At 42.5% G+C, this 71,118-nt stretch overlaps 2 protein-coding genes across 6 annotated transcripts; one reads left to right on the forward strand and one right to left on the reverse strand.

Annotated features, from left to right (window-relative positions):
* Positions 1-254: 254 nt before the first annotated feature.
* Positions 255-16,697, reverse strand: RIDA (reactive intermediate imine deaminase A). 3 transcript variants are annotated; one of them, XM_073999169.1, is made up of 6 exons: positions 16,558-16,697; positions 7,023-7,090; positions 4,078-4,132; positions 3,744-3,812; positions 2,287-2,342; positions 255-812 (listed from the first exon to the last, which is right to left on the reverse strand). In XM_073999169.1, exons 2-6 carry the CDS (start codon positions 7,077-7,079, stop codon positions 750-752), a joined length of 300 nt encoding a protein of 99 aa, XP_073855270.1. In that variant the 5' UTR covers positions 7,080-7,090; positions 16,558-16,697; the 3' UTR covers positions 255-749. The 3 variants fall into 3 exon arrangements, with proteins under 3 accessions (XP_073855270.1, XP_005563828.1, XP_065375540.1); XM_005563771.5 differs by having other exon boundaries at positions 7,023-7,128; XM_065519468.2 differs by lacking the exon at positions 7,023-7,090 and adding an exon at positions 12,203-12,266.
* Positions 16,698-16,822: 125 nt separating this feature from the next.
* POP1 (POP1 homolog, ribonuclease P/MRP subunit) lies at positions 16,823-59,849 on the forward strand. 3 transcript variants are annotated; one of them, XM_015455060.3, is made up of 16 exons: positions 16,823-16,950; positions 23,449-23,592; positions 27,717-27,884; positions 28,478-28,653; positions 30,278-30,526; positions 34,091-34,178; positions 34,630-34,817; positions 36,638-36,894; positions 37,017-37,110; positions 40,234-40,345; positions 40,945-41,064; positions 46,675-46,790; positions 48,906-49,097; positions 50,527-50,681; positions 56,079-56,441; positions 57,645-59,849. In XM_015455060.3, the coding sequence occupies exons 2-16, from the start codon at positions 23,451-23,453 to the stop codon at positions 58,297-58,299; spliced, it is 3,075 nt and encodes a 1,024-aa protein (XP_015310546.3). In that variant the 5' UTR covers positions 16,823-16,950; positions 23,449-23,450; the 3' UTR covers positions 58,300-59,849. The 3 variants fall into 3 exon arrangements, 2 of the variants coding, with proteins under 2 accessions (XP_015310546.3, XP_005563830.3); XM_005563773.4 differs by having other exon boundaries at positions 16,823-16,916; XR_012416556.1 differs by lacking the exons at positions 48,906-49,097; positions 50,527-50,681; positions 56,079-56,441; positions 57,645-59,849 and adding an exon at positions 41,370-41,481 and having other exon boundaries at positions 16,823-16,916; positions 46,675-46,762.
* The last annotated feature ends 11,269 nt before the right edge of the window (positions 59,850-71,118 follow it).

The raw sequence follows: 71,118 nt of genomic DNA on the forward strand, positions 1-71,118 counted from the left end.
TGAAAATTTACATGCAAATTCTCCAACACTGTAAATGGCCAAAACTGCTGAAGACTAGAAAGTTTAAATGATGTTTCATGTAATAATAGTTGGCTAAAACTGCTGAAAAAAATAAACTGTGTAAAAGTGTATGAAGTCAGAAATAGGCTTTGAAAAATAAAATAGTTGGAGATTTTAACTTTACCCACCCCAACTAGGCAATATGTTTTAATGTATAAACTGTTAAGAAATAAGTGAACAAAATCACACCAAAGGAAATCTGCATGTCTATTTTATTTCCATTAGAAAAATATTATCTATATTAAATTTTGGTCCACTTTCTTCTCCTTGACCTCAAATTTAAACACTTAAATTTTACTCAAGAAAGAGCAGAATCACATACCTGACATGAAAACTAAATCGTTCACATCATTAGTTTGAATTAGATATGTTCTTGATTATTTCTCAGGAATAATTACTCTTCTTTCCTACCTGTTATTTCTCTTTTATTTATTGAGTAACTATGTAATGGGTATCTCTTTCCTATATTCAGTAATACAGATGTAATTTAAAACAGTAACTGGATTCCTTCTCTAATCTTCAATTCATGTTCAACTCTCCCTATTATATAGTATTTCCATAATAACTTCAGATATTTTCATCAAGCTCACACTGTCATCAATTGTGAAAATTAAAAGGTTAATTAAGATGTTACATCAATTGTAAAAATCAAAATGTTAACAAGTCCAGACTACAAAGCACTGGCCCACTTATAGTGATGCTGTTGTCAGCGGTCCTTGGACAGCTACTGCTTCGATTTCAATTCGACTACCCTGTGAGGAAAACAAAACAATTTGTTTTAATCATTTTGTACAAATTGCAAACTCTATAATACCTACTAAAAACATGAAACTAATAGCAATATAACATTTTTAACGTTAAGCTTTTCAAGGAAGGAAAGGAGAAGGAAATATTCACCAAGAATCTATAATAGACCAGGTTACCATGCTAAGTATATTCATATACTATATTAGCTTATATGATTCTCACAGCAGCCCTGTTAGAGAGATATTTTCTTGTCAATTCACAGAATGATATGCTGAAGTGTAGAAGGAGTAATTAACTCATCTCAGTCACAAGCTAGATAGCAGAGGTTGAACCCTTGTCTTTTGATTCCAAGTTCAGAGCTCTTTCTACTACAACCAGTACCTTAATAGGTCTGATAATGATCATTCCAAGTAACAACTAATTAAAGCAATACAAATTACACTCTTAAAACATAATTTTTCTTTAGTAGAAACTGCAAGTAGAAGTCAGTAAGAGTTGCTTTTTTATAGGCAGGAATATCGTGCTGCTAAGCTTCGAGTTAGAGTAGCAAAATCAAAATGGTGAGAAATATGTGTGCCCCTGGTTTAGAGATTATTTTTCTAGTGGAAGGTTTAGATTCCTTTTCTTTCCTTTTTTTTTTTTTGAGACGGAGTCTAGCTCTGTCGCCCAGGCTGGAGTGCAGTAGCGCAATCTCGGCTCACTGCAAGCTCCGCCTCCTGGGTTCACACCATTCTCCTCCCTCAGCCTCCTGAGTAGCTGAGACTACAGGCGCCCGTCACCACGCCGGTCTAATTTTTTTGTATTTTTAGTAGAGACGGGGTTTCACTGTGTTAGCCAGGATGGTCTCCATCTCCTGACCTTGTGATCCGCCTGCCTTGGCCTCCCAAAGTGCTGGTATTACAGGCGTGAGCCATCGTGCCCGGCCTTTTCTCACAATTTAAGTATTTTGATTTTGATTCTATGTTCACGTGTTGTCTTAAAAGGTTTTTTTTTTTTTTTCATGCATGTAATATAGGGTATTTCCTTTCAGACTTTAAGTCCCTGGGGAAGCAGGAACTATCTCTTTTCTTTTCTTTTCTTTTTTTTTAGAGACAAGGTCTCACTGTTACCCAGGCTGCAGCACAGTGGTTCGATTACAGCTCACTGCAGCTGTAATCTTCTGGGTTCAAGTGTTCCTCCCACCTTAGCCTCCCAAGTAGCTGGGACTACAGGTGTGCACCACCACCATGCATGGCTAATTTTAATTTTTTTTTTTTTGTAGAGATGGCTGTCTTGCTATGTTGCCCAGGCTGGTCTAGAACTCCGGGCCTCAAGCGATCCTCCTGTGTTGGCCTCTCAAAGCATTGGGATTACAGGGGTATGCCACCCTACCCAGGCTACTTCTTTTAAGTTTCCTTTCACAGTGCTTAGTTTATTTATAGAAGGAAAACAATGTAGAAATTGAAAACTGTGTACATTAGTCATTTAAAGTGTACTTACTTTGGGCAAAGCAGCAACTTGGTAAGCAGCTCTAGCAGGAAAATTACTCTTGAAATCTGAATTTAAAAGAATTTCATTTTTTTAATAGAGAAGAGTTGAAAAAATAAAGATCAAGTGAAAAATTTTATTTTAGTTTTCAGATATTGTACTGTTATTCAATATTCTACAATTAAGAATCTGGCAAGTGCTTCATATACTAGTCAGTTCTTAGATATAAGCAACATTTTATTTTTATTTTTTTGAAACAGAGTCTCGCTCTGTCACCCAGGTTGGAGTGAAGTGGTGCGATCTGAGCTCACTGCAACCTCTGTCTCCCATGTTCAAGAGATTCTCCTGCCTCAGCCTCCTGAGTAGCTGGGATTATAGGTGTGCACCACCACGCTTGGCTCATTTTTGTATTTTTAGTAGAGATGGGGCTTTGCCATGTTGGCCAGACTGGTCTCAAACTCCTGATGTCAAATGATCCACCCACCTCAGCCTCCCAAAGTACTTGGATTACAGATGTAAGCCACTGCACCTGGCTTTAAGCAACATTTTAAAAAAGAGGCTCACTATCAGATTTGTTTGATAAAATATTTAGCCATATGATTCCTACCATAGTTAATACTTTTTAAAATCTCTTAGCTTTCTGGCAAAAAAAAAAAAAAAAAAAAAAAAAAAAATGAAATACGTACTCTAACATTTTGATCTTGTTTGATGTGGAGTTTTGTTTTTAAAGTGATATTTATAAACTATTTATCTAAATAGGGAACAAGTGCCCACCTCTAGCAATTTTGGCAAGTACTTCCTCTGCCAACTTTGGTCTTTTCTAGTCATTTCTTCAGGAGAGAATAAGTAATGATGCTTTTTCCATGTTATACCTTTGCCTCATCCCACTAGGTGGTAGGGACACCAATTTTCTCCACTATGACATCAATGTTAATAATAGCTAACATTTACTCAGTGCTTATAACACACCAGCAGCTAAGTGCTTTACATGTTGTACTGACTCATTTAATCATTCCAACAATCCTATAAGGTAGGAGTATATTATCTCCATTTTGCATATGAGAAAACCAAGGCTTAGAAATATTAAGTAACTAACTAATGAGTCTGAGAGAGCCAGGATAAAGATGGTGGCTGGACCATACAGCAATAGTAAATAAAACCTATGTGTAAAAAACTTTTTAGGAGAGTTTAAAAAGCCTGAAAAGGGTTTAATGAAATTAAACTTTTGAAAAATGGGTATGTAGGGTTTCACTACATTGTTTTAGGGAATGCAATAGAAATATCTTAGGACTTTTTCATGGGGGGTATACAACCTATTTCCAATCAGATTATTAATTCTTTTAGGACAAGATCTATGACCATTTCTTTAGCATCTCCTACCACTCTTAATTCATAATACACATTCATTAATGTGACCAGATTTATTTCTTTTTAAAAATGGAAAATAGGAATAAAGCCAAATTACTTACACTGTTTGTAGATTTCATTGACAGTATTGAAGTCATTTATGTCAGCCAGAAGAACAGTTGTTTTCACCACTAGAAGATACAAACATTGTCATTAGGTTTAGTTATTTGGTCTGACCCAAAATATTACTTAGAAAAGGACTATATGATTCTGAGACTGTCTTGATTAAAATGGGACTGAAATGGGACCAAAGAAGTGAAGGAGAACAGTTGCTGTTTAAAACAACTTTTAAGTAGCAACAAAGACATGGCACGGCATATTACTGGATGCCATATATTTTTGAAAAAGACCAAAGAAATATCAAAAAGAAATGTGAAATAATATCAAATTGCTCACCATTAGTGAAGTCACAGCCTGCAGCTTTCAGAATTTCACCCATGTTTTTAAGAGCCTGTGAACCAAGCCAAGAAAGGCCTAAGTCACTGATATTAGATTTAAAGCTTTAATTACATTCAATTAATCATCTTTTACTAATACCTCCTTAAATAGCTTATGTTGCAGAAAAATCTTCTCTACTCTTGTTAGGAAGCTTACAAGTGTGTTTCTTGGCTTCCCTTTAATAGAATGAGTCTTTCGGAAATACAGTGAGAAGGTTGTCTCCTTTTGTGCATAAAAAGACTGGGTTGAAGTCCCTTCTTCAGTGCTAAAATGTGTTAATTGTTCGGCCAATGTCCACAGAAATAATTTCTGGGGTTCTTCATTTGATACCACTTCAAGGATAAGGATGAGCTAATAAGCATTAAAACATGTTTTCTTTTAAAGCAATATTTGACTTTAAAGGGTTCTTTTTCCTTTTTCTCAAAAAATGATATTAGTAAATGATATAACTGTTTGAGACACTGGCTTCTGGAAAAGCATCTTTTTTTGGATTCATTCTTCCTTCCCACTTTGCTGGTCACAATGTAATATTTCATTATATTCTTGTGTCTTTTAAAATAATCTTCTAAATAGGTAATACATGGATATGGCAACAACAACAACAAACTCAAAAGCTATTAAAAAAGCATATATAGTGTAAAGATCTCTCTCACCCTTCTCTCTCTCTCCCATGTTTCCCACCTCAGAGGTAACCACTGTTCCTAATTTATTGTATATCCTTCTAGGTACAGTCAATGCTTATGTTACATATTTTTAAACATAAAAGCACACACGGTAGCATACTGTGCATGCTGTTCTGCATCTTGGTTTTATTACCATGAAACAATTTACGTTGGAGATCTTTCCACATTACTTTAGTTGTATTGATCTAGCATAATTTATTCAACCGGTTCTTTATGAGTGGACATTTAGGTTTTTAAAAATCTTTCAGCTAGGCCAGGTCCGGTGGCTCACGCCTGTAATCTCAGCACTTTGGGAGGCTGAGGTGGGTGAAGCATGAGGTCAGGAGATCGAGACCATCCTGGCTAACACGGTAAAAACCCATCTCTACTAAAAATACAAAAAAATAAGCCAGATGTGGTGGCGGGCACTTGTAGTCCCAGTTACTTGGGAGGCTGAGACAAGAGAATTGCTTGAACCTGGAAGACAGAGGATGCAGTGAGCTGAGATCACGACACTGCACTCCAGCCTGGGCAACAGAGCGAGGCTGTCTCACAAAAACAAAACAAAACAAACTTTCAGCATTATATGACTCAGTAAATGCATAAAATTATAGTTTATTGTTTTATTTTATTTTACTTTTTGAGACAGTGTCTTGCTCTGTGTCCCAGGCTGGAGTACAGTGGTGCAATCTTGGCTTACTGCAACCTCCACCTCCCAGGTTTAAGTGATTCTCCTGTATCAGCTTCCTGAGTAACGGGAACTATAGGCATGTGCCACCTCACTGGGTTAATTTTTTTTTCTTTTTTTTTTGAGACGGGGTCTTGCCCTGTCGCCCAGGCTGGAGTGGAGTGGCGTGATCGAAGAGTTGGATATTTGATGGACCATGAATCATCTAACAACCAAAAGAGAGATTCCACCTCCTTAACACTAAAGTCACCTTAAACCTGAATCATTGACATCAGATGACATGCTGCCACTTCTACATGGATTGGGAAATTTTCTTTTCAGGGCCACTGACCTGACCCTCTTAAAAAAAAAAAAAAAAAAAATACCACCACAGAAGTAAAAAGTCAACATTTAAAAAAATAAGCATGTGGAATATAATTCTAATTATATGTTGCTCACTGCAACTTCCGCCTTCCAGGCTCAAATGATTCTCATGCCTTAGCCTCCTGAGTAGCTGGGACTACAGGCACATGCCACCACACTTGGCTAATTTTTGTATTTTCAGTAGAGACAGGGTTTCACCATGTTGGCCAGGCTGGTCTTGAACTCCTGACCTCAGATGATCTGCCCACCTCAGCCTCCCAAAGTGCTGGGATTACAGGCGTGAGCCATTGTACCTGGCCTCCCCTGGCTAGTTTTTGTATTTTTAGTACAGATGGGGTTTCACCATGTTGTCCAGGCTAGTCTTGAACTCCTGACCTCAAGTGATCTGCCAGCCTCGGCCTCCCAAAGTGCTGGGATTACAGGCGTGTGCCACCATGCCTGGCCTACATTATGGTTTAATTATATTTATTGGATTAGAATCATATTCCCCACCATGCTTATTTTTTTTTTTTTTTTTTTTTTTTTTTTGAGACGGAGTCTCACGCTGTTGCCCAGGCTGGAGTGCAGTGGCGCGATCTCGGCTCACTGTAAGCTCCGCCTCCTGGGTTCACGCCATTCTCCTGCCTCAGCCTCCTGAGTAGCTGGGACTACAGGCGCCCGCCACCGCGCCCGGCTAATTTTTTGTATTTTTAGTAGAGACGGGGTTTCACTGTGGTCTCGATCTCCTGACCTTGTGATCCGCCCGCCTCGGCCTCCCAAAGTGCTGGGATTACAGGCTTGAGCCACCGCGCCCGGCCACCATGCTTATTTTTAAAAATGTTGACTTTTTACTTCTGTGGTGGTAAATTTTTTTTTTTTTTTTTTTTGAAGAGGGGCAGGTCAGTGGCCCTGAAAAGAAAATTTCCCAGTCCATTTGGAAGTGGCAGCATGTCATCTGACGTCAATGATTCAGGTTTAAGGTCACTTTAGTGTTAAGGAGGTAGAATCTCTCTTTTGGTTGTTAGATGATTCATGATCCATCAAATTTCCAACTCTTAGATAGAAAACTACGTTAAATCAAGCAGTAAGTAGTTTAAAAAAACATTTATCTGTTAATCTCTATAAAACAAATCAGGGAAGTGGATTCTTAATACTCTCCAACCTTAAAAAGGTAGAAGAAAAGGAAACTTCAAATGTGGAAAATGACTTACTTGTTTAGCTTCTTCTGCTACCCCTCCTGACACAAGCTGTCCACTTGAAGGGTCCATGCCTATCTGTCCTGAAATGTAAATGGTCCTGTCGACTAACACAGCTTGACTGCAATAAACAGAAAGCTAGTGTATTTATATAAGTATAAAACATAAAATTCAATGCTAGAAGACTTTTTTGATAGGACAGAGAAGTACAAATGGTTAAAAAAAAAAAAAGATACATTGGACTTCACAAAAATTAAAAACTTTTATTTACCAAAAGTATCTTTTTTTTTTTTTGAGACGGAGTCTTGCTCTGTCGTCCAGGCTTGAGTGCAGTGGCACGATCTCGGCTCACCATAAGCTCTGCCTCCTGGGTTCATGCCATTCTCCTGCCTCAACCTCCCAAGTAGCTGGGACTACAGGCGCCCGCCACCACGCCTGGCTAATTTTTTTTGTAGTTTTAGTAGAAACAGGGTTTCACTGTGTCAGCCAGGATGGTCTTGATCTCCTGACCTTGTGATCCGCCCGCCTCGGCCTCCCAAAGTGCTGGGATTACAGGTGTGAGCCACCGCGCCCGGCCTATCAAAGATACCGTTAAGAAAATGAAAAGGGGCTGGGTGCTGTAATCCTAGTGCCTTGGGAGGGTGAAGCAGGAGGATTGCTTGGGACCAGGAGTTTGCGACCAGCCTGGGCAACCACTCAGTCTCTACAAAAAACAATGAAAAACAGCCAAGTATGGTGACGCACACCCGTGGTCCCAGCTACTCAGGAGGTTAGGGTGATTGAATTGCGTAAGCCCAGGAGTTGAAGGCTGCAGTGAGCCATGTGTATATCACTGCGCTCCAGCCTCAGTTGGCACTGGGTAACAGACAGAGACCCAAAATAAAAAAAGGGGTTGCGGGAAGAAAAAGCAAGTGATAGATTGGGAGAAAAATATTTGCAAAACATATACCTAATAAAGTACCTATATCCAGAATATAAGAAGAACTCTTATAAGTCAATAATGTGAAGACAACCCAATGAAATATGAGCAAATGATACTTTACAAAAGAAAACATACAAAGAGTTAGAGTACATTAAATTTGCTCAACATTATTAGTCATTGGAGAAATGCAAAGCAAAACCACACACTAAGACATCGCTGATAAAACAAGCATTGGCAATGATGGGGAGCAACCCTCATACACTGTTGGTAGGAATGCAAAATGGTACAGCCACTTTAGAAAATAGTTTGGCAGTTTCTTTAAAAATTTAAACATATATTTGACATACAACTCAGCAAACTCTTCTTTCAGAGATAGGGTTTTGCTCTGTCACCCAGGCTGGAGTGCAGTGGTAGGATGGTGGCTCACTGAAGCCTTGACTTCCCAGGCCCAAGCGATCCTCCCATCTCAGCCTCCCAAGTAGCTGGGACTAAAGGTGTGCACCACCATGCCCGGCTAATTTTTTATTTTATTTTTTATTTATTTTGCTTTTTTGTAGAGATGAGGTCTTGCTGTGTTGCCTAGGCTTGTCTCAAACTCCTGGACTCAAGTGATCCTCCTGCCTTGGCCTCCTAAAATGCTGGGATTACAGGCTTGAGCCTCAACTCAGCAATTTCTTTCCTAGGCAACTATCAAAGAGAAATGAAAACATATGTCCAAAGACTTTATGTGAATGTTCAGAATAGCATTATTTATAGCAAAAATGGAAGATGCACACACACGCACCCACTGATAGATCCAACAAAGGACTATATATTGTCTTATTTCACTTAAATGAAACCTTAGAAAGGACAATAGCAACAGCAGATGATTAACTGTTGTCTGGGGCCAGGGGTGATCATAAATGGGTACAAGGGAATTTTTTGGGAGTGATGGAAATGTTCTAAAATTTGACTATTATAGTGGATGCCTGATTCTATACATTAACCAAAACTCATGGAACACTACGTGAGTAACTTAATTAAAATGGGTAACTTGTTGTTTTGAGGTGGAGTCTCACTCTGTCACCCAGGCTGGAGTGCAGTGGCACAATCTTGGCTCACTGCAACCTCTGCCTCCGCGTTCAAACAATTCTCCTGCCTCAGCCTCCCAAGTAGCTGGGATTACAGGCGTGAGCCACCACGCCCAGCTAATTTTTGCATTTGTAGTAGAGATGGGGTTTTGCCATGTTGGCCAGGCTGGTCTTGAACTCCTGACCTCAGGTGATCCACCCACCTCGGCCTCCCAAAGTGCTGGGATTACAGTTGTGGGCCACCACACACAGCCATTAAAATGGGTAACTTTTATAAGTAACTTATACCTCAATATAGCTGTAAAGCAAAAAAATGCAATTTCAAGAGCACTTTTAAAAACATAAGTAGTCATGGGGGCAGTTTCCCCCATGCTGTTCTCGTGATAGTGAGTTCTCACGTGATCTAACAGTTTTATAAGTGTCTGACAGTTCCTCCTACACACGCACACTCTCTCTTGCCTGCCATCATATATGATGTGCCTCTTCCCCTTCCGCCATTATTGTAAGTTTCTTGAGGTCTCCCCAGCCATGCGGAACGGTGAGTCAATTAAGCCTCTTTTCTTTATAAATACTTGGGTTGTATCTTTATAGCAGTGTGAAAACGAACTAATACAACTTCATTTCTGCAAAGTGCTTACTTCTGTAACTAACTTTTTCTGTTATGAAGATGTTAAATTTCAGAAGTAGGATAAAATCATAGGAAAAAGAATACAATACATTGATACCTGAAAAAAGCCAAACAAGTCCACTTTTTACAGGAATCATATTAGTTTTGGGATGAAGAAAGCCTGTCTGTTTTTTTAAGATGTTGAAGAAAGAAACCTTAATGTAATTTTAATTTAAAAGTGAAATGTGGTAGGGCATGGTGCCTCATACCTATAATCTCAGCACTTTGGGAGGCTGAGGCGGGCAGATCACTTGAGGTCAGGAGTTCAAGGCCAGCCTTGCCAACATGGGGAAATCCTGTCTCTATTAAAAAACACAAAACTTAGCCAGTGGTGGTGCACACCTGTAATTCCAGCTACTTGGGAGGCTGAGGCATGAGAATCACTTGAACCTGGGAGGTGGAGGTTGTAGTCAGCCAAGATTGCATTACTACACTCCAGCCTGGGCGACAGAGGAAGACTCTGTATCAAAAAAAAAAAAAAAAAAGAAAAAAAAAGTGAAATTTGTTTTAAAATTTCCATGCTTATTTATAAATTTAAGATAGTCTCATTTTAATCCTCTTCTTTTAGTTCCCTATTCTTCCATTTTCCAACATGCTCCAAACTTTCCTCTTTTATTTCATGAAGTTTTCCCTGGTCTTCTTGACCACATCTTTTGTTTTCCTTTATAATTTATTTTTGAATAGGAGTTCATATGGTTCAAAAATCCAGAAAATATACAAAGAATTGCAGTGAAAAGTCTTTCATTCTTGTTCCCTATTTGCTCAGTTCCCAGCCCAGAACCATTGTTCTTCTTTAGGTATTCATCCAGTCTCTTTAATGAACAGAAAACCAAAACAAATATATATTTTCTCTTTTCTTTTACATAAAATATGGTATATTAAACGTTCTTGTACACTTTGTTTTTTTCACTCAACGGAATATCATGAAGATCTTTCCATAAGTATATGTAGAGTGCTTCCTCATTTTTTGAAACAGCTATGTATGTTTTACAATATGGATATACTTTAGTTAATTAGTCACCATTACTTCCAATATTTTGTTATAAATAAAACTACACTAAACACACACACACACACACACACACACACACACACACACACACACACACACACTTTCCCTAAGTAACTAAGCTTTTCTTTCTCCTGGATCCCAGGAGTGCTCTGGTTGTATCTTCCTTATACTATGTACAGGATCCTGCCTTGTGTTGTAACTCATCCTGTTATTATCCTATCTCCCAAGGTATCTTAGACTCTAAACTCCTTGAGTTTGGGGTAATGTCTTACCATGTCTCTGTAGCTCTGTAGGGTGTAGGTGATTCTTTGCATACAGTAGGCACACTATAACTACTTGCTGATGTTTTGCTCTTTAACCACTTAGTAGCATAAACAATTCTGGTTGTCAGTGAATGTCTTTTCAGCAGGACCTGTCGACTTACAGCAAATGCTTTGGAGAGAGCTAAGGAGGTATGTTTAAACTTGGTAACATGATTCAGAAAGTCTAGAAAGTTTTCTCAGCTATCTGGCTTTCACACTGGTCCACAAATAGATAACTACTGAGTTTGTTAATTTGTAATCTTTTCTCGGGTTAAATAATACCATCAGTAACACTGTTTTTTATTAACTGTCCTGTGTAGAATTAGGCCGTCTGCCCTAGGTCCTGTGCAAAGTGCCTTCAGCTTTCCCCATATCTGAAACACACTTTAAGACCAAATGCATTATTATTTATCAGAAACTTCACGGTAGTAAAAAGAAACTCTTTTATTTTCAAAATATAAAAAGTAAGCACTGGAGCTGAGTCCATCTGAGCTATGTGAGTTATCTCTTATAGATCTAAAGAGGTTTGTTCATAAGAATAATTGTCTAGTTGACACTTTCTGAGCATAAGAATCCTACTATCCAAAGACATGTGGTTGGACTTCAGAAAATTTAAAAGTGCATTGTTCTACTTCCAGGTTAAAGGGTAATCACACTTTCAAAAGCGTTCTAATAATTCTCACATCATAGTCTATGCCACACGGGCTACTGCTTCAAAAATTTATTATTATGAGGACGGTGTGCAATATGCACCATGCAAAGCAATGCAATGTTGAAATCTTTCAAGGTTCTGTCTGGAAGTATTCCTGAAATGTGCAGAGTTGATTGGCTAATTAGTGACAACACCCCATCCATTCCAATGCCAGAGACTGAAAGTTCAACACATTTGAATTCTTCCTGGAGAGGACCCAGGATTCTCAAAAGGTGTACTCACTACGCACCTCATGCACAAAAACTCGTTTTCAAAAGGTTCCTAAAACATGTCCAATTAACTTTATCAGAATATAAGTAGTTAGTTGGAGTTTGTTTTTTTCTTAAACATTAACTATTGAAAATAAGCACGATTTCTAGTCACCTAGTGCACAAGAGGCACAATGTCCTGGAAGTCTCCACACCACGAAGCTGGTTGGTGGCTTTTTTTTCTTGTCATATTGGCACATTCATATGATGATTCCCTTCCTTTTTGCTTTCAGCTTTATAAAGACAGTTGACTCCCACTCACCTTCAAATCAACCAGGAACATTACTGTTATGCTTTCCTTCTTGAACAAAGTCCACAGAGTATCTCTAAATAGGTCAAGGAAGGGGTATACTCTTTAGCAGGCTCCAGGACAAAGTGTCTCTAATAATCACTTTGATTTGGTTGTGTCCCTCTTGTTTGAAGGTAAAAGTGTTTTTTTAAAATGCTATTACTGTGTGATTGAGAGAAAGACATTAGGGCAGAAGGAGAAAAAAGATTACAAATTTTCACTTACAATATCCCCTAACTATTCTCACTCTCTTAACCTCCAAATTTCTATCGGAATTACTATCAGAATTATCTTCTTAAAAGATCTGATCATGTTCCACCCTGTTTAAAAACATTTAGCCTGGGCAATGTGGTGAAACCCCAGCTCTACAAAAAATACAAAAATTATCCGGGCATGGTGGCTTGGGCCTGTAGTCCCAGCTACTTCGGAAGCTGAGGTGGGAGAATGGCTTGAGCTCAGGAGGTTGAGGCGACAATAAGCCATGATCCTGGCTCCAGCCTGGGTAACAGAGCGAGACACTGTCTCAACACACACACATACAAACACACAACCACAACAAAAAAACACATTTGATTGTTCCTCATTATATACAAAATAAAATTTATATTCTTCCATTTAGTATTGGAAACCACCACAACCTGTATCTTGCTAAAATCTCCTTTTTTTTTTTTTTTTTTAGACAGAGTCTCACTCTGTAGCCCAGGCTGGAGTGCAGTGACGCGACCTCGGCTAACCACAACCTCTGCCTTCCAGGTTCAAGCAATTCTCTGCCTCAGCCTCCCGAGTAGCTGGGATTACAGGCATACACCACCATGCCCAGCTAATTTTTTTTTTTTTTTTGTATTTTTAGTAGAGATGGGGTTTCACCATCTTGGCCAGGCTGGTCTTGAACTCCTGACCATGTGATACACCCACCTCTGCCTCCCAAAGTGCTGGGATTACAGTCGTGAGCCACTGCGCCCGGCCAAAATCTAATTTTTATTGGTCACTTTTATTTAATTCCCACAATAATCTTATCAAGTGGTATTATTTATGCCCATTTAGAAGACAAAGAAGCAAACTAAGAGAGGTTAAGTCACTCTGCAAGGTTATATAATTAAAAAGAGGCAAAACAAAAATTCAAATCCAAATTCCAACTCTTAATCAGTATTCTCAAAGGAGTCAGTCATACACAGTGAAACACAGTAAGAAAATGACTGCTTTTCCAATTTTTTTTTCAATCTACACCAGGGACAACAAAGTAAATGATTAAGACTAGGCTCTAGTACCCATTTCCTAAATTCAAATTTTGTTACATCACTTTTTAGTGGTGTAACTTTTGGCAAATTATTTAATTTTGCACACATCAGTTTCTTCATCCGAAAAATGGGGACTATAATACAACCATGCATATAAATCACTTAGAACCATGCCTGGTGCTGACCAGGCGTGGTGGCTGACACCTGTAATCCCAGAACTTTGGGAAGCCGATGTAGGTGGATCACTTTAGGTCAGGAGTTCAATACCAGCCTGACCAACACAGTGAAACCCTATCTCTACTAAAAATACAAAAATTATCCGAGTGTGGTGGCACATGCCTATAATCCCAGCTACTTGAGAGGCTGAGACATGAGAATCACTGGAATCTGTGGGGTGGAGGTTGCAGTGAGCCGAGATTGTGCCACTGCACTCTAGCCTGAGCAACAGAGCGAGACTCTGTCTCAAAAAAAAAAAAAAAAAAAAAAGTGCCCGATGCTGCTGAGTAAGCATCAGTAAATGTTAGCAATGATGATTCTACCCCATTTGATTACATCAAGGAGAAAAAAATCATCTTTAGAAAACAAATTAAAACATCAATTGAAAGTTTTTAATTAAACTTTTTTTTTTTAAATAGAGATGGGGTCTCACTATGTTGCCCAGGCTGGTCTTGAACTCCTGACCTCAAGCAGTCCTCTCACCTTGGCCTCCCACAGTGCTGGGATTACAGGCGTGAGACACAGTACCAGCCTAAAGAAACCTCACTCTTAACAAAGAGAGAGCAGGCCTCAGATTTTGAACCAACTGTAATGTCTAGTCCAGCTAAAATTTAATAACACCTTTTTTAAAATTGAGTTTATTTTTTACTACTACTTTCTATTGAAATGTTTTCTATTTCGTGTACTGTTGTAAAGTTTCCCTTTTCAATTAACTTGTTAAATAAAATGAAGTGAGCTATCTCAAAGAAATAGGTTAAGTAAATTATAAGTGATATACAGATTTCGCAAACAAGCAAAAAAGATAGAAGTAGCACTTGAATTATGAAAACTTTCTCCCCAAAATCTTTATACCATGCATTCTTCTACCTCCATGCCCTCACTCAAGCCATTCCCTTTACCTGACTTCTACCTCCACACCCTTCACTCAATGACTTCCTGTTGAAATCCTTAATAAATTAATTTAAAAATCAAACTTCACAACATTATTATAAATGACAAAACCAACCTTCAAAACCAAAGGACTACCTCTCACAAGTAACCTTCCTAAATCTTCTCTTTCCTCTTCCACCCCAAGTTAAAATCAATATGTCTTTTTTCTGCTTTACTCCCTACCCCACTTGCCCTCTCACTCCCACTGCATTTTATTTCCAAGTTTTCTATAATAATTCCTGTTCTGCCACATCTCAGTGCCTTTTCTCACAGCAGTAGGTTTAAAGGAGGGAGCTAGGGCTTGACTTCAAATCAAAATGTCACTTGTAGACTCTCTGACCTTGACTTTGAGCTTCAGTTTTCTTTTTGTAAAATGGGGATGGGACTTAAGAGAAGGTGGTTGTCATGGTGCCTGGCATAGAGCATGTGCTAAATTAAAATGTTCATTTTTCTTTTCCCCATATATATTAATGTTTTTCACACTGGGTTGTCTTTATACATTTTTGTACTCCTAAGTGCTTGGCATATAGTAGGCATTCAATGCACATCTATAAGAGTTTCAGCTGTAGAAGTTTTCCCACTTTGGTTCTTTAACAGTGAGCAGATACTATAAACTGTATTTTAAATAGAAAAAAATTGAAAAAGGGTTGCGAAGTATACTTTAGTGAAGAATTAAAAATAAACAAAAAATTATCTTTGAAAAAGAAAGTAGCCAACAATGCATATGATAAGATCCAATAGTTTTAAAGCTGAGACATTTTAAGAATATGAAGCTTAAAAATAAAATTAACTTTTCCATTTAAAAGCACTTCTGACAAGTGGAAACAAAAGCACAAGTGGAAACAAACACAGGTTAGACTTTCTGGCCAGTATACATATATTTAGCTAGAGTATGTTGGCACAGTCTTAGAAAATAATGTTTGCTACGATTTGTATTTAGTAGTGGGAAATAAGAATGGGCAATGAATTGATAAACATTACAATGCATTTCCATATGTTGTAGAAACCAGTGGCTTGCGTAGATGTGCAGGGATTTGCTAAGCATTTCTGTTAAAGGAACTCAGCTCTCCACAGAAGAGACAACCACATCTGTTGACAGGGCTCTTCTCAATTGAGAGAGGGCTCTGTTTCCTCTTCCACCCCAAGTTAAAATCAATTTGTCTTTTTTCTCCTTTACTGCCTACCCTACTTGCCCTCTCACTCCCATTGCATTTTATTTCCAAGTTTTCTGTAATAATTCCTGTTCTGCCACATTTCAGTGCCTTTTCTCACAGCAGGAGGTTTAAAGGAGGGAGCTGTTGATGGGGTTCTTTTCAATTGAGAGAGGGGTAGACCAAGTATGAAGCTAATGAAAGAAGCTGGTCATAAAGGACCACATGTTTTATGATTAAATTTATAGGAAATGTCCACAATCAGCAAATCCATGAAGATGCAAGTAGATCGTCCGGGGCCGGGGGACAGGAGAATGGGAAGTGAATGCTAATGGGGATGGGATTTATTTTTGGGGTGATGAAAATGGTTCTGAAGAAAGTGGTGATGGCTGCATAACTGTGAGTATGGTCAAAATCACTGAATTGTACATGCTAAAGGGGGTGAATCTTATGGTACGTGAATTGTATCTCAATAAAGCTGTTACCAAGAAAACAAAAACTACCCCCTTCCCCCAAAAAACACAGCGTCTGAAGACTTCTAACCGGGGAGAGCTGTCTGGCAGGCTGGGCTCCGCAGCGAGGCAGCCCCAGAACGAGCAAAGTCCCGTGGAGTGCAGGCTCCCGGTCCCATCGTGGCTCCCAACTCTCTGTGGGTCTTTGGGTGCGTTGCCCCTTTCCAGGCTCAATTTCCTCGCGTGTTCGCTGGGCCTCTGACCCGGAGGGACCCCAACCGGGCCCGAATCCCCGAACCCATACGCCCCGGGTCCGTCACTGCTCCCACCAGCCTCGTTACCTGTAGGGTCCTATGGCCCCTGGAGCTTTCGCGGTGCTGATCACCCTTCTGATCAAGGACGACATGGCTAAGTCTTCCCTCTTGCAGCCCCTTCAGGAGAAGAAGCCCCAGCACCAGCCCTGCTCGCTTCTGGTGCGACTGACCAACCCTAGCAGCGCCTCTGCCGGACAGCGCCTGCTGGGGGCGGGCTCGCGCGTCATTCTGGGAATTGTAGTTTCGGCGACGCTCCAGGCCACGTGGAGGAAGCGCCTGGTCTGGCGCATGCGCTCTCCAGCGCGCTCGCCAGGCGCTTTGGCTCGGTGGAGACTGTCGCGGAGGCTTGTCATTCTGACCCGGGAAGTCCTCAGAGCGTCTGGCAGGTTGGTCGTGAGGGGCTTGTGCCTTCCAGAGGCTGTGAGTGTCGGGGGGACTGTTTGTGGTGGTCCCCCGCCCGGCGCCCGTCTCCCCTTTTCATCTTTTCTCCCTCAGACTCTTCTGACCTCTTCTTTCCTTGCTGCCTATGCCCGGGGCCCCTCTTCCTAGTGTCGCATCTCCTTCGGCCCCTGCGCTCGAGCCCCCTACGTCAGTCATTTCCCTTCATTGCCCCGCCGGGCGGAGGCCGTCCTGGGATGGATTTGCATCCCCTGTTCTGCAACCCCAAAGGACTAAGATGGGTCATTCAGGCGACCACGCTGGGATCTGGGCGTTGGTCCTCCCGTGTTCGCTTTCCTGCTCCTCCCGTGTTCCCTTCTCTAGGGTGCTCCTCGGGCTTTACAAGGTCACTATCTGAACAGAGCCCTAGTGATTGGGGTATCATTTCAGAAAGAAAGATAGTGATCTGGAATGGCCCAGATCCCTTATGAGTATTCTGCTGTGTCAGAAGGGATGGTACTTGGCTAAATATTTCTTATCCTGTTAATATTTGCATTGTAAGTACGCTTCGTTTCTTCATTTATGCGGGCACTCACAAATATATAATGAGTCCCTACTTGGTGTAAGGCACTCTGCTAGATGCTAGGAATGCAACAGTTAAAAAAAAAAAAAAGTAAAATCTCTGCTTTCCCTGCTTCTTAAAGATAATATAAGAAAATCTCCTTTATTCCCTTTCATTTTGTCCTACATACTGCTTAGGTTTTGGCCTTCCTACTTCTGGCTCAGGAACCCTCTGATCTTTTTCACTGGTTTGGGGCCTGGAATAAAAGACCTTCCAATCTGGCTTCCCCTTGCCTATTCAAGTTTCATTGTCATCTACTCCCTCTTCCCACTAGCGTCCTCCTGTATTCACACAGTAGATTCCTGAATACTCTTTCTTCCTCATCTATGCAAATTCCAGCTAACTGAAAGCCTATTTTCTCTTTGATTTTTCCTATCAATTCACATATTTTTTCTTTTTCTTCTTTCCTTCCTTTCCTTTTCTTTTTCTTTCTTTTCTTTCTTTCAAGACAGGATCTCACTCTGTCACCCCGGCTGGAGTGCAGTGGCATGATCTTGGCTCACTGAAACCTTAAGCTCCTGGGCTGAAGTGATCCTTCAGCCTAAGCATCTCAAGTAGTTGGGATTACAGGTGCACGCCGGCTAATTTTTGTATTTTCTGTGGAGACAGGGCTTCTTCATGTTGGCCAGGCTGGTCTCCAACTCCTGGGCTCAAGCAATTCTCCTGCCTCAGTCTCCCAAAGTGCAGTGTAACCATCACGCCCAGCCACATTTTTTTTTCTTTCCCTTCTCCTGTTTCCTATTGTGCTGTACCGCATAATTTAGTATTTTATTATATGAGGTCCTATTTTCTAATTGTTACGTGTTTCAAGAATAGTGGATTGGAGAGGGAAGGGGCAGAAAGAAAAAAGAAGAATAGTGGATAGAGTCAGACTGCCTGGTTTGAATCTCAGCACAGTCACAAGCTTAGTAGCCTTGGGCTGGTATATAGCATCTCTGTGCTTCAATTTCTTCATTTATAAGATGGGAATAATACTAGTGACCACAGAGTTGTGAGAATTAAATGAATAAGTCGTGTAGAATAATGCCTGCCACATCAAGTTCTCAATGCTGCCTAAGATGACAAAATTCTTATTCTACTTTGGTATTATACACAGCCTGAAACTATTAGGCACATAGTAGGTGCCCAAAAGTTTGCTAAATTTGATTAAACTAGATAATTAAGAGATGCTTTTTATTTACAAAATAATTCACCATTTAAGTTTTTAAATAAGAAGCTACCTTGGAGCATTACAAATGATTCAACTTGTGTAAAATATTTCTTGTGAAATGAGGTACCTTTATTCTTAAGGCAGATTTTATATCAAGTCTGAATCACCAACTTTTTAGATCTAGAAGAAAATAGACATCATCTAGTTAGTTCCCAGGTTCTCAAACTGGGAACTAACACCAAAGGTTGTGTCTGGCCAATCGGGGATACTAAGCTGTGTCAGAAAATATAACGTATCCATTTTATTTGAAGATTTGGGGAAAATATTTTTATAAAGGCAGCACATATTTAGTGCTTATTAAAGTTTTGACAAAACTGACTTGAAGGTGAAGGTAAGAGTTAAGATTCCTTCTGGAAACTTTTTTTTTTTTTTTTTTTTTTTTTGAGACAGGGTCTTGCTCTATCACCCAGGCTGGAGTGCAGTAGTGTGATCAAGGCTCACTCACTGCAGCCTTGACCTCCCTGTCTCAGGCCATCTTCCCACTTCAGCCTCCTGAGTAGGTGGGACCACAAGCACATAACCATGCCTAGCTTATTTTTTGATTTTTTTGTAGAGATGAATTCTCACTATGTTGCTCAGGTTGGTTTCTAACTACTGAGCTCAAGCAATCCTCCCACCTTGGCCTCCCAAAGCGCTGGGATTACAGGTGTGAGCCACCACACCAGGCCTCTGGAAACTTTTAAACTAAGTCCTCAGACTTCATAAAGATGCATCCTATATTCATTCCCTTTTGCTGTTAGACCACTGCTAGTTTGATTTACTCATTTTTTAATCTGGACCCAAAGCTCCGGGATGTTCCCAAGGTTATCCTAGGTTGGAGGCAGCACCAACCTTTTCTTGGCCCATTCGGATCCTGAGGGGAGCTAGAGTTCCGATGGTGTTCTTGTCTAGTCTTGCTGGTGAGTTCTGATTCAAGCAGGTAACAGTAGGTTAACTAAGTTGTTTTGTGGAATATTTGGAATGGCTTTTAATGCAGACTGATCTGAATCATGTGCTTCACTAGCCAACCAGCTCTGCAGGACTCCATTTACTTCCTTCATACTGTTTAATTTGAAAAATGTTTTTGCGTGTAGATATAGTTGTCTTTCATTTAGTTGAAATTAGTGGAGTAGACAGTGAAATGGCATCAATCCCTGCTATCTCATTTATTATTTAAGAATAATAGCTACCATAAACTAAGCATTTAGTTAGCATAAAGCCCCATGCTAAGTGAGTTGTGTATATGCATTTTGCAAAGCCAAAACCACATACAGTATGTATATGTTTGTTTATTTTTTAATTTTGAGACAGAGTCTCACTCTATCGCTCAGGCTGGAGTGCCGTGGCGTGATCTCAGCTCACCGCAACCTCCAACTCCTGAGTTCAAAGAATTCTCGTGCCTCAGCCTCAGCTGGGATTACAAGCGCATGCCATCACATCTGGCTCATTTTTGTATTTTTTTTTTTTTTGAAATGGAGTCTTGCTCTGTCACCCAGGCTGGAGTGCAGTGGCACGATCTCTCGGATCACTGCAAGCTCCGCCTCCCGGGTTCACGCCATTTTCCTGCCTCAGCCTCCCGAGTAGCTGGGACTACAGGCGCCGGCCACCACACCCGGCTAATTTTTTGTGTTCTTAGTAGAGATGGGGTCTCACCGTGTTAGCTGGGATGGTCTCCATCTTCTGACCTCATGATCCGCCTGCCTCGGCCTCCCAAAGTGTTGGGATTACAGGCGTGAGCCACCGCGCCCGGCCTCATTTTTGTATTTTTTAGTAGAGATGCGGTTTCGCTATGTACGCCAGGCTGGTCTTGAACTCCTGGCCTCAAGTGATCCACTCGCCTTGGCCTCCCATAGTGCTGGGATTACAGGCATAAGCCATCCCACCTGGCCTGTATATAATGTTTAATTCTCACAGCAACTTTAGAGGAAGAGGCTGAGGCTGAAAGTGAGAAAGTAATTTTCCTAAGATTATGTAACTAAAAAGTATAAAGAAGGAATTTGAACGCACATCTTTCAAACTCTGTAGTGTTGTACGTGAGTGAGTTAGAGAAACGCTACACTCTGAGATGAATTTAAAAGTCCTTTATTAGCCAGCGACCCAGAAATGGCTAACGCTCAAATTCTCTCTGCCCCAGGAAGGGGCTTGATTTTCTTTTATCCTTCGGGTTAGGAAGGGGAGGAGGAGCTCAGTTGCAACAATTCTACAGAAGTAAAAACATGTAAAAAAGTTAAAAAGATAAATGGTTATAGAGAAAAAACAGTTTCCAGGTGCAGGGGCTCTAAGTCTTTCCTAAGATGGTTTATATGGGGGCTCCGCCAGACACAAACTCACGGCTTTATGGTGTTATCTTTTGAGCAAAATCCTGGGAACTTCGTACATTGCTTGCTTCAGTACCTTATCAGTTAATTGGACTCTTTGATATGTTGAGAGTCTGCTTACACAAGTTAACTCCTTGAGGAAGCGGGGTGGGTAAGGAGTCCTTGAAGCCTTGTAAATGAAGGAGCGGAAAGGAGTAGGTCTGGCTTTCTCAGCTAAGCGAGAGCCTATTCATGTGGCAACAAGGCTAGGTGATTAAGGGAGAGTCTAAAAACAAGGTTAGGTATTACAATAGTGAAAGCCCTTAAACGCTTTACCATATAGGCAAGTCTTAATTTTGTGCGACGTCTTGCATTGGAAAAGGAAGTAAGTGAATGGGGGTAGTTAATTTAGTAGCTCTCAGTGGAAGTGGGCAAATTCTGATGTGACTGGCATTTTGGAAGTTTGTGCAGGTATTTTGGTTGGCATAATTGGGATAACATTGCCGGCATTTTTTGGGCAGGGACCAGGGATGTTAGACAACCTGCTATGTGCAGAAAAGCCCCGTAGTAGCCCAGTACCTAATTTATATAAAATTATTGGTTACACAGGTTTCCCGCCCCCCCCCTCCCCGAGATGGAGACTTGCTCTGTTGGCCAGCTTGGAGTGCAGTGGTACGATCTCGGCCACTGCAACCTCCACCTACCGGGTTCAAGCGATTCTCCTGTCTCAGCCTCCCAAGTAGCTGGGATTACAGGTGCAGGCCACTGCACCCAACTAATTTTTTTTTTTTTTTTTTGAGACGGAGTCTCGCTCTGTTGCCCAGGCTGGAGTGCAGTGGCTCGATCTTGGCTCACTGCAAGCTCCTCCTCCCAGGTTCACGCCATTCTCCTGCCTCAGCCTCCTGAGTAGCTGGGACTACAGGTTCCCGCCATCACGCCCGGCTAATTTCTTTGTATTTTTTTAGTAGAGATGGGGTTTCACCATGTTAGCCAGGATGATATCGATCTCCTGACCTTGTGATCCACCCGCCTCGGCCTCCCAAAGTGCTGGGATTACAGGCGTGATCCACCGCGCCTGGCCCACCCAACTAATTTTAGTATTTCTAATAGAGATGGGGTTTTGCCATGGTGGCCAGGTTTGTCTCGAACTCCTGACCTCAAGTGATCCACCTGCCTCAGCCTCCCTAACTGCTGGGATTACAGGCATGAGCCACCGCACCTGGCCTGGTTACACAGTTTTAATATGCACTGAATATTCCAGTAATGCAGTAAGTCAAAGCAAGTTTGTACTTTTGTTGGCGGGGTGGGGGGGGATACATCACTAAGGAGTGTTCACCAATTTGGAAATTTATGTCATTAGTGGCATTGTTACCTTCTCTTGGAGGCACTAGTACAATGCACCTGTGCTGCTTTGCCTTTGTAGCTGTTGAATTCATGGTAATTCTAGGTATAGGTAGAAGTAAAGACTGGTATTAAAATATTGAACTGCTTTGAGAACTGTTTGGTGAATACCAGCTGCTCTGAGCTGCCCTACCTCCTAGTGTGTCCATGTATAGGGCCCTTCAGATTTCCTACCGTTAGCAATGAAAGAGTTAATCACTGGTGCCTCGGGGTTGGAGGGCTTCCAGGACCATTCTCCAACTTTATGGATTGTGCCAATGCCTGTGCTAGTGCCTATGTGGATGTTGTTATCCCCTGGGTTCAAAATCTATTTCAAAATATCATCTAGTGTAGTTGTGGTGAAATGGTTACATACTGAAATATATATTATTTTATTAAAATTACTTCTTAGGTCTCCTTTTTGTTACATTTAGGGCATCTATTGTAGGCTATGTCTTGATATGTGTCTAATAGGTTATAACATTCATTTCATTTAAAAGTAGAAAACAGCTGCTTCAAACTGAATCAGTAAAAATAGGGGATGTTGAGTTTGAGAGTTGGGAACTGCTGAGTGGTAAATCAGTCGGAGTCCCACTGCTTTTGTCCTTTATCTTGCTTCAAATTGAAATCATTATCTATTGCTTTTGTAAATTAAATATATAGCTGGCCACATCTGAGTAGCAGAAATGAAAGCATCAGTAATCTGTGTTGTTTTTAATAGAGTTTCTCCTTTTGGAATAGGGTGTTTTATATTTCATTGATTCGGGTGGCTCTTATTTCATCCAAGAATCAAGATAAAGTATTTGAACTAATTAATTTTTTTATCATCCATAGCAATCTTATCGCATTTTTCATTTTTCTAACAGACTTTATTTGGTATCAACAGTTGTATATGATTTAATTATTTGACAGTGCAAACTGGAATGTACTAATAGGGTCTCTTCCGTCAGTAGACTTATTTTGAATCACATGAATATTTACTCATTAAATTTATTTTTATTTTTAAGTGAAAGTTTCCTTTCCCTGTGTTAAATGTATTACTTTCTTTCCAGAAATGTCTAATGCAAAAGAAAGAAAACACGCCAAGAAAATGAGAAACCAGCCCACCAATGTGACTCTGTCCTCTGGCTTTGTGGCTGACAGAGGCGTAAAGCACCACAGTGGAGGTGAAAAACCTTTCCAAGCTCAAAAACAAGGTAAGATACACAAAATAGACCAGCCATGGTGGCTCACGCCTGTAATCCCAGCACTTTGGGAGGCTGAAGCGGGTGGTTCATGAGGTCAAGATATCGAGACCATCCTGGCCAACATGGTGAAACCCTGGCTCTACTAAAAATACAAAAATTAACTGGGTGTGGTGGCACGTGCCTGTAGTCCCAGCTACTCAGGAGGCTGAGGCAGGAGAATTGCTTGAACCCAGGAGGTGGAGGTTACAGTGAGCCGAGATTGTGATACTGCACTCTAGCCTAAAAACAGAGGGAGACTCTGTCTCAAAAAAAAAAAAAAAAAAAGATACACATGATGCTCTCTCCAATCCCATTTTGATCAAATTGCTTTTGTTAGCTCTTTTGATAGTCATTATCTAAATAGTAAATGAGCTGAATTAAAAACAGATACAGTAGACCCTTATTATTATTTTTCAATTTCCTATTTGCAAGTTTGCCTTCTTGCCAAAGCTTATTTGTAACTCCAATATCAATACCCATGGAGCTTTGCTATCATTTTTGGACATACATAGAGCAGGAAAAATTTGAGTTGCCCTGTGTTTGTGTTCCCAGCCGAGGTTCCCAGCTTTCATGCAGAAATGGCCGGAGGATGGTGGTAGTACAGGGGCAGGGCAGTACAGTGCAAGAAGCTCCAGCTCTCCTGGGGTTTGAATCTCAGCCCTGGGGCAGCCTCATGCAGGTCACTTAGCATTTCTAGACTTCATTTTCTCTTTTGTAAAATAAATGAAATAGACTCTGCCAGGAGGAGTTGTTTTTAGGATTTAAGATTATAATATGGCCATGGGCAGTGGCTCACACCTGTAATCCCAGCACTCTCGAAGGCTGAGGTAGGCAGATCACCTGAAGTCAGGAGTTCGAGACTAGATTGGCCAACATGGCGAAACCCCGTCTCTACTAAAAATACAAAAATTAGCCATGCATGGTGGTGCATGCCTGTAGTCCCAGCCACTCGGGAGGCTGAGGCAGGAGAATCGCTTGAACCTGGGAGGTGGAGGTTGCAGTGAGCCAAGATCGTGCCATTGCACTCCAGCCTGGGTGACAGAGTGAGACTGTCTCAAAAAAAAAGAAAAAAAAAAGATTATAATTTACGTGAGATGAAGATATATATGTATCCCCACTAGGAGGAATGGTTTGGTATTCACTGATTCATTGACATAATTTAGTGACTGTATGAAACATAACTACTATAAATAATGAAAATTAGCTATGCATATTTTAGAGCTGGTATATTTTATTTCTACTTTAACATCAGTGATTATTATACTTCTGTATTTCCTAAGAGAAGTGCAGTATAGTCATCATATCTGTATTTCACTGCTGTGCTGATTTTAGAACCTTATGAAGGGATAGGAAGATCACAGTTGTTCATTAGGGCAGTGGTAGAAAATGCTAATTTGGGAAGACAGCAAACACAAGTGGCCAAGAACTTGTTTGGAATGCTTTTAAAAACTGTGCACTGGGTCTGATTAAGTAAACTTTAGAGTCAAGTTCGTAAGGTCTAGATTCAGATCCTACAGTTGATGCCCACCATGCCATGTGATAAACACATATTATCCTCACAGTGTTTTAAGATTATAGTGGCTTAATAATTAACACCACAATTGAAATAAGCAGAAACACTATGAAATTCTCTACTGATCTCTCCTTTAATTTACAGACAGTTTTTTTTTTTTTTTTTTTTTTTGAGACAGAGTCTTGCTATGTCGCCCAGGCTGGAGTACAATGGTGCGATCTTGGCTCACTGCAACATCCACCTCCTGGGTTCAAGCGATTTTCCTGCCTCAGCCACCTGAGTGGCCGAGACTACAGGCGTGTGCCGCCACTCTTGGCTAATTTTTGTACTTTTAGTAGAGACAGGGTTTCACCATGTTGGCCAGTCTGGTCTCAAATTCCTAACCTTAAGTGATCCACCTGCTTCAGCCTCCCAAAGTGCTGGGATTACAGGCGTGAGCCACTGCACCTGGCCACAGGCAGATATTTAATGTTGTCTTATAGTCATAATTCCCAGACACTTGTATGCTAGTGTTGCCTTTTTTTTTGGAGACAGAGTCTTGCTCTGTTGCCTGTGCTGGAGTGCAGTGGTGCGATCTTGGCCCACGGCAACCTCTGCCTCCTGGATTCAAGCAATTATCCTGCCTCAGCCTCCCAAGTAGCTGGGACTACAGTCACATGCTGCCACACCCGGGTAATTTTTTGTATTTTAGTAGAGATGGGGTTTAACGTGTTGCCCAGGCTGGTCTTGAACTCCTGAGCTCAGGCAATCCGCCCACCTTGGCCTCCCAAAGTGCTGGGATTACAGGCGTGAACTACTGCGCCTGGCTGGAAATTTTGCTTTTAAAATTTTTAAGACAGGGTCCCACTCTGTTGCCCATGCTGGAGTGCAATGGCACAGTCGTGGCTCACTACAACCTTGACCGCCTGGGCTCACGTGATCCTCCCACCTCAGCTTCCCGAGTAGCTGGGGCTACAAGCGTGTGCCACTGTGCCCAGCTAATTTTTTTTTTTTTTTTTGTAGAGACAGGGTTTCGCCACGTTGACCAGTTAGTCTCAAACTCCTGGACTCAAGTGATCCGCCCACCTTGGCCTCTCAAAGTGCTGGGATTAGAGGTGTGAGCCACCACATCCATCCTGGAACTTTGCTTTTAGTTATTTATTTAGTATAGTAGCTCTCAATTTGAGTGTGGTGGAGAATTAGGATAAAATACTGTATACAATCATGTGGATTATAGTATTAAGGGAGTGTCGTTTGGGCTGCTGTAACAAAATACAGGTTGAGCATTCTTGATCCAAAGATCTGAAATCTGAAGTCCTCCAAAATCCAAAACTTTTTGAGCACTGACATGACACAACAGGTGGCAAATTCCACATCCTACCTCACGTAATGGGTCACAGTCGAAATGCAGGCATATAACACATAGTTTATTCAGCATTCCCATGGGAAAACAGATGTTCCCAGCCCCCTTCAGCTGGGATATAAATATTTCCAAGCACTCCTAGATTTCACCACCTAAGCACACCTGCAAAGACAAATAAAATGGCATGTAATTTTTACTGTTAAATACTTACATGTGAATCAGCGTGAGAAAGTGATTTCTTATCAGTAGCATATAGATTCCGAGTCAGGAAGGGTGCTGATGCCAGCCAACCACAGATTGTCCACAGGGTGCCTGAGATAGTGGCACCTTTGCTTTCTGATGCTTCAAGTATACAATGTGCAAAAAGTTTCCTGCACAAATTATTAAAAATATTGTATAAAATTACCTTCGGGCTATGAGTGATAAGGTAAAAGAAACATAATTGAATTTTGTCTTTAGACTTGTGTTCTAAGATACCTTAGACTTGTGTTCAAGATACCTCATTTTATATGTGTATGAATATTCCAAAATCCAAAAAAATTTGGAATTTGAAACACTTCTGGTCCCAGTTATTTCAGATGAGGGATACTCAACCTGTATCTTACTGGGTAGCTTATAAATAACAAATGTATTTCTCACAGTTCTGAGGGCTGAAAAGTCCAAGATGAAGGAGCCAGCAGGTTTGGTGACTGGTGTGGGCCTGCCTTCTGCTTCATATACATCACCTTTTTACTGGGTTCTCACATGGTGGAAGGAGCGAGGGTCTCTGTGAGCACTCCTTTATAAGGATACTAATCTCATTCATGAAGGCTCTACCCTCATGACCTAATCGCCTCCTAAAGGCCCCACCTCCTAATACCATCACCTTGGGGGTTAGAATTTCAACATTGGAATTTTGGGGGACATAAGCATTCAGACCATACCAGGGAGCTTAGATTTGACATTCATGTTGCACTGTTTATAGGAGAAAATTTCCCCTGTATCTGTTATATCCAGGGTCCTTTATATGTCATCCTGACATGATTACCTTGTGTGCTACCTACTAGCTTTGTGACCTCAGGCAAGTGAATTCACCTTCCTACTTAAGATTCCTCTTTAAAAATAAGTAGTAATAGCCACCTTACAGGGTGACTGTAGGATTGAAAACACAGTCAGTGTTGCCACCCAACAAATACTAGTTCTCCACTATAATTTTTATCTCTGATAAAGGTGACATGTTTCTTTTTGAAAATATACTAGAGCCTCATCCTGGAACTTCACGACAGTGGCAAACCAGAGTCAACCCCCACTCTCTGCCTGACCCTGATGTGAATGAGCAGTCTTCCTCCAAAGGGATGTTTAGAAAAAAGGGAGGATGGAAAGCAGGTCCCGAGGGCACGTCTCAGGAGATCCCCAAGTATATAACCGGTGGGTACTCATAAAGAAGTGCAGTTTGCTTGTATTTTGAGCTCTTCATGTCTAGTGCAGCAACAAACTGACCTCCTTGTGGTCCTGGCTCTGCCTCCCCTGCCTCTCCTCTCCTCCTCCCACTTCAGATCCTTCTCACCTCTAGCCTGGACTTTGACCAGAGCTTCCTTGGGCTTAATGGCTCTCCCTTCTTCAGTTTCTCTCCCTGTCTCTTACTTGTCTTCTTACAAGTCTTTGTGAACTGTTCCTCTTTGTCTTAGCCCCCACGCCTGTCTTGTTTTACATATGCCATCTATACTCAGCATGGCATTCTCCAAAGATGGAAAATTGCATATGCACTAATGGCAACCAAACCTTTATTTAAAGGGCCTGTCTCCAGGCCCTTTCCAGCCTCTTCTGTTCTTCACCCTATAATCCCCAACCACACTACCACATTAAACCCTGTATTCCTTGTACATACCTTAGATGTGCTTTCTGGTCTCTCTTTATGCCTTCTTGGTGGAGGAATTCACTTAAATTTCCCCAGCAGCCTGTTTATTCTCCAGCGTTAATTCAAGATTGGTGTTTAATGACGTTGTCAATTCTTTCAACAGCTTCTACTTTTGCTCAAGCACGAGCTGCTGAAATCAGTGCTATGTTAAAAGCTGTGACCCAGAAGTCTTCAAATTCACTGGTTTTCCAGACTCTGCCACGGCACATGCGACGAAGAGCCATGAGCCACAATGTCAAACGTCTTCCCAGACGGTTACAGGAGATTGCACAGAAAGAGGTTGGAGTTCCACTTAGTGTAAATGTTTAGAGTAGTAACTCCTAGAAGAAATTGAGAAGTATTGACCTAATAGAATTTATTAAAAATGAAAACCAAGGCTGGGCATGGTGGCTCACACCTGTAATCCCAGCACTTTGAGAGGCTGAGGTGGGCAGATTGCTTGAGCCCAGGAGTTCAAGACCAGCCTGAGCAACATGGCGAAACCTCATCTCTACAAAAAAATCCCAAAATTAGCTGGGCGTGGTGGTGCATGTGTGCCTGTGGTCCCAGCTACTTGGAAACTGAGATGGGAGGATCCCCTGAGCCAGGGGAGGCTGAGGCTACAATGAGCTGTGATCGCGCTACTGTACTCCAGCCTGGGCGACAGTGAGACCTTGTCTAAAGAGAAAACAAACAAAAACCTCAGAAAACAACACCCTCATGGTTTTTGTTTTTGTTTTGCATATATTTGATTTAATTATTATCCAAACTTCTGCTTCCCTCCAAGCCAAATTAGCAGACAATTGGCTATTACAGGTGCTTTGAAATACAGCATTTGATACTCCTCTCTTGTAAGGACGTTGAATAGTTTATGTTCCCTTCCCAAATGTAAAAAAAACCTGACCCTCTTACCAAGTAGTTTTGGATTTGTGTTTTTGGAGTGTGGCCAGCTTGGGGTAGGAAGGTTAAAAAAAGCAACATCAATGCTTAGCATTTGCTTTCTGACTTTTTCAAAGTTGAAAACTTGAACTGGGTTTTAATTTTTGTGCAAGTCTAATTGTGTTTTGGCTTCACCAGAATTCTAGACTTGAACATTCTAAGATTAAGCCAATGTCTTTACTAATTGGTTTAAAACCTATTTATTGAGCAGCCTTCTATGTACCATTGCTATGCTAGTGGTGGGGTTTGAGTTCAAGAGGGAAAACTAACAAGGAATTTTATACTTTCTGGATTTAAATGTAAAGTCTATTTGCCAGTGATAGCATTCAGCATGTGTCTGTCTGTAGCCTAACTGAAATGAAATGTGTGGATTTTCCTCACTTATATTATTTTTGGTCTTAAGTTTTTGGTTTTAGTTACAGTTCTACAGGTTAAAATGACAACAAGAAGCTAACATTTGACTTCTTCTTTCTTGCCCTCTAATACTAATAGCCATATATCTTCCTTCTCTACTTACATTGAAGAAACCAAGTTAACAATTTTTTTTTTTTTTTTTTTTTTTGAGACAGAGTCTCGCTTTGTCCCCCAGGCTGGAGTGCAGTGGCGCGATCTCGGCTCACTGCAAGCTCCGGTTCCCGGGTTCACACCATTCTCCTGCCTCAGCCTCCCAAGTAGCTGGGACTGCAGGCGCCTACCACCACACCCGCTAATTTTTTGTATTTTTTTTAGTAGAGACGGGATTTCACCATGTTAGCCAGGATGTTCTCGATCTCCTGACCTCGTGATTTGCCCACCTTGGCCTCCCAAAGTGCTGGGATTACAAGCATGAGCCATCGCGCCCGGCCCCAAGTTAACAATTTAAGCAAACTAATGGGATCTACAAAATATTCCACTTAATCTAAAGTTATTTGTTTGCATTCCTAACCATTAACTCTGTTTTGAGATTCTTACAAACTGGGATATGTCTCTTTTCTTGAAACTATAGGCGGAGAAAGCTGTACATCAGAAAAAAGAACATTCAAAAAATAAATGCCATAAAGCTCGAAGATGTCACATGAACCGGACGCTAGAATTTAACCGTAGACAAAAGAAGAACATTTGGTTAGAAACCCACATCTGGCATGCCAAGCGGTTTCACATGGTCAGGAAGTGGGGCTACTGCCTTGGGGAGAGGCCAACAGTCAAGAGCCACAGAGCCTGCTATCGAGCCATGACAAACCGGTGCCTCCTGCAGGTGAGCTTTCCCAGTGGGCTTTCTTGTTATTTTTGTTTGATCCTTTCCTATTGAGACCTTTAGAATAGTTGATGGTATGCCAAGCCCCGTTTATGTGGTTATTCATTGGAAAAATGATTCCTGAGCATGAGGCCCGGGTCCTTTGCCAGATACTGGAGATCAGGCAGCCTATAGTTAGGGGAGTGACTGACATTGATCAAATGATTTCCAGATATGTGATTGTAAGGGAAAAGCATACAGTATGATGAGCATTTCTAACCTGCTCATCACACTGGAGGGCATCCCCTAGAAGTGCTGCTTGAACTGAGCTCTCAGGGATAAGATGGGAGAGGGGGAAGGCAGAAGGAAGCCAGGTGAGAGTGAAGAACTGGAATCAATTCTGTGTGACAGAGATGAGGAGGAGAGCAAGGCAACATGAGGGCGAGGTTAGGCTGGAGAAAAGAGTAGGAACCAGATCGTGCAGGTCTCGTTGATCATATCAAGCTTTATTCACTATAGATTAATCTAACAGTCATTCACCAATAACAGATATTTCAGAATCTACTGTGTACCCTGAACAGGGTTCAAAATGCTGGTCTAGGTGTTTATGGGTCAGTGGGATGCTAAAGGATGTTTTAAATTTTAAAAGCTTTGAGAGGACACATTATTTTAGAGCCTGTTAATAGTATTTATCTGATTGTTCCCTCCTCTCCGTAGCTAATTCAATTGCTTTCTATTTCTTCCAATACATATTTAGAAATTTGTTCTTTGCAGAAGGGCCTATCTTTCAATGGCAGAATGGCCTTGGCCAAATTTTGAAAGCGATTATTATTGGTGTCCTTTGATACCCCTTGAGAGTAAGCAATACAAGAATCTTTTTTAAAAATCGTGGTCAAATATACATAACAAAACCATTTGACCATTTTAAGTGTACAGTTCTGTGGCATTAAGTATGTTTATGTTGTGTAATCAGTACCACCATCCAGCTCCATTTTATCCTCCCAAACTGAAACTCTGTACTCATTAAACACTAACTCCCCATTCCTTCAGCCCCTGGCAGCCACCATTCTACTGTCTATCCAATAATTTGATCCTATAGGTACTTCATAGGAGTGAAATCGTACGATATTTGTCTTTTTGTGACTGGCTGATTTCATTTAGTATAATGTCTTAAAATTCATCCATGTTGTAGCATATGTCAGAATTCCCTTCCCTTTTAAGGCTGAAGATGTATTCCATTGTAGGTATATACCATATCTTGATTATCCATTTATCTGTCAGTGGACATTTGGCTTACTTCCACCTTTTGGCTATTGTAAATAATGCTGCTGTGAGCATGGATATGCAAATATCACTACAATCCCTGCTTTCAGTCCCTTTGAGTATATCCCCAGAAGTGTAATTGCTGGATCATATGATAATTGTATGGTAATTTTATGTTTAATTTTTTGAGGTACTGCTTTACCATTTTCCATAGCAACCGTATCATTTTACATTCCCGCCAGCAATACACAAGGGTTCCAATTTCCCCTCATCCTTGTCAGTACTTATTACTTATTTATTTGTTTGATCACAGTCATTATAATGAGTGTGAAGTGAATAAGAGCACCTTTTAGGAGTCTTTTATTTGAGAACTCAGCAGCAGAAATCATAGATTATAGTCAAGTTCCTCATTCACATTGAGGAAGCTGGGTTCTAGAGAGATGAAGTGACTTGCCTGGGCTCACACAGCTTGTTGGTGGCCTACATAGCACTTGGGTGGCTGATTTCCCTGGCCTGCGCTTTTTCCACTGTCCTCTGCCAATGAGTTACTTTTCATTTTGGGCAGAATTTTTGCTAAAGTTATTAGATACTTTTTTAAAAATTTGATCAGCCCTAAGTAATAAAAATAATAAGTAATAATAACAAATATTAGTGAGTGCTTAATATACGCCCTACCCAGTTTTAAATGCTTTGCATGTGTTTACTCATTTAATCCTCACAATAGTATGAGGTAAGGAGTTACCATTATTTCCATTTTACAGATGGAGAAACTGAGGTACAGAGAGGTTAGGTAATTTACCCATGACCATATGGCCAATGAGTGTTGAGGTTCAGATTTGAGCCCAGTTGCCTGACTCCAGGGTTCCACACTCTCAACCATTATTCTCTGCTGTCACTTGTTTGCACACATTTGGGTGAGGTTCCTCTGGCCACTGACAGCTGAGAGCTGGTCACTGGATAGGAAGATTTCTTTGTGTGAGTGATCATATTGATTAGTGTGTGTTGTCAGAATCAGAGCTATAATTTGCCTTTTAGTTCTAGTTGCTGAGTGCACTGAAACTGCTTACAGGTGCCATAGCAGAAGGGTTGGTTTGGCAGGTCACCGAGCCTGATTAGAATGCTGGCTTCTCCACTTAATGACTCTGTGTCTTTGTTCAAGTAACAATCTCTGTGTCACAGTGTCCTTGTCTATCAGATAAGATAACCATACTTGGTACATCTGGTTGTGAGGAAGACTAAATGACAGTTCATGTAAAGAGTTAACTCATTGCTGGTACTCAGTAACCCTTCAATGACTATTAACTATTACAGGCCAGGCATGGCAGCTCATGCTTAGAATCACAGCACTTTGGGAGGCTGAGGCAGGAGGATTGCTTGAGTCCTGGGGTTCAAGACCAGTCTGGGCAACATAGTGAGACTCTGTCTCTGAAAAAAAAAAAAAAAAAAAAAGCTGGGTGTGGTGGCTCATACCTGTAGTCCCAGCTACTTGGGAGGCTGAGGCAGGAGGATTGCTTGAGCCTAGGAAGTTGAGATTTCTGTAGCTGTGATTGCACCTCTGTACTCTAGCATTGGTAACAGAGTAAGACCCCGTCTCAAAAACAAAACAAAACAAACTATTAGAACTGTTATTATGATTATGGATACTATAACTATTGAAACTTTTAACATTGATTTCATTAGCTTAGTTTGATCTCTCTTCATCTTACTTAAAATTCTATGTTATTACTTTTACTTTCTTTGTACTGTGCTTAAAGTTGCATATCATGGTTAAGATTGAGCATGGGAGAAATATGGGATGGATTAATTGCAATATTGTATCTCTAGGCTTAGTGTTAAGTAATCTTGAGATCCTGAATTACCTAACCAAATTGAGCAACCTGAGCATAATTTTTCAGAATTCATTACTGTTTTCCTTATTTTACTCTGGTTTCTTATCTTAGGTAGATTTTGGGGGTGAACGGTTCTTTACTTAGAAGCAACAGTTATATACCTTCCATAGAACCTGTCTATGAATATGGGATAAAACGTAGATTATCTAAAAGGTAGGATACTGTAACTTACATTTTTAAATGGAGATTCATTTTTATTTTGGTTCGGATTGGTTTAAAAATATTTGCTAAGGTAACAGGAATGGACGGGTTTAGGTATTTTTTCCCCTAAACCATCGGGCAGGAGAAGGTTTAGATTTTGACATATGAGAACATAGCTTTAGCAATTTGTTTTGTGTCTTAAGCCTCTAAAGGTTTTGTGATGTGGCTTTTGGCTTCTTAGCAGTTTTGCCTGTGTAAATTCCTAAGTACTTGTGTCTCCCGCTTTGTGCAGGATTTATCCTACTACTGTTGTTTGGAGTTGAAAGGCAAAGAGGAAGAAATACTAAAGGCACTTTCTGGAATGTGTAGCATAGACACAGGTAAACTTGTTTTAAAGCTGAGTTCTATTTTAGTCTTTATATATTTATTCCTTTCATAAAGAAGTGTCTACTGTAAGCATTTTGGAATTCAAACATATAGAAAAATGTGTGAGACACTAATCATTCCCGATGAAAATATTAATTTAAGAACAGTTGGGTTGGCTTTTAAATCATTTCTAACATTGTCAAGTGTAAAACTTGGACATTTGACAGTGATGGAGTCATTTTTCTGGTGGGGTGAACTTGACAGAAAGAAACTTGAAGCTCTCATTATTCATTTAACACATATTTGTTGAGAACTTACTGTGTGCCAGGCTTTGATCTGAGCAATCCTCACAACCAAAACTTCACCTCTCATGGAGGCAGACAGTGAATGACAGTGTGGCTATCAGGAAATAGGACTGCAGTCTCAATACCTGGAATTATGGAATTTTGCTTTTGTTGATGTCAGGACTGACGTTTGCAGCAGTTCACTGCTTGTCTGGAAAGCGCCAAGGGAGCCTTGTGCTTTATCGGGTGAATAAATATCCCAGAGAAATGCTTGGGCCTGTTACGTTTATCTGGAAGTCCCAGAGGACCCCTGGTGACACTTCTGAGAGCAGGCAGCTGTGGATCTGGCTGCATCCAACCCTTAAACAGGTATAATCTTTCAGGTTAGCTCCTATTATTCTGAAACTGCACTTTTAATTACAGCTGGAAGTCAATACTGTAGAAATGTACATAGTGTAAAGATTTGTCTGATAGTCTGATATTTGTATATGGGAGGCTCTGTGAATATTGAATGAAGTGAATTTTTAAAAAACTTATAAAATTTGTGTTTAAAAATGTCTAGTTGACAAAAAGCAAATATATTCGCAGTATATAATATGATGATTTGATGTACATGTTGTGTACCACAATCAAATAACACATCCATCACCACCCATGCTGTACGTTAGATCCCCAGAACTTGTTCTTCAAGTAGAATGAAGTGAGGGCGGGGCATGGTTTCTCATGCCTGTAATCCCCCTACTTTGGGAGGCTGAAGCAATTGGATCGCTTGAATCCAAGAGTTTGAGACTAGGCTGGGCAACATGGTGAAACCCCGTCTCTGCAAAAAAGACAAAAATTAGCTGGGATTGGTGGCATGCGCCTGTAGTCTCAGCTACTTGGGAGGCTGAGGCAGGAGGATCGCTTTCAGCCCAGGAGGCAGAGTTGCAGTGAGGTGAAATCGTGCTATTGCGCTCCAGCCTGGGTGACAGTGAGACCCTGTCTTGAAAAAAAAAAAAATGAAACTAATCCTGACCTCTCATATTTTTAGTAAGTCATAAGTAGAAGTAGAGATAAAAACCAGCCTTATGCTAATTATTTGAAATGTTGAATTGGAACTAATGTTTCTACCATGACTGAAGTGGTTCACTAGTATCTAGGTGCTAATTGGAGCCTATTTGATAATGAAAAGCTATTTCTGAGTACTTCTGATGATTTTTCACACTGAATTCAGCTTAGCTTCCCTTCTTTAGCATACTCACTACTTAAAAAAAATTTAGTCAGAGTGATCATGTTGTTTTCATAATATTTGACTAACCCTACCCCTAACCCCAGCCCTAACCCATTTTAAATTTTAAATTTCAATTTTTTTTGTTTAAAGTGACATGCACTACTCAGAACACCCCAAAACGCTTTTTTAAAAAATTAAAATTAGGTTAAAATATATATATATTTTTTGAGACAGGGTTTTGCTCTGTCATTGAGACTTGAGTGCAGTGGTGCAGTCATAGCCCACTGCAGCCTCTACTTCCTGGGCTCAAGTGATCCTCCTACCTCAGCCTCCTGAGTAGCTTAGACTACAGGGGTATGCCACCGTGTCCACCTAAATATTTTTTTATTTTGTGTAGAAACAAGGTCTCCCTATGTTGTCCAGGGTGGTCTCAAACTCCTGGGCGGAAGCCATCCTCCCGCCTCAGCTTCCCAAAGTGCTGGGATTACAGACGTGAGCCACCACACCTGGTCCAAAAAAGCTTTTTGGTGATTAATTTAAGTTAATCTGTGAAGGGATAAAAATGTGAATTTTTTTTTTGAGATGGAGTCTCGCTCTGTTGCTCAGGCTGGATTGCGATGGCATGATCTCAGCTCACTGCAACCTCTGCCTCCCAGGTTCAAGTGATTCTCCTTCCTCAGCCTCCTGAGTAGCAGAGATTACAGGTGCCTGCCACCACACCCAACTAGTTTTTGTACTTTTTAGTAGAGATGGAGTTTTGCCATGTTGGTCAGGCTGGTCTCGAACTCCTGACCTCGGGTGATCTACCCACCTCGGCCTCCCAAAGTGCTGGGATTACAGGTATGAGCCACCATGCCCGGCCAAAAATGTTAATTTTTAAAGCGATAAAAAAAAAAAAAACAAAACATAGCCCAACTAAATTTGTCATAATATATTTAAATTTCAGGATTTTAAAGTGAATATTTAAATATATTTTTAGGATATCTTAGAGGAAATAAAAGCAGCGTGCCAGTGCGTGGAACCCGTCAAATCAACTGTCTGCATCACTGACCCACTTCTGACACAATCCCAAGAAAAAAGCCAAACTGAATTGCCTGATGAGAAAATTGGCAAGAAAAGAAAAAGGAAAGATGATGGAGAAAATGCTAAACCAATTAAAAAAATTATCGGCGATGGAACTAGAGATCCATGTCTACCATACGCTTGGATCTCTCCAACCACAGGCATTGTAATCAGGTATGAGTTGAATTTACTTTGAACCTACTGAATATTTTCAGTGAAAACTTGCTCTGTTTTTGTCAGTGGCACAGATGTTGTGTGATGGAAGTTTCCATTTTAAGATCTTCTTTCTTTTTCAGCGATTTGACGATGGAGATGAACAGATTCCGGCTGATTGGGCCACTTTCCCACTCCATCCTAACTGAAGCAATAAAAGCTGCTTCTGTCCACACTGTAAGAGTAAAAGTGATGGTAGTGTTTTATTCTAATTATGTTTTTCCTGTCACATTTGTGAAACCTAATATATAATTTGGTAACATTTTGGGCCATGGCTTTTAGATGTTTATTTCCCTACTTATTATCAAAGATTTTGTTATCTTTCACTTCTCCTAGAAGACCACAACTAAGTGGATATGATCAGTAAACTGACTGTTCTTATTTAAATACAGACTGCTCTGGTAGCTATGAGCCTTGTAGAGGGTCTTAACTTCGGCTTCATAGGTAGGGAGTCTCTAAAATCCCTGAAATTGTGTGCCAGATTTTGTGCATTTGTGCTTGTGCCACGTAGGTTTTCTTTCTTTTTTTTTTTTTTTCCCCAAGATGGAGTCACGTTCCGTCGCCCAGGCTGGAGTGCAATGGTGCAATCTTAGCTCACTGCACCCTCTGCCTCCCGGGTTCAAGCGCTTCTCTTGCCTCAGCCTCCCGAGTAGCTGAGACTATAGGTGCGTACCACCAGGCCCAGCTAATTTTTGTATTTTTAGTAGAGACAGTGTTTCACCATGTTGACCAGGCTGGTCTTGAACTCCTAACCTCAGGTGATCCACCCACTGTGGCCTCCCAAAATGCTGGGATTACAGATGTGAGCCACCACACCCGGCTGGTTTTCTGGGGCTAGTTTTAGGACTCTAGAATCCCTAAAAAGGTTAAGAGCACTATGTCTAGGGCAGAACTTCCAGTAGAGCTTTCTGTGAGGATGATGTTCCTTTGTGCTGTCCAGTACGATAGCCGTTAGCCACATGTGGCAGCTGAATACTTGAATTGTGGCTGGAGTGACTGAGGGACTGAATTTATACCTTTACTTAACTTTAATTAACTAAAAATTAAGTCTGAGTAGCTCTATTGGCAAGTGGCTAGCATAGAGACTAGATTAGGAATCCGTACCCTAGGTTCAGGTCCAGTTTGTTTTCTGGTCTTCGTGCAATTAACTTTTCAATGCCTGTGCCTCTCACTGACTTGACATGGTCAAATATGATGATAGAGCTGAATAGATTCTGAGTTTTTAGAAGTTTTTAAAATACAAAAGCTACTTTTCTCCATCTTCACTGCCTCTGCTCTACTCTCAACCAGTGTTGTCTCTTACCTGAACACTTAGGGGATCAGGAAAGGATTCTAGAGGGAACCTTAAGTTTCCTCCATTCCTCCTCTTTTTCAGCCCATTCTCCACACAGGAGGCAGAGTGATTTTTTGATAATTTATTCACCTCTTGTTGCTTCCTGATAAAAAGTTTTTGAATAGCTTCTCATTATAATTAAGATAAAATCCAAAGTGCTCAATGTGACCCACGTAATCTTGTGCCTTCTTGCCTCTGAGGCCTCATTTCTTCTCACCTTCTACACTTCAGCCACCCTGACCTTCTTTCAGGTTCTAGAATGTCAGTTCTTGTCTCCCTTAGAGCTTTTGCACCTGTTTTTTTCTTCCAACTACTGAGCATTCTGCCTCCACCACTCTTTGCTTGGCTGAACCATCCTCATTCTTCAGGTTTCAGTCTCTAACATTTCCCTCTAGTATCCTTTCCTGATCCCCCAAGTTAAACTACATCCCTCCTGTTGTTTTCAGAGCATCTTGCAAATTTCCTCAATTTGTATGTATGGATTTGTTTATTTATGTAATGTCTGTGTCTCTCACGAGACTGTGAGCTTCATAAGGGTGAGGATAGGGTTGGTCCTGTTTTTTACTCTCTCCCCAGTGCTTAGCACAATGCCTGGCACAGAGAGGGTGCCCCGTAGTAGCTAATAAATTGTGGAGCAAAGATTTGAACCTACGAAGTTTGGTTCCAGAGCCTGTACTGTAAACCACTAAGCTGTGCTACCTGAGTTTCTGTGAGTAAATGGTACCTTTGCTTTTGCTTTTTTTTTTTTTTTTTTTTGTGAGACAGAGTCTCGCTGTGTCACCCAGGCTGGCGTGCAGTGGCACAATCTCAGCTCACTACAACCTCCACCTCTTAGGTTCAAGCAGTTCTCATACCTCAGCCTCCTGAGTAGCTGGGATTACAGGCGCCAGCCAACACACCTGGCTAATTTTTTGTGTATTTTTAGTAGAGGTTTCGCCATATTGGCCAGGCTGGTCTCCAACTCCTGGCCTCAAGTGATCCGCCTGCCTCGGCCACCCAAAATGCTGTCATTACAGGCGTGAGCCACTGCACCCGGCCATGATTGCTTCTTTAGGATCTGTAAGTGCACATCCTACTTCAATGAACTTCAGCATGAGTTGTGGCTATAGATTCCCTTCTTGCCATGCACATGATACTTGAAGAGCTTTTTGAAATCTTCCTCAATTCCTAGTTCCATGTGGAAAAGATAAACATTTCTAGGAATACTGTAGTAGTAGTATATCCTTTATCTGGAGAGTTCTTCAAGAGGTACTGGTTTGATTTTCCTTCGGTGAGAAACATTTTATTGCTTACATTGGAGATGATGAAGTTAGCTCTAGTGGAAGAGGACCAGGCGCGGTGGCTCACACCTGAAATCCCAGCTCATTGGAAGGCTGAGGTGGGTTGATTGCTTGAGCCCAGAAATTCAAGACCAGCCTGGGCACCATAGTGAGACAATGTATCTACAAAAAATAAGTTTAAAAAATTAGCTGGACATGGTGGCGTGTGACTGTAGTTCCAGCTCCCAGCCACTTGAGAGGCTGAAGTGGGAGGATCACTTGAGCCTGGGAGATTGAGGCTGCAGTGAACCGTGGTCGGGCCACTGCACTCCAGACTGGGTGACAGAGTGAGACTGTGTCAAAAAAATAAAAAAAGGTAAGAGAGGAGCGAGGCCTCCTTTGTTGATACTGTGCTCTGGAGAGACTGGGTGTGAAGTATCTTAGTGAGTTAGTCTATGAAAGCCATAGATGATTTTCCTCATGTGAAATCTTGAGAGAAGTGTAATACTATATCCTTGCTGCTAACTGAAAGAGTAGTCTGGTATCAACTACTATGTTAAGTATAGTGGCAGCTTCCCTGGTTCACCCCATAACACATTCATTTCCACACACAGAAGAAGAAAGAGTGGGGGCTGATATCACAACCATGACAAAATTATGAGGGTGGATTCATTGTTCGCCCGGTGAATAGCGGTTGTTGTTTTTCAGGTGGGAGAGGACACAGAGGAGACACCTCACCGCTGGTGGATAGAAACCTGTAAGAATCCTGACAGCGTTTCCCTTCATTGCAGACAAGAAGCCATTTTCGAGTTGTTGGGAGGTATACAAAGGGAAGACCGGGTTGTGTTGGGGAGGGAAGGGGGCTAAAAGAGCCTTTTGCAGTTGGGCCTCCAACGTGTAGTATTGCTTTTTAACCTGCTGCTATTGTGACACAGCAAGAGGACCAAGTAAGAGAGGGACTGAACTCAGTGAATAAACACTATATTCATGCCTGGTCATGAAACAACAAACAAATGAGATGTTCATATTCTAAGTAACTGGCATTCTGATAGTGGAGATAAATGCATACACCAGGTACTGACCTAAACTCTGTACTTACCTGCACACAACTGTGTTTTTGCTCATAGCTGCTATAGTTATCACTGATAGAAGCATATGTGTTCATTTCATAAAAGAACCTTTTTTTTATGTTGGCTTCATGTTTTTTTGTGAGAAACCTCATTCTTTATGAATGTTAACGTATTCTCTAAAAGTATCAATGGGAAGAGAGGGAATACATGCTTTTAAGTAATTAGTCCAAGAAAAATGTTTCATTGGAAAATCTGAAAGATTTAAAAATACAAACAAATATAGATGTATTATGAATGACCTTCTGTAAGCTTCTTTTGGTTGTTTTTGTTCTTTTTGTTGTTGTTAAAGGAATAACATCACCAGCAGAAATTCCGGCAGGTACTATTCTGGGACTGACAGTTGGGGATCCTCGAATAAATTTGCCCCAAAAGAAGTCCAAAGCTTTGCCCAATCCAGAAAAATGCCAAGGTAAAGTTCTAAAAACACCCCAGGTTTTCCTTACGATTTTGAGCAGGCCAGTCTTATTAGAAGAGTTCTGTCTCTGACACATCTCCAGTAACTTCATCTGTAAAAAATTAGGGCAGTCTCCTTACCTGCCCACTTTACAAACTGATTATGATCTGAGGAAATGGTACATATGGAAGTGTCTTTTAGCTGTAAAACATGTAGCCTGATACTTATGTTCATTTTATTTTCCGAGTTCTCTTTTTTTAGTATCTAGTAAAACCTGTCTCTCTGCAAACTACGTTCTCTGAAAATGTCTGGCGTTTCAGAATTTTAATTGTGAGGAAGGGATCTGCACCCGAAGCTGGTCTTGTGCTCAGTGGAAGCCTCTGTCTGACCATACAGATGATCCAGGTTCGAATCCTGGCAAGGCCATCCCAGGTGCTGAAATATAAGATGTTTTGCTTTAGACTAAGTAGAATGGCCTGAGAAAGTTGTTTGGCTGGGGTGGCATAGGAGGTGGGTAAGGGGCTGGCTAAAATTTTGTTCTGATCTGAGATTGGCGGAAATTTTGATAGTGTCTCATTGTATTTACTGTCATTTAAACATGATCAGTTGGAGGAATAATTAAAATTACCATGGCAATCTTTGGAGGTAAAGTACAGGTTTGTGTTGTAACGACTTCAGAATTTTTTTTTTTTGAGATGGAGTCTTGCTCTTGTCACCCAGGCTGGAGTGCAATGGCGTGATCACTTCTACCTCTGCGTCTCAGGTTCAAGCGATTCTCCTGCCTCAGCCTCCCGAGTAGCTGGGATTACAGGCGTCCACCACAACGCCTGGCTAATTTTTTTTTGTATTTTTCGTAGAGATGGGGATTCACCATGTTAGCCAGGCTGATCTCAAACTCCTGACCTCAGGTGATCCACCCAGTTCAGCCTCCCAAAGTGCTGGGATTACAGGCATGAGCCACCACGCCCGACCCAGAATTTTTTAAAAATGTAGTTAGATAGCTTATTGAGGGGGCAATAAATTACTCTGTCAGAACTTCACATAAAAGGTGGATTGGATGAGAGATGAGTTTGAAGATACATAGGTAAGTTAGTTAATTATGAAGCCTAAGACTTCACTCAGTGAGTCATTGCCTCTTTCTTTTCTTTTTTAATATCGATGTGGTCTGGTGCAACGTAAAAGTTGCAGCATTTACTACACCATTAAATGTTGACTATTATAATCACCTTAAAGCTATAAACTCTACTTAGTTTCTCTTGCTACCTCAAATCCTTTTTTGGAATGAGGTGATTATTAAATCCTCTCTAAGGCTTTTGTTTTAATATGAATCAGCTCAAGGAAAATTAAAAGTCTATCTTGAAAAACGTGATTTAATTTGACTCCTGAAGTCAAGCAATCCTTCTGCCTTGGCCTCCCAAAGTGCTGGGATTACAGGTGTGAGCCACCATTCCCAGCTAGAGAGCTTTTAAAAGGGAGGGTACATGAAGAACCTGAAGTGATAATGAATATTCTTAGATGCTTTGGAAAAGTTTGCTTGATCAGCTGGTTCTAGAATTTGAATTAAATCTTAATAATGTGTTTCTGCAAATCTTTTCAACTTTATTAACACAACATTTCACTATATAAGTAACTGGTTTTCTAGGTGAGATTTAAAAATATAATTTCTGCCGTACTAGCTGTTATTTTATTTGCGATCTTTAGTATTTGCCATTTTGCTTTGATGGATTATTTTAATTAGTTCTTACCTGTGAGAGATCAATTTCCTTTAGGAAATACTGAATTTACATCGTGCTCGTGGGCTTATCATCTTTCCCTTTGAACACTCTTTGGACTTTCCCGTACTACCCAAAACATGGAAGGAGAACAGCTGCCTTTGGCGTGATAGGCTGCAGGTCGTCCTTTATATTTTAGAGCTCTTGCAAGCACTTTGAGAGCACTGACCTGCAGTGGACTTGAGCAGTGCCCAGTTAGCAGTCATTTCTCCGCTTCCCCTGGGCCCTTTGAACTGTTTTGCATATTTTATTTAAAATAGTTTAATCTGAAGGCTATAACTTTGTTTTTATTTGATTTCCAAATGAGAAAGCCTTTTACTGGTTACCTTTGCTTCTCTGAGTAAAACTCATTAAAAGAAAGTTTAATGTAACATTTGGTGATCTTTAAACACGTTTAAGAAAGAAGAAAGCCAGCGCCTGTAAGTCACATTCTGGAGTTAATATAATCAATTCAAGAACTTTTGTCTGTGAAAGAAAACATGCTTTATATGAGTCTGGGGGAAGGACTCAGAATTACATTCACAAGTGGCAGTCATTCTAGGCACACTGATGTGGGTACTGATTCTAGGGTACTGATGTGAGTCTCAGCTGGGGGTATTGTTTTTCTCTTCCCAGTAAAGACTATTGACCTAAAAGGGCCTTCCCCTTAGGCTTCAGACATACTCCACTTTGTTGTAAATAGACTTTATTTTTTAATGCAGCTTTAGGTTCACAGCAAAATTGAGCATAAAGTACTAAGATCCCATGAACTTCCATCCCCCTCTATGCACTGCCACCACACAGTCCATGTCCTTACTAGAGTGGTACGTTTGTTACAGTCCATGAACCGATATTAACACATCATTATCACCTAAAGTCCTCAGTTTGTATTAGGGTTCACTCCTGGTGGTATATATACTCTATCGATTTTGACAAAGGTGTAATGACATACTCACCATAATAGCATCATACAGAATAGATTCACTGCCCTCCAAATCCTGTGTGCTCTGCCTATTCATCCTTTCTTTACCCCTAACTTCTGGTAACCACTGATCTTTTTACTACCTCCATAGTTTTGTGTTTTTTAGAATATTATATAAATGGAATCATACAATACATAGCCTTTTCAGATTGGCTTCTTTCACTTAGTAATATGCACTTAAATTTCCTCTATGTAGGCCAGGCATGGTGCCTCATGCCTGTAATCCCAGCACTTTGGGAGGCTGAGGCGGGCAGATCACCTGTGGTCAGGAGTTCAAGACCAGCTTGGCTAACATGGTGAAACCCTGTCTTTCCAAAAAAAAAAAAAAAAAATTGGCATAGTGATGGGTGCCTGTAATCCCAGCTACTCAGGAGGCCAAGGCAGGAGAATAGCTTGAACTTGGGAGGCAGAGGCTGCAGTGAGCTGAGATTGTGCCACTGCGCTCCAGTCTGGGCAACAGAGCAAGACTCCATCTTAAAAAAACAAAAAATTCCTCTGTGTTTCGCATGGCTCAATAGCGCATTTCTTTTTAGCTCAATAATATTCCCTTGTCTGGACATACTGTCTACTTTGTTTTATCTGTTATTATTATTATCATTATTATTATTTTATTTATTTTTGAGACAGAGTCTCACTCTGTCACCCAGACCTAAGTGCAGTGGTGCAATCATGGCTCACTGCAGCCTTGACCTCCCAGACTCAAGCGATCATCCCACCTCAGCCCCCCATGTAGCTGGGATTATAGGCACGTACCACTATGCCTGGCTAATTTTAAACTTTTTGTAGAGACAGGGTCTCACTAAATTGCCCAGGCTGGTCTTGAACTTGTAGGATCAAGTGATCCTCCCAACTCAGCGTACCAAAGTGCTAGGATTACAGGCATAAGCCACTTTTGCCAGACCTATCTATTATTATCTTTTAGAATATTTGAAGATGAGGTAGTACTTTCCTGGGTCTTTATACCATAAGTATCAACTATCTCTTGTTTGCAGCTTAGTCTGACTAAAATCCCAATCATGACCCCAAATGCGTGGCAGTGCTCCACAGGAAAGCACTCTGGGTACCCAGGCTGTTGGAAGTGGCGCTTGACTGCTCCTAGATAGGCCATGTGAACCTGCAGCACATAGCACTGTGGCTTGAGGATCTGATGGTGGTTATCTCTGTGAGGAAGAGCAGTGTACTGAAGCTGCTGTGGCTTTAAAAAATTTTTTATTTTGCTTTATTTTTTTTGAGACAGGGTCTGGCTCTGTCACCCAGGCTGGAGTGGAGTGGCACGATCTCAGCTCACTGCAACTTCTGCCTCCTGGGCTCAAGCCATCCTCCTACCTCAGCCTCTCAAGTAGCTTGGACTGCAGGCACACACCACCACACCCAGCTAATTCTTGTAGAGACAGGGTTTTGCCATGTTGCCCAGGCTGGTCTTGAACTCCTGAGCTGAAGCAATCTGCCCGCCTTGGCCTCTCAAAGTGCTGGGATTATAGACATGAGCCATTGTGCCTGGCCTGTTGTGGCTTTTAAACAGTTTTTAATCTCAGATCTTTTCATCAACTTAATTTTTTTCTAACTTTGTTCTCCCTTAAAATCTGTCACACTATGGCCCAATTGCTCCCAACTTATTTTTTACTAGCCATCAGACCCATGCAGGCAGGTATGTGCCTTTGAGTGATGTTTCTTTGTGGACAGTTTAGAACCATAACCCAAACTCAAAAATTGTCTTTTTTTTTTTCTAATGAAAATTCATCAGTTCAACAAAATAAGATTTGGGAGATACTTTTCCCTGGGGATTAAATGACTGCATGTAGGAAGTTCCTTCTATCAATATAGAAGCTTGTCACTGATAAAGTTTCTTCCTCTTTCTGCTTGAGTACTTGCTAGAATGGTACAGCTTATTTAAAGGGATAAAATACTATGTATCACTGAAAATATGCTTATTTTAAAGGGATGAAGCTGGGCACGGTGGCTCACACCTGTAATCCCAGCACTTTGGGAGGCCGAGGCAGGTGGATCACTTGAGGTCAGGAGTTCGAGACCAGCCTGGCCAACATGGCGAAATCCTGTCTCTACTAAAAATAGCAAAATTAGCTGGCAATGGTGACACGTGCCTGTAATCCCAGCTACTTGGGAGGCTGAGGCAGGAGAATCATGTGAACCTGGGAGGGGGAGGTTGCAGTGAACTAAGACTGTGCCACTGCACTCCAGGCTGGGCGACAGAGTGAGACTCTGTCTCAAAGAAAAAAAAAAATGGATGCAAAAATACATTTTACAGAAAGGAATAAGTAGTTCAATATAAATAGGTTATCAGAGACTTAAAATAATGGGGCAGAAGAGAAGATGATGATATCTGTTGGCTTACCACCATTGGATGAGGAATGATACACAAAGCCCTGAAGCCAGTAGCTGAAATATGACATGTATTTATAATATGGCATATTATTATTTAGAGATGGGGTCTTGCTATGTGGCCCAGCTGGACTTAAACTCCTGGTCTTAAGTGACCCTCCCCCCTTAGCCTCCCAAGTGGCTGGAATTACAGGTGTGCACCACCATGCCTGGCTTAATGTGCCATAGTGTTTGCCTTTGCAGTGGCTACTAGAATTTGATTATCTTGCATGTGGAATTAGGCAGTTTTTTGGAGGCAATTTAATATTGTGATATTTGCATCTTATACATGAAAAATCAATACCAAAGAAAACTGCATAGGAGCCTTTGCTATGTCATAGACTGTAAAACTGACTATAAGAATAACTTAATTTCTTGTCAAGTAAATTCTTCTAAACTAAGTAAATGCCTATGAAATATTGTTTTGTAACAAAAGGCCTACTGCCAACGTTTGGAGTTTGACTTCATTGATCTGAAGGATGTGGTTTGAAGGCTATTTCTTTTCCCTCTTAGATAATGAGAAAGTTAGACAGCTGCTTCTGGAGGGTGTGCCTGTGGAATGTACGCATAGCTTTATCTGGAACCAAGATATCTGTAAGAGTGTCACAGAGAATAAAATCTCGGATCAGGTAACTAATTAGTGTAAGGATTATTGGTAAAGTCATGAATGACAGGTTAAATATATCATTCTAGAGACCATAAAAAGTTATTTCATACTTCATAGAATTCCATAGACTTTCTTTTGTTTTCAAACAAGTTGTTGATCCCTGACTCATGATATGTACTGTGATTTTCTTCTGTTCTTAGAGATAATCTAAGATTAAGGATAGGGATATAAGAATAAGGATCTTATCTGTTATCCAAGGATAAGAATCTAAGAATAAAGATACATACTGTGATTTTTTTCTGTTCTTAGAGATAAAGTAAGAATAATCTCTAGAAAATGTTAATACAAAGACTTTTTCTTGAAATGATGATCTCATGGTTTAAATACGTTTTTCTTTTATTGTTTTCCCTTAAATGTTCTCTGTCTTTAATTTTACTATGATTGGGGAACTTCCAGGGCCAGACATTGTGTGAGATGCTGGGATAGATGACTTAGATGTGGTCAAAGAAAGTACAGGGTACTCAGGAAATCTCTAGAAGGGGTACTGAGCTCAGATGAGAATAATGAGGCTGGCCTCCTGGATGGAAGAGCAGGCATTTGAACTGACTCTCAGATGGGAGCCAGAAGTCTCCAGACTTCTTGGAGGCAGAGTCAAGGTTTCAGTGAAGATAAGATTGCAGGAAGTGAGAAAAGCACGTGCAGGAGCCCAGGCAGAAACCAGGAAGACTCTCCAAGTGGATCAGGAGCTAGGAATCAGAAACGGGGTGAGAAATGAAGCTGAAGACACAAATGGGGCTAGAGCATGAAAGACCTTGAAGCCTTTTAAGGATTTGGAGATGTGGGACACCCTTAAAGGTTTTAAGGTTGGCCATGACATGATGAGATTTCACACTGGCAGCAGTGGGGGGTTGGAGATGGGAGGTGAGGGAGCTGGAGGGAGACTGTGGGTTGGATGGCCTTAAAAAGACCTTTGAAATATTCAAGTATGACATGATGGGGGCCTGAATTGTGGCGATGTGGCTGGAGTGGAGAGGGTGAGGTTTAACGCATATTCCTGGAAGGTGAAATTGACGAGGCTTGGTGGTTGGTTGGAAGATGGGAGGTGAGAAAGGAGGAGGCGTGTCGATTAGGTCCTGATATTCTAGCTTGGATTTAGGATTTCAGCTAAAAGAGAGCCAGAGCCATGTCTTACTTGCTCACTGATGTATTTCCAGGTTCTAGAAAAGTGTGTGGGACATAGAAGTGCTCAGTAAATATTTGAATGGCTGAATAAATGGAGTGTGTGAATTGTGGTGTCATTCAGCTAGGTGGGGGATACAGGAAGAGAGCAAATACAGTGGAAGGGTGATGAGTTTAATCTTGAGCTTGAGGGGCTGTGGGACTTCCCAAGAGCAGAGGTCCAGGAGGCAGGTTTCGATCCCAGAAGGAAAAGTCAGGGCTAAAGAGAGATAGTTTGGAATTACTAACACATAGATGGTAGCGGAAACTCCGAAAGTGAAAAAGAAGATTGGACCTGGCTTGAAGAGCGTTCATGAGGTAGCAGTTAGACTATGGCCTGGAGGCAGTCTCTTGCATAGTTTTTTCTAAACTGAGTGATAGCCATCTTACCTACCTGTTAATCTCTTTTTACAGCTCCAAGAAAAGTCTGAAATGATGTTATCCACCCCCTACATTCCCCTTAACAATAATTTTAACCATCTTCTATTTTGATTCTTTAAGACCTGGTGGGCAATTTTCTCAAGAGCCAGTGCATTTCTCTAGTTGCACATCCTTGAGAAGGTGTCACTTAATTGTTTATACCTTTTTTACTTCATGACACCAAATCTTAATCAAAATCAATGTAAGGACAGAATATCAACATACAAGATTAATCCTGATATAAGAGATCAACAGAATGAATGCTGATAATGAATGATATAAGACAATTTGGCATTTCTACCTAAATACTTGTATAGAGGAAAATATCTGTAGGAGGAATACCTTATACTTAAAATGGCTCACATTTATTTATTGAGAATGTTTTTCTCTTACTTTTTTAAAAGAGCATTTAACTTTCTAAAGCTGCTTATAGGGAGACCCAGGAGGATCTCCCAGAAGACTAGGGCTGTTGGTCTTGAATTATTTTCTTCCACTTTAGGATTTAAACCGGATGAGGAGTGAATTGCTGGTGCCTGGGTCACAGCTTATTTTAGGTCCCCATGAATCCAAGATACCTATAATTTTGATTCAGCAGCCAGGAAAAGTGACTGGTGAAGACCGACTAGGCTGGGGAAGTGGCTGGGATGTCCTACTCCCAAAGGGCTGGGGCATGGCTTTCTGGATTCCATTTGTAAGTGACTTTTTGATTCTAACAGTTGCAATATTTAAAATAGATTCCTAATAAATGCTAAGTACTCAAAATGTTCCAGACTTTATGTACAACTTAGGAGGAATTGAGTGGTATATTTCTGCCCTTAGAGCTATAGTCCCGGATATAAGATACTTCATACATATAGTTCCTGGAGCCAGGTTCTCATTATAAGACCTGTGCTGACATATCGTTAATTGTCAAGGTTTTTAAAGTGACCTGATTTTTGAATAGTAGTGGCAACAAAAATGTCTAGCTATTTGATTTGAAGAAATTTGTTATAGTTTAAAAGCAAAGGACTTAACTTTTACAGACAGATAGAATACTTTTTTAAAAAAATGTTAACTATAACCCTATACCCCTATTTATCAACTGCAGCTAAAAATTTTATTAGAATCGAATGTGTCTTTTTTTTCCTGGTTATTTTAAATATTACTTTCAAGGCTGGGTGTGGTGGTTCATGCCTGTAATAATCCCAGCACTTTGGGAGGCCGAGGTGGGCAGATCACTTGAGGTCAGGAGTTTGAGGCCAGCCTGGCCAACATGGTGAAACCCCGTCTCTACTAAAAATACAAAAATTAGCTGGGTATGATGGCTCCTTGGGAGACTGAGGCATAAGAATCCCTTGAACCTGGGAGGCGGAGTTGCAGTGAGCTGAGATCACACCACTGCACTCCAGCCAGGGTGACAGAGCGAGACTCTGCCTCAAAAATGAAAATAAATGAATAAATATTACTTTGATCCTAGAGAGTGTAAAAGGCATGCGAGACTTTTAGATTCATGCCGGTAATTAATTTTTAGCATGCCTAGTGCAAGGACATCCAGTTAATCATTCAGGAGTAGGAATATTTAAAAATAATCCTACTTAATTTTTTACTATGAGATGCTTTCAAGCATACAAAAAAGAATAGATGCTGATGTAGTGAATGCCTGTGTGCCATTTACCCAGCATCTGGCTTAAAGAAATAAAACACTACAGATGCATCAGTGCACCCTGTGTACCTCTCTCCAGTTTCATTTCCCTCCCTCCTTTTAAAATAATCACTCCTCTGATTTCGATGTTTGCTGCTACCATGCATATTTTTATAGCTTTATTGAAGTATGTTTGTATCCCACAATAAAATAACTATTTAGACTTGACACGTTTTTAAAGTATATACCTCACTGTATATATGATTTTGCAACTTGCTGTATTCACTTGGCATTGAGATTCTTTTCCATATTTATTAATGAAGCATGACGAAGCTCAATTTCATTCATTTTTACTATTGCATGGTAATCCATTGTGTGTATTTCTATCCATTCTCCTTTTGAGGGGCATTTAGGTTGTTTCTCATTTTCCCCCATATAAACATTAAGCAATTGACTTTAAGTTGGTAGACTGACAGTATCTTTTTGACATTTCTTTTAGATCTATCGAGGTGCGAGAGTCGGAGGGTTGAAAGAGTCTGCAGTGCATTCTCAGTATAAGAGGTCGCCTAATGTCCCAGGCGATTTTCCAGACTGCCCTGCCGGGATGCTGTTTGCAGAAGAGCAAGCTAAGAATCTTCTTGAAAAGTACAAAAGGTAAGAGACTGGCTTCTCTAGTTTGATAATGTATTAAGGAGAAGAGAAGTGCCTGCTTATATTGGTATCCCAAGCATTAGGATGGCTTTGGTAATTCTTATTATCTAACATGGAGTTTTCATAGACTTTTCAGTGAGTTCAGCATTACTGAGAAATAATTAAGAAGATATTACTTAAGTGAGGAGATTGTCTTATGTCTGTTTGGCTTTTATAGGCCCATTTTGGTTATAAACCCTTTTGTTTGTTATTTATTTCTATCAATAATAATGTACACTTAAACTTGGACATGAGTCTTAGACACTTGTTAATAGATTTCTACTACCAACCCCTCTCTCCCTCCAAAATGGAAATTGTGTTTTTGAAACGTATTATAGAAGTAATATATAGTTATAAAATTTTAATTAAACTATGAAAATATATAAAAAGATAAATTGGTATAGACCTGCCATCCAGAGAGATAAGTACTGTTTGTTTGTTTGGTTTTTGAGATGGTGGTCTTGCTCTGTTGCCCAGGCTGGAGTTCAGTGGTATGATCTTGGCTCACTGAAACCTCCGCCTCCTGGGCTCAAGCGATTCTTTCACCTCACCTGTGTAGCTGAGAGTAAAGGCATGTGCCAGTGTGCCTGGCTAACTTCTGTATTTTCTGTAGAGATGGGGTTTCACCATGTTGCCCAGGCTGGTCTCAATACCAGTTTTCCATGGATGCACCGGCCTCGGCCTCCCAAAGTGCCAAGATTATAGGTATGAGCCACTGTACCTGGCCAAGCACTGTTTTTATATCTTAGTACCTATCCATTTAGACTTTTATTTTTTCACTGGAAGTGTGGCCAATGAGGGTCATGATTTCCTTTATATTACAAAGTATATTCTAACATTTGGAATTTGTTGCCCCCTAAATTGTAGGCTCCCAGAAGCACAGAAGCCGTATCTCTTTATTGTGGCATTTGCAGTGTCTATAGCCAGTGCCTGGTGCACAGTAGGTCTTAATAACCTTTATTTGTTGTCTGATGAATGACTGGTTGAATATTGTAGTTCCTTGATGGTGAGCTTCATGAGGACAGAATTGTGTTTTCTTGTTCATTGCTGCAACCATAACTGTAGAGACAGGCAGTCTGCCTAGCTTTTTTTTGGGGGGGTGGAGTTGGGGGGGACAGGATCTCACTCTGTCACCCAGGCTGGAGTACAGTGGCATGATCATGGCTGACCACAGCCTCCACCTCCCGGACCCAGGTGATACTCCCACCTCAGCCTCCTGAGTAGCTAGGACTACAGGTACCTGCCACCACACCTGGCTAAGTTTTGTATTTTTTGTAGAGATGAGGTTTTGTGATGTTGCCCAGGGTGTTCGTGAACTCCTGGGCTCAAGTGATCCACTTGCTTTGGCCTCCCAAAATGCTAGGGTTACAGGCGTGAGCTACCCTGCCTGGCCTGTGCCTGGGTTTCAAACTATTTGCGGAGTGGTGGATGAATGAGTGACTAGTGATATATTCCTGGATTGCTAGGTTACCAGCTCTTTGAGGGCAGCAATCACATGTTATACATCTTTGTGTCTCCCATAGAACGTAGTTGAGAGGCTTCTATGTGTTTGTTAAATAATAGTTGACAATAATACTTATTTCTTACTCTTCAGAGCTTTTTATGCATGCAAATTTTCCATAGATACACATATTTTTTTAAAGAATGGTATTACATACATTATTTTGAAACCTGCCTTTTTCGTTTAACAATATGGTATATATAGTTTCACCATATCAAAAAATATGACTCTAAACCAAGTATTGACAAACTTTTTTGGTAGAGGGCCAGATGCTAAATATTTTTGGCTTTGTGGAGCCTTTGGTCTCCATGGCAACTACTCAACTCTGCCACTGTAGCTTCCAAGCAGCTGCAGATGACATGTAAGAGAACGAGCACGGCTGTGTTCCAATCATGCTTTATATATGGACATCAGATTTGAATTTCATATAATTTTCATGTGTCATGAAATATTACTCTTTTGCTTTTTCAGCCATTTAAAATTGTAGAAACCATTCTTAGCTCATGGGTGGTACAAAAACAGACAGCAGGCCACATTTGGCCTGTGAGTCAGCCTGCCAGCCTTGCTCAAAATGTCACTTTGAATGGCCGCATGCAATTGCAGTGTGGATGTCCTGTAATTTATCAGTGGCTCTTGAGGTTATTTCTGATGTTTTGCTGTGTGTTTCTGTGAACATCTTCCTGTGTGCATCTTTATATATTTGTCTCATTTATTCCTTCATTTAACATACATTTTTTTAGCACCTACTGTGTGTCAAACACCATTCTAGGTGCTGGGGTGACAGCGGGGCAAGGCAGACAAGTCTGTCTCTGCCTTCATGGAGCTTATATTCTTCTTTTATTTCTTGAGACAGGGTCTCGCTCTGTCACCCAGGCTGGAGTGCAGTGGTGTGATCATAGCTTACTGCAGCCTCCAACTCCTGGGCTCAAGCAATCCTCCCATCTCAGCCTCCTGAGTAGCTGGGACTGTAGGTGTGCACCACCACTCCTGGCTAATTTTTAAATTTTTTGTAGACAGGGTCTCGCTTTGTTGCCCAAGCTGGTCTTGAACTCCTGGCCTCAAGCAATCCTCCCACCCCAGCCTCCCAAAATGCTGGGATTACAGGAATGTGCCATTATACCTGGCCATGTAACTTATGTTCTTGATGGAGGCACAAGTTTCTAGGCTGGTTGGGGGTACCCAGGAGATGGGAGGGAGGCTAAAATGTAAGAGCTAAGTCCTTGGACAAGGAAGAAGGGGTGGGATTCAGGGCACAAGTAGAGGAGGCAGTATCTGTTGGGATTGAGTTCTTCTGAATATAAGACTGTTAGACTGCCACTGATGCCATTTAATCTGCTTTTATTTCTTTGGCTATCTTCCAAATAGATTTACAAACAGTTCTGACTCTTTTTTTTTTTTTTTTTTTTTTGAGGTGGAGTCTCGCTCTGTCGCCAGGCTGGAGTGCAGTGGCATGATCTTGGCTCATTGCAACCTCCGCCTCCCAGGTTCAAGCGATTCTCCTGCTTCAGCCTCCCGAGTAGCTGGGATTACAGGTGCCTGCCACCAGGCCCAGCTAATTTTTGTATTTTTAGTAGAGATAGGGTTTCACCACCAGGATGGTCTTGATCTGTTGACCTTGTGATCCGCCTGTCTCGGCCTCCCAAAGTGCTGGGATTACAGGCATGAGCCACCGCGCACAGCCCTGACTCTTAATCCTATTTTCCAAACCACTTTCTTTCTGTAATTCTTAAGTTGGCTAGTTCTTCTTCCTCAGAAAAATTAATATAAGACTGTTAGACTGCCACTGAAATCTGAACATGGATTTATTTAGCTAGGTTAGATTCTGCGGTGGGGGGATTAAGTAGCACACTCCTGATTGTGACTGTCTTCATGAAAAAAGAGGCACAGCTATCAGCCAGCAGTAAGACGGGGGAGAGAGGCTGTTGGAGATTTGAGGAGAGAGGAATTGTAAGCAGTTTCTGGGAGAGTGGACGGTGGAATTGAGAGGAGAAACATGGGATCTGTAAGATGTAGAGAGCGCCTATTTGAGATTTGTGTTTATAAAGGAAGACCATTCAGGACCATTTTGAGTTCTTCCTCAGCTGTGCTCTGCCACTCGGGCTGGCATGGGGTCATTGGAGAGTCAGCTGCGCCCAGGTGGACTTTCCAGTGGAGGGAGTGGGGGCATTTGTAGGGGAGGGACGGTGGTGTGAACCATGGAGTCTAGGCTGATGAAGACGGAGGCAGCTGCTGCGAGCCGCCGGGAGGTGCTGGTGTAAATGGATGGTTGGGGCATTGTTGTGGGAGGGTAAGTGGGTGGAAAACAGGAGGCATGGCTCTGAGAGTGGGATACTGACGTCGCGGTTTGAAGCTGGAGCAGGTGTTGGCAGTGACCACACCTAAGGTATGAGCAGCGAGTGGGTGCTTGAGGTGGGGTGAAGTAAAAGATGCGAAGTGAGGGTGGGAAGGTGACTGGTGGGGTATTGGAAGGATGATTTAGGCAGATGCTGAAGCCACTGGGAGTGACAACAAGAGCCATGGTGGCACAGGGGAAGGCAGAGTAACCGTCAAGATCATTCATTGCAGCCTTGTTTGGAGGAACAAAAGCTTGAAGACAATCAAAATGTCCTTTCATAGAGGACTGTCTAAATCAATAAGGGCATATTCATTCAGTAGAATAAGAGACAAGATACACAGCCTTTTAAAAAGAAAGAATGAGGGAGCTTTCAGTACTGGCATAAAGTAATCAAGATATTTTGTTAAGTGAGAAAAGTGAAGTTAAGCAAAAAGTACTGTATCTAGTATGCTGCTATTTGTATAAAAATAAATAAAAAGGAAGAAATATGTACATATCTGCTTGTATGTACATAAAATGTCTCTGGAAGGCTATGTAAAAAACTGATAATGATATTTATTGTTTTTGTGGAGGATAGCTGGGTCACTGGAGGTCAAGAGTAAAACAGTAACTTCATGTAACCTTGAGCTTAGTGTATAGGAAAATCGTGGTGCAACTCCAGGGGCACCAGTTCCTTGTAGCTTTCAAGAATGAACCCCCTGGTGTGGTTCAGTGGCCACATGGGGCTACATTGTTTATTGAAAACCAGAGAAAACAAAAAAGCTTGGCCAATAGAGTTGGTTGTTATTATTATTTTATTTATTTATTTTTGGAGATGGAGTTTTGCTCTTGTCACCCAGGATGGAGTGCAGTGGCATGATCTCAGCTTACTGCAACCTCTGCCTCCCGGGTTCAAGTGATTCTTCTGCCTCAGCCTCCCTAGTAGCTGGGATTACAGGCACGTGCCACCACACCTGGCTAATTTTTTTTTATTTTTAGTAGAGACGGGGTTTCACCATGTTGGCCAGGCTGGTCTCGAACTCCTGACCTCCGGTGATCCACCCGCCTGGGCCTCCCAAAGTGCTGGGATTACAAGTATGAGCCACCGCGCCTGGCCTATTACTATTATATTTTGAGATGGAATCTTACTTTGTTGCCCAGGCTGGAGTGCAGTGGCGCGATCTTGGCTCACTGCAGCCTCTGCCTCCTGGGTTTAAGTGATTCGTCTGCCTCAGCCTCCCAAGTAGCTGGGATTATAGGCACCCTCCACCATGCCTGGCTAATTTTTGTATTTTTAGTAGAGCTTTCACCATGTTGGCCAGGCTGGTCTCGAACTCCTGACCTTGGCCTTCTAAAGTGCTGGGATTACAGGCATGAGCCACTGAGCCCAGCCTATTATTCTTTATCATATGTTTCTTGGAAAGCTTGTGTGTGTGTGTGTGTGTGTGTGTGTGTTAAAATAGAGATGCATTATAATGGTTATAATTATTTCAGTTTTGCAGTCCTAAATTGTTCAACATTGGTTCTCCTCTGTGTTTTTCTTTAGACGCCCTCCCGCAAAACGGCCCAACTACGTTAAGCTTGGCACTCTGGCACCTTTCTGCTGTCCCTGGGAGCAGTTAACTCATGACTGGGAGTCAAGAGGCCAGGCCCATGAAGAACCTTCTGTAGCTTCATCTCCAAATGGTAAGGAGAGTGAGCTAAGAAGATCTGAGGCGCCTTGTGCTCCCATGCCTAAAAAACCTCATCAGCCATCTGATGAAGTGGGCACAGCCATAGAGCACCCCAGGGAGGCAGAAGAGGTAATGGATGCAGGGTGTCAAGAATCGCCAGGGCCTGAGAGCATCACAGACCAGGACGCCAGTGAAAACCATGTTGCTGCCACAGGGAGTCAACTCTGTGTTCTCAGGTAAGTGTCGGTGACTTCTGGGTACATTTTGGATTATTTATTTTAATACTGAAGAGGCTACAAGATATAAGCATCATCACTGTTTGTTTATGCAAAATCCAAGGGAATTTATAGACTTTCTGAAAGGGAAAGCCAGTCTTTCATATTTCATAGAGGGCTCAGGGAAACAGCTTAATAATATTTGATGTAAGGCATGATGCTAATTGATGAAATGATTTACAATATTGTCATCAATAGATCTAAACCAAGGCAGTTTTTTTTCTGACATATTTTATGCAGTTTGAGCAAGGATTCTTTGCTTTAAATCACCAAATTAGATTTTTTCTAGTTCCTTTTGTATTATATGGATTCATAATAGAGTAGCAACCAGTTAGATGTAATATGGTCCTAGCCAGAGAGGCTACCAGATACACTATGTTCTCCTCTCAATATTGCTGCGGGTCAGGTTCTGCTAATCAACAACCCTGCATTCTGTGCTTTGCTCTGATTTTTTTTTTTTTGGAGATGGAGTCTTGCTCTATTGCCCAGGCAGGAGTGCAGTGGTGTGATCTTGGCTCACTGCAACCTCTACCTCCTGGATTCAAGCGATTCTCCTGCCTCAGCCTCCCAAGTAGTTGGGACTACAGGTGCATGCCACCACGCTTGGCTAATTTTCACCATGTTGGTCAGGCTGGTCTCAAACTCCTTACCTCATATGATCCGCCCACCACCGCCTCCCAAAACTGCTAGGATTACAGGTGTGAGCCACTACACCTGGCCTGTGCTATGATTTTTAAAAAGTGCTTATCCCTCTAGTCTTGTGCTTACTTTTCCATATAGTAGCCTCTTAATTTCCTATCATTCTTTCTTATTTTACATGTAACTATTGTCCCTTACAGTTCCTTTACTCATTAAAATCTTAGTGCCTCTTTATTTTCACCCTCACTGTGATTACAATCCTAGATTCTATTTCACTGTCTTGTTTTGCCTGCCTTCAACTTCTTAAACCTTTAGTCCCTGAGTTTCAGAATGGCAAACACATAAAAGGAAAAATATCAGTACTAAAATGTACTACAGTGTATTTCTAATTTTTTAAAAATTGTAGTTTTGATTCTTATATAGTATAAAAGAATCAAATTAATTCTAGCAGTGTCTAATCTTCTGATTGTATGTTTTTTTTCTGGAACAAAATATCCTCAAACGTATGTCTCCAACTTCATGTAGGAGTAGAAAATTACTGAAGCAGCTGTCAGCCTGGTGTGGGCCCAGTTCTGAGGACACTCGGGGAGCCCGGCGAGCTCCTGGCAGAGGCCAGCAAGGATTGACCAGAGAGGCCTGCCTGTCCATCTTGGGCCACTTCCCCAGGGCCCTGGTGTGGGTCAGCCTGTCCCTGCTCAGCAAGGGCAGCCCCGAGCCTCACACCATGATCTGCGTCCCAGCCAAGGAGGACTTCCTCCAGCTCCGTGAGGACTGGCATTACTGTGGGCCCCAGGAATCCAAACACAGTGACCCATTCAGAAGCAAGATCCTGGAACAGAAAGAGAAGAAGAAAAGGGAGAAGAGGCAGAAGGCGGGACGCGCCTCTTCTGATGGCCCAGTGTGGGAAGAGCCCGTGGCTGGGCAGGAAGCTCTGACTCTGGGGCTGTGGTCAGGCCCTCTGCCGCGTGTGACGATGCACTGCTCCAGAACTCTCCTAGGCTTTGTGACTCAGGGAGATTTTTCCATGGCTGTTGGCTGTGGAGAAGCCCTGGGGTTTGTTAGCTTGACAGGCTTGCTGGATATGCTGTCCAGCCAGCCGGCGGTGCAGAGGGGCTTAGTGCTACTGAGGCCTCCCGCCTCTCTGCAATATCGATTTGCGAGGATTGCTATTGAGGTGTGAACGTGCGCTTATATCCCAGCAGGGCATAGATAATACGTTATTATTGTCTGCCAAGTTTCACATGTGGAGAGTCTGCTTCTGCTTCAAAACATCATGTGAAACTCCTTGGAAACAAGAATAAAAAATTATGTATTATGCAGATGATAAAATGTTTACATCATTCCAGTAATGTCATTGATTTCCATCTTTCCCTGTCCTTGCTGTAATACTTTTAAATTATTGGGCCAAAAGCTTTGTATTATGATCTCTTGGTCTGTGTAGTTGTGGCTGAAAATAATTAGAAGCTCTACAAGTTATCATCCCCCTTTTTTGTTAGGAACAAAGGGCTTGTCAGGTCTATTTGAAAAACCTTGTAGTCATGTGATAAGCAACAATAGATGTTTAATGATTTCACTGTTACAACAGAAGACAAGACAAGACGCTTGGCCTCTGGACATGAAATATGGGCCCCTGATGGGCCACATTCAATTCTGTACTGTGATTACCATGCTGAACAACTCAAAGGGAGAAATCATGGACAACTGATTGCTACCTGTTTTCAGGCAGGCAAAGTTTATGGCGACAGTGCTAGGCTGGAATTAGAAAGGGGGGGTCTATGACGTGGACTTCCTGACTCTTTGATCTCTTTGTTGTTGACCAACACATGATCCTACTAGTTACTTAATTTTTTTAAGTAAAAAAATTATTATTGTTTTGTTTCTGCAAAGAATTTCTCAAAGCCATAGAGGAGCATTTCTCAGATTGTGTTCTATGAAATGTGTCACCACCAAAAATAAGAGATTCCAAGGTCAGGTTGATATGGAAACTCTGGGTTAAAGTTAAGCATTTCTTTATGAAAGGACTTCTGGAAACTTCCATGTGATACTGTACATTGTTGATCTCCAGGAAGGGAATGATAGTGTATAGTATTTTCTAAATACTTTGATTCCTAAAGTTCTCTTACAAGGAGCACTTTGTAGGACCAGTGTTCTTAGGAGCGCGCTTTGGGCAGTGTGGCTGTGTAGTGCATAGCTACCTCTGCAAGGTGATAACTAAGCCGGCAAGCTGCCTTTCGGCATTCATGCAGTCACATTGTCCACCTGAGATTCTCAACAGGGTATAAAAGAAAGGTGTTATCCTGCCCCACGGGAAGAGTGGGCTCAGTGTGACTTTTTTTCTACGAATGGAGAAACTCAGTGCTCATCTACTTTTAGTTGCCACATACGGCTCACTCATAGCCTTGGTCCTTAACTTTCCTGCCATAAATTTCTAGAAGAGCATAAGCGGGATTTTTTTCTAAAAATTGTAAATGTGCAGTTAGGCATTATTTTATGTAAATGCATTGGGTTTTTACTGTAGCGTTTGGCAGTAAATAGCTTTGGGGATGATGAGGTGGGGAAGGATACGGCAGGTGGTACAGTAGTCAGAAAGTACCTGCCACCAATGAGATGTCTGATGCTTTGCCTCTCACCATGCCTCTGAATGTCTTTGGATCCAACCCAGATGAGACCGAGAAAAACCAGTGTAACTACGTGGCGCCTGTAAACAGAATAAATGAAAATGTCACCTGATGTTCAGTTGTGAATATTTATTGGACCATTCCTTATTTGTTTTCTGGGCTCTCAGTCACCTCATTTGTGGCTGAGCTCACTCGATGACAGAAGTCTGAGTGTGCTGCGTGGTCACCTAACCTCATTCTGTGCAGCCCTGCCCTCATTATAGAGGACAGGGCACGTTTGCAGCCACTCTGCCTTGTGGGTGGTAGGTCAAAGAGCTGTGCACCAGAAAGATAGACTAGTATTTCCCAAAATGTATTCCTGGGAGTACTAGTCCCTGCAGCTGTTCCTGGAGAAAAGTGTTCTATGGCTAAATAAATTTGGGAAAAGCTATATATGGTATCCTCCTATTGCGATTCACAATGAATAATTGTATAGTCAAAGCTCTGCAAAGCTCTTTAGGAAAGAAATCTGTCTTTCAGACCCCACACACGTACCTTTTTTGGTTTTTGCATACCTATTGTCCAGAGAAAACTAGTTTCACAGAAGATACTTTGAAAAACTAACAGAATCTGCAGAGGCAGTAAAGAATCCATGTTCCTTATGAAAAAGACTGATAGGGGAATGGCTTACTTTCTGGCAGCTGAATTGATTAGCATGTTGATCTTGATCCTTCCAAGTGCCTGCCATGCTGTACTAGAGCTGCGTAGCTACCAAATAAGCACAAAGTGGCCCTTGTCCTCTTGTTGAGGGAGCAATGCTTTTAGGGTTCTTGAAGCATCCTGACCAACATGGTGAAACCCCATCTCTACCAAAAATACAAAATCATCCGGGCATGGTGGCGCATGCCTGCCATCCCAGCTACTTGAGAGGCAACGAGAGTGGAACTCTACCTCAAAAAACAAACAAACAAAAAAAGGTAAGAGTTGTGAGCTGAACACTTATAGACCAGCTATGCACTTAAGTTCTGTAAGAAACAATGGATTCTTTTTGGTATTTGTGCTCTAGTAACATTGGTCATATCAGTCATCCATATTCATCATAAAACAATTAGAAAATGAAGATAAGCAACAACAATAACAAAATTTGAATCACCTGGATTTTCACCAGCCAATGTAACTATTACCTTCTGGTATGTATCCTAGATGTTAAGATGTATGTGGATAGCTTTCTTTTAATAACATAAACCATTGCTTATGTCAACAGCTATACCATACAAGTGCAGCAAAGTGCATATTACCAGTTTTTTTTATTGGTGCTTGACTGGCAAGAGCTTTAAGGATAATGCTCCTTTTTTTTTTTTTTAAATGGGAATTTACTAGGTAACCACCCATCATGTACTAAATGTAGCATTGCCGTCTTGGCGGCCACGTGCCTTGCGTGAGTTCTTTCTTCCCAGCCAGTGGGAGGTGAGGGGGGCAGTTGACAAGCTATATGGAATCCCTTGTAGTCTTAACTGGCCTACTCGTAACCAGCCGATCTGAGGCCTGGGGAGCACAGAGATAGGTCCAGGACTGAGCTGCATTAGCAGAGAATACAAAGCCTGTAGCAATTGTGGGCCACTCAAGCAGCAACCCGTTACACAGCGGTTCTGGTTATTGTAGACCTCCTCGGGACATAGAGGAGTACAGGTGCTGCCTTTTCTTTGGCAACAGCAGCTTCCAGTCTTGGCTGCGTTTTAAAAAATTAATTAATATATTTATTGATGACAGAGTCTCACTCTGTCTGCCCAGGCTGAAGGGCAGTGGTGTGATCTTTGCTCACGGCAACCTCTGCTTCCCAGGTTTATGCAATTCTTCTGTCTCAGCCTCCTGAGTAGGTAGGATTACAGGTACATGCCACCATACCCGGCTAATTTTTGTATTTTTGTAGTAGAGATGGGGCTTCACTATGTTAGCCTGGCTGGTCTCAAACTCCTGACCTCAAGTGATCTGCCCACCTTGGCCTCCCAAAGTGCTGACTTTACAAATGTGAGCCATCACGCCCGGCCTTTGGCTGCATTTTACAATCACCCAACAGCCCAAGCCGCAGCCCAGAAATCAGTCTTGGGCTGGGCCCAAGGATCAGTATTTATGAGCTCCCCAGGCCATTGTGATGTGCTGCTCAGCTGAGAATCGCCGCCTTAGGAGGTCTGGCTCTTGGACCCTCTGCACCTTGGGGAAGTGTGACTGAGTAACAAGGCCGTGGAAACTCCCAGGCCTGTGGCAGGCCTGCTTGCCATCATGAAAAAGTACGTTTCTGCAAAGTCAGCTCACAGGGTCTGTTGACTGCATTGTGAAGCGTCCAGGTGGGAACGTAATGAGAGCGTAGTGTCGAGGGCTGGGTGGCCCAGAGTGGGGGCTTCCACCTGAGGAAGAGGCCTGGTCTGAAAAAGGAAACAGCCTCATTACTTGTGTAGCCATCTCTACCTGAGAATATCAAATAGGTGTCTTGTTTTTCTCTTGATGAGTATCCTTCCAGATCAGCTGTTCTCAGCCTTGGCTGCACACGGGAATCACCTGCAGGCTTTCAAAGCACCGGTGCCCAGGGCCCACCCTCCTGGGATGAAGCTTTAACTTGTCAAGGGTGTGAGCTAGACTGGGGGGTTTTAACAGCTCCCAGATGATTTGCAGCCAAGATTGAGAACCACTCTTCCAGACTTTAAAAATGAACTTCCAACATAAGTAATTAAAGATGCAGCTTATCAGTAATGGGGACCCTGAAGCAGGGCGTGGGGAGCAGATGCAGCTGTCTTGAGGGGCACACAGCTGTGATCCATGGCCCCGGTAGGGGCCTGCTAGAGTTGAGCACGTGGCCAAGCTCATATCAAGGCATTTTCCCTTCCCCCGTGTTTTGAAAATTTAATCAGATATTGTTCTGGAGGAGCCCACCCTAACCATTTGTGTGCTTTCACTTGAGGAAAAGTTTACAAACATGGAACTCCCCTCGTTTCTCTCTCCAGTCCCACTGCGCCCCTCTGGCCTCACTCACTGGGCTCTGAACATGTTGGCCTCAGCTCCTTGAACAGCCAAGCTCTTAGCTCCTCCACAATTGTCCATGTGGAGAGGCTTTCTCTGCCCACCATTTATTTTATTTTATTTTTTATTTTTTGAGACAGGGTCTTGCTCAGTGTCTCAGGCTGGAGTGCAGTGGCGTGAACACGGCTTACTGTTGCCTTGACCTCCTGGGCTCAAGCAATCCTCCTCCCTCAGCCTCCTGAGTATCTGGGAGCCACACATGCGTGCCAACACACCCAGTTAATTTTTGTATTTTTTGTTCTTTTTTTTTTTTTTTTTTTTTTTTTGAGACAGTCTCGCTCTGTTGCCCAGGCTAGAGTGCAGTGACATGATCTCAGCTCACTGCAGCCTCTGCCTCCCGGGTTCAAGTGATCCTCCCACCTCAGCCTCCTGAGTAGCTGGAATTACAGGCAGGTGCCACCATACCTGGCTAATTTTTGTATTTTTGTAGAGACAGGCATCTCACTATGTTGCCCGGGCTGGTCTTGAACTCCTGACCTCAAGTAATTCGCCCACCTGGGGCTCCCAAAGTGTTGGGATTATAGGTGTGAGCCACCGCACTGGCCTTGCCAATGCTACTTAAAATAGCCTCTTCCTGCTTACATTACTCTATATCACACAATGGGTTTATTTCCTGACATCACAATATAAAACAATTCTTTTGTTGTTTACATGTTTATTGTCTAGTCCATTAGAATATGAGCCTCATGAAGGTGAGACCATGTTTTGTTTAATTAGTGTTGCACCCCAGGTGATGGCACAATGCTTAACCCATAACTTGTATTTAATACCTTTTTGTTGAATTGATGCATTAATCAAAAATGGTGTATGTATTAAACTTTACAGCTAATACTCTTGTAGGCCAGGCACATGTTGTAATGAACAAAGGAAACCACTAGGTGGTGCTAAGACCTCATGAATAAACAGCTCTCTCTGGAAAAAACATCAGCTGAAAGCACAGTTCAATGGTCTATGTCCTTGGACTGGGGGAGTTTATGAGGTCACTTATCAATAAACATTCCCCCCTTTTGGGGCAGACTCATACTAACAGAATCTTAGTTTGAAAAGGATTCGTGATTTTTAAAGAGGTGCCTAGAAAAGGAATAACTTTAGGGTGGGCGTGGTGGCTCACACCTGTAATCCCAGCTACTCAGGAGGCTGAGGCAAGAGAATCGCTTGAACCTGGGAAGCGGAGGTTGCAGTGAGCCGAGATCACGCCACTGCACTCCAGCCTGGGTGACAGAGTGAGACTCCATCCAAAAAAAAAAAAAAAAGGAATAACTTCAAAAGCTTTATCCAAAGAATGAATCCCATCCACATTATCCCCAGGAAGTCTACCCCTCTCCATCACAAGCTGAATGCCTCTGATGATGGGGAGCTCATAACTTCACCAGAAGACGCCATCTCCTCTTTGGCAGCATACCGATGGGTGAAATGGCCCTTCAGCTCCAGGTCAGTCCTATCTCCCTGCATTCTTACATCAGCTAACAATGAGAACCACCCACTTATTTTTATGAGGTTGGTTTTTAACCTTTTCTCCAGGCCAAATAAGCCTTGTTTCTTTAGCTTTCCTTCTCTTGCTTCCAACGTCGCACAGAGGACCTTAAATTATTTTTTGGACACAACATAATTTGTTATCAGAACCCTGCACAGCTGCAGTGAGCCTCAGGCAGGGGCTGCAGCTTTCGGGAGAGCCTCTGGTGGTCTGGGTCACTGTGGGCCGGCCGTCTCTGAAGTCTGCAGCCCCCTCCTTCCTCCTTGTTCTGCAGGATTTAGCCACTACCACTGGAGGGCATGGGTTAGCCAGGTTTTTCTCTAAAACAGAGCCTGGCATGGCTTTCGTGCAGGGAGGCTGGGAAAGTGAACTAGGGAAGGAGGAAAGCCTATCCGAGTATGCATTGTGAGCTGGTTACCCTTGGAGGCAACTGGGGCTCCATCCCTCTGGGGACAGTCTGATGAACGGAGTGCTTTGTCTACAGGAGGCCCGGGAGAGGAAAATCTTTATTTACCAGCTCCCATTTCTATTGCCCAAGGGTTCCCCTAGGGACTGTTCATTTCCGCCAGATTTGCACAGGTGCTAGAATGGCTGGGCCTGCTCAGTGAGCATCTCACAGAAGGCAGGACGGGAAGCCCCAGGGGCAGAAGACTAGGGGCGGCTAAGGCAAGGTGCCCTTGGCCTACACCTGTGCCCAGCCAGTTGCTGCAGCAAGGGCTGAGCACAAAGTGGGTCAAGGGAATGAGAGACTGGATAGGTGTTCGGTACAGGGCCCTCAGAAGACAGGGGGATTATTTCCCGTTGCAACTTGTGGAGCCACATTTGTCTGTGTGTGTGTGTGTGTGTGTGTGTGTGTGTGTACACTGTATACACAGGGTGGAGGGCTGTCTGGAGCCACACCTCTGTGTGTGTGTGCACGTGCACACCTGTATACACAGGGTGGAGGGGTGTCAGGGAGTGCCTCATGCGCACCCTGGAACACAGGCCAGAGGTTGGCATGTAGACTCTAAAGTTGATCTTGCCAAAGAGTGGGGTAGTTACAGGTCAGCTGCCCAGCAAGCCCTCAGTCCCAGGGGCCCGTGCAGAGTTCTAGTTCCCACTGCACACCTGCAATGATCACTAGGAAACAAGCCCCAAGACTGTTGTCTGGTAAGAAAATGACCAAGTGGAGATTCTGGGGCTGGCTTTGAAACCAGCTTTACCATCATTCTTAGTTTTTTTTTTTTGGGGGGGGGGGTTGTGGGGAGAGTCTTGCTCTGTTGCCCAGGCTGCAGCAGTGGCACAATCTTGGCTTACTGCAACCTCCGCCTCCTGGGCTCAAGGAGTCTTCCTGTGTCAGCCTCCCGAGTGGCTGGGACCATAGGCGTGAGCCACTATGCCTGGCTAATTTTTGTATTTTTTGTAGAGACAGGGTTTTGCCATGTTGCCCAGGATGGTCTCGAACTCCTAACTCAAGCAATCCTCTTGCCCTGGCCTCCCTCCAAAGTGCTGAGATTACTATCATTCTTGATCAATTAGCTTGCAGCTTCCTTTCAGCTCAGCTCCCACTCACGTCATTTTTTTTTATCTTTCAACTCAGCAGTTCTGCTCTCGACTTCCCTTATATATGCTCCTCAGTTTATCTGTTTCTCAGTCAAGTGAGGGAGGTTGGAGAACAGTCTGGACACTTCAAGTATGGTTTTAGGACCAGCAGCATCAGCAACAGAAATGCAGAATCCCAGGCCCCATTCAGACCCGGAATAGAATCTGCATTTGTACAAGATCACCAGGTGGTTTGCACGCACAGGAAAGGTTCGGGAGCAGTGGGCCAAGTCAGTGGTTTCCAAACCTCATTGTCATCGGAGCACTTGGGGAGCTTACTAAACTCACAAATGCTTAGTGTCAGCCACGAGAGATTCCAGCCCAACTAGGTCTGTAGGGTGGCCCTGAAACCTGTGATTTTTATTAGGCTCCCTATGTGATTTCATGGGATCATGTTTGAGAATCACCAGGAAAGATACTCTTTTGAATTTTTTGTCCACTTGTAAGATTCTGATATTTTTGCCAGAATTGACTGTTCACAAATTTGAATGTCACTCTTTTTGGGTGTTATGAATTAGGGCATAAAGTTTTAATTTTTTTTTTTTTAACATTGAGATCTGGATGACTGTAGGCCTTTTCCTTCTTTCTCTCTTTCTTTCCTTTCCTTTTTTTTTTTAAACAGTGAGGCCTAGCTTCTGGTTGCTGAATATTGAATATTCTGGTCAGGAACTTGTCTTTCTTCTAACATCTAGCAGCTGCCCCTTTACGTAACTTCTGGGTATTTCACATGCCCTGTAAGCTCCCACGGCATCACACTTCTGCAGGGACATATAAGTTCTGCTGGAGCCTGGGATGGCATTTTGCCGCCCTCGCTCAGCCGCTAGGCGCTGGAGGGGATGTTTCTGAGACACCCCATCCTGACTGTCTGTGTGGCTATTGACAGATGAGGCCTGGGGGAACTGCAGAAGGTCAGAATGTGTTTTCTTCTGGTCTCGGCATCTTGGGGCCATTCCTGTCCCGATGCGTCACCCCACACAAGCCTGAGTGACCTTCAAGAAAGTAACCTCGATCCTTTGCCCTGGGAGCCTTGGCTAGGGCATCAGGAGGCACCCCCCATGGCTGGGCATCATAAGGGGAGAAAAACTTGCCGGATGGGGCACTAACTGGCCTCAGGGAGCACGGGGCACTTCCAGGTGAGCAGAGAGAGGATGAAGACTTCAGAGGTACCCCCACCAAGCTGAGGCGTTAGAACGTATTGGAGGCTCCAAACCAATAGAAAGCCTTCCTTAGAAGGTCCTCCTGAAGTGGCAGGTCCCCTGCAAAGCCTAAGTAAGTGTCTCCTCCCATACATTTCCTTTTTGAGTCACTGATTGTTTTCTGCCTGTGAGGCGCTGTAGAGCTCTCTTTGTGGAGCTGGGAGAAAAGGTAGAAATTTCTTCTTACCCAGGGCAGAGCATGGCTCCCACAAACACTTGAAGCGGCAGCCAAGGGGAAGCTGGCCTTCAGCATGGGGCCAACATCACTCACAGAGCTGCCTGGCTCTGCCCCTCCACCCGGAGGCCAGGGGCGGGGTGGCTGCGGTCTGGGCCTCCACCTCACTCCCAGGCAGAATCTGCGGATCCTCCCCTAAGTCTGGAGGGCACTGGGGAGTGACTGGAGGGGAGTGTCTGTCCCTACTGTGGTGACCACAGAGTCAAGCTGGGAACAGGGACAGCTAGGGTTCCCCAAACGCCAGCATGAGACCCCCTGCCTCATAGTTACCAGTGCTTCCTCAGCCTCCGTCTCCCTGAGTGTGAAGAAAACACAGTTGTTCCACCAGCGTGGCATTTGGAATGGCTTTTAACATTTTCAACGGCTTTAATCAGTCATTAGGAATGGAAGACAGGGACGCTGGCCGAGTCTTCCCTACACAGGCTCTGACTTGTCCTCAGGCAGCTCAAGGGCAACAACAGCTCCCCGCTTCGGGGCCACGTGAAGAGTGTCGAGGATTTTGACCCTTGGTCTGGCACAGGAATCTGGTCTTTCTCATCCTGACGTTTTCCTCGGAAAGATGGCCCTGGAGTCCTGATAGATTTATTTCATTTGTTTTTCTCTGTCTTTAATTCTGCCCTGATATGCTGCTGTTATTTTCAACTAGAGCACCACCCAAGCCATTCATCTTCGCCTAGTTAGGCAGCTATGAAAGGCCCGTGATTACGTCTACCGATTGGCCCGCTCTTGTTTGAAACATCAGCCAAAAGCAAAACAATGAAACATAGGCACACAGCCGTCCCGCACCCAGAAAGGCGTGGGTACACCAGGCGGGCGCTCTCCTCTCAGCTGAGAGGTGGCAGGGAGCAGTGACCTCTCCTCCCACTCTGCCCTGGGTCAGCCTTTGGAGCCTGGGCAGGTTGAATTCTTTTAATCTGGCCAGCGAAAGGCCAGGCTCCCCGCCCACAGGGCTCTGCGCCGGCGGAGCTCCTGGCTCTGCGTGCAGCGTTTTGGGCACAGTGATTCAGTCCCCACTGGGGATTAATGCTAATCTCCTGTTCACATGATCGAGTTAAGAGTTATTCTTTCCATCTGTCACGCGCCGGGGCACAGTTCTGGGTCCTTTCTTCCTCCTCGGAGGTCTCTGAGGCCACATGGTGACACCCCTTGGCCATGGATGTCCACAGAGTGGTGGCGGGCAGCTTCCCCACAGGGCACCTGAAAAGCGTGGGGAGGGACTGGTGTGGGGCTGAAGGGCCCCGGAGCAGGCATCTTGACCCACCCTCTCCCTCATTTTGTCAAGGAGGAAACTGAGTCCCAGAGAGGGGGTATCACGTGTCCAAAGTCAGCCAGTCACACCACTGCGTCACAGCAGGGCCAGAACCAGAGCCCCGACCTCCTAACAGTGCTGGGTGCTTCTCAGGACAAACTTTTTGTCTTTTTAGTTTTTTTGTTTGTTTGTTTTGTTTTGTTTTTTCTTGAGACAGAGTCTCACTCTGTTGCCCAAGCTGGAGGGGAGTGGCACAGTCTTGGCTCACTGCAACCTCTATCTCCTTGGTTCATGCAATTCTCATGTCTCAGCCTCCCGAATAGCTGGGATTACAGGCTAGCACCACCACACCCAGCTAATTTTTGTATTTTTAGTAGAGACGGGGTTTCACCATGTTTTTTAGTTTTTTTGTTGTTGTTTGTACAGATGGGGGTCTTGCTATGTTGTCCAGGCTGGTCTCCAACTCCTGGACCTCAAGAGATTCTCCCGCCCTCAACCTCCAACGGTGCCTGGCTGAACTTTTTGAATAAAGCATTTTTTTCCCTCCCACAGAAAGAGGGTCTGACATCCATAAGGGAAAAGAGCAGTTTGCTGTCTTGGACTTGCACTGTGTCTCCTCTCTCTTCTCTCTTTTGACCTTCCCAGTTTTCCCGCAGCATTCTGCCCTCTGCATCTTCTTTCAGGGGACTCCTGGAATGTTGGCAAGCACCAAAAGGCTTGGCTTCAAGCCCATCGTTCCCTGACTGAAAGACCTCAGGCCAGTCCCTTCCACTCTCTGAGCCTCAGTGTACTTGTCAATACAATGGAAATATTAATGTTTACCTCACTAACCTGAAGCAAGACTCTGATGGAGTAACAGAAGCATAGGTGCTTTGAATTTTTATTTGTTGAACACTTACTATGTGCCAGCCATGGAGCCTTAGCTTATTTTATATGAATTATGTCTTTTAATACAGCGATTCTGGGTTCTATCATCCCCATTTTATAGAGAGGGAAACTGAGGCCCAGTGGGGTGAAGTAGCTCTGCAGGGTCTGAGCTAGGGAGTGGTTGGGTTGGGCTCAAACCCGTCTCTGCCAGCATTCTTTACCAGCATGCGCTTCAGTAAGGGGTTAACACGTCCTGTCTTTGTCCCTTTCTCTCACGTGTGGCTTGAATTCTCATTGCCACCTCCCACTCATAATCTGACAAGCGGGGCTTAGGATGTCAGGACCCAAATAACCGTAGTGAAGCAGTGCCTGGATATTGTTGGAGACTTTATAGAGGGAAGAAGGTGGGCTGAGGATTCCAGCCCTGGAAGGGGTGACAATGGCGGGAGAGCGGGGCTCCACGGCACTGTCCGGGAAGGTGCAGTTGCCAGGTGTGACCGCGGGGTGGCGCGGTGCACCGGCGCCCGAGTTCGCAGACTTCCAGGGAGAGAAACCTCCGTGCAGCCCAGGGGCTGACGTGGATGCCACCCTGGGGTGGGTATTAAGTTTTGTTTGTTCCAAACTGCAGCCCAGCATGAGACCTGTGTTCCTTTCCATCCAACAGGCGTTTGTGGGGACTCCAGGCGCAGCCCAGGCCCTCGGCTCAGGGAACCCAGGGGACTACATGACCAGGTCTGTTTCTGCCTCTGGGAGCGCACATTCACTTGGGGGACAGTGGCAGACGCCCCCCCCCCCACACTCCCTTCTAGATGAATACGAAGAAAGCAGGGCATTTTGCCATAGCCTTAAAAAAGAAAAAGCTCGCATTTTCTGTATCGAGAGTAAATGAGACCTTCACGCTTTCCCAGACCCTCACCCCTATCCCTGGAGCCACTCGGAGTGACCCAGCCTCAACAGAATGTGGCGTCTGAGAATCCCAGGCCTTCCTCGAAGGTTCTAAAAACCTGCTACACACATCCACCATTCATAACCAATCTCCCCCATCTCCCCTGGGGCACCCTGGCTCATTTAACCTGGCAAGCTCTACTTCTTCCTCAAAATGCTGCTCATCCCACCCTTTTATAATGTAGCGTTTCCTGAATCCTTTGGAATGAACCGCCGCCTCCTCGGTGTTGTATATGCTCCCGCTCCTGGAATTGTGCATTTACCACGTATGTCAGTTTCCACATCTGCCCTGCAAGAACAAAATGTCCCTGAGGACAGGGTCCCTGGGCTTGTATCCCCAGCACCTGACACAGGGCCAGGCTAGTAGAGCGTGCTTATTAGGCGCTTGTCCAATTTTAAAAATTGATACATAGTATTTTTGCATATTTATGGGATACATATGCTATTTTGCTACATGCCTAGAATGTGTAACGATCAAGTCGGGGTATTTGGGCTATCCATCACCTCGAGTATTTATCATTTCAATGTGTTGAGAACATTGCAAGTCCTTACTTCTAGCTCTTTTGAAACAAATATAGAATACATGGTTGTTTACTGCAGTTACCCCACACTACTTGGAGAATGCCCACATGATTTTTAAGTTATTACCTAATTCAGTTCTAACAAAAACCCTATGTACTTGCTATTATCTACATTATTATTACTATTTTTTTAATCCCAGAAGATTATCTGCATATTTTATAGATGAGGCAATGCTAGTTGCTGCTAAAGAGAGATCCT

The sequence above is a fragment of the Macaca fascicularis genome, chromosome 8 (assembly GCF_037993035.2).
Source record: "Macaca fascicularis isolate 582-1 chromosome 8, T2T-MFA8v1.1".
Classification (NCBI taxonomy): Eukaryota; Metazoa; Chordata; class Mammalia; order Primates; family Cercopithecidae; genus Macaca; species Macaca fascicularis.

Bases quoted from the DNA above. Each gene is read 5' to 3' on its own strand.
- POP1 (XM_015455060.3), top strand. From the start codon at position 23,451: ATGTCTAATGCAAAAGAAAGAAAACACGCCAAGAAAATGAGAAACCAG. The intron at 37,111-40,233 runs GTAAGAGTAAAA...GTTGTTTTTCAG, and splicing joins AAGCTGCTTCTGTCCACACT to GTGGGAGAGGACACAGAGGA. The intron at 49,098-50,526 runs GTAAGTGACTTT...CATTTCTTTTAG, and splicing joins TGGCTTTCTGGATTCCATTT to ATCTATCGAGGTGCGAGAGT.
- RIDA (XM_005563771.5), bottom strand. From the start codon at position 16,622: ATGTCGTCCTTGATCAGAAGGGTGATCAGCACCGCGAAAGCTCCAGGG. The intron at 7,129-16,557 runs GTAACGAGGCTG...TGTTTATTGCAG, and splicing joins GGGGCCATAGGACCCTACAG to TCAAGCTGTGTTAGTCGACA. The intron at 2,343-3,743 runs GTAAGTAATTTG...TTTTAAATTCAG, and splicing joins CAATGAAATCTACAAACAGT to ATTTCAAGAGTAATTTTCCT.